This window comes from Lissotriton vulgaris, chromosome 7, assembly GCF_964263255.1.
Source record: "Lissotriton vulgaris chromosome 7, aLisVul1.2, whole genome shotgun sequence".
Taxonomy (NCBI): Eukaryota; Metazoa; Chordata; class Amphibia; order Caudata; family Salamandridae; genus Lissotriton; species Lissotriton vulgaris.
This window is the reverse complement of record NC_141695.1, coordinates 694,566,407-694,638,495: the sequence shown is the minus strand read 5'-3', so window position 1 is coordinate 694,638,495 and position 72,089 is coordinate 694,566,407. Positions and strand designations below refer to the sequence as shown.

The following is a 72,089-nucleotide window of genomic DNA, read 5'->3' as shown; positions in this document are numbered from 1 at the left end:
CACCCGTCCCACGAATTCACTTCCATTATCACTCCAGACCATTCTAGGCATCTCAAACCTAGGGAAGAATTCCTTGACAAGGGCTTTGGCAGTTGACAATGCAGTGTTGTCCTTAAGGGGGTACGCTTCCACCCACCTGGAGAAAGCGCAAACAACAACAAGCACGTATTTCAGATTGTTGCACCGCTCCATGTGGATGAAATCGAGCTGCAAAACCTTGAACGGGTACGTTGGAGGCGCAAAATGACCAGCTGGAGTTGGGGTCCCCCTACCGGGATTGTACTGCAAACACACCATACAACTCCTGACCAAATTCTCTGTGCATTTCGGGATACCACTATTCTGCCATACTGGGGCCAACAGTTTACATATTCCTTTTACACTGATGTGCGCCATTCCATGGGCCATTGTCACCACTGCGAGTACATACGCGTCGGGTAACAGCCATCGTTGTTGCTCTGACAATTCGACCCAACAACCATTCGCATCCAATCTTCCCTTGCTTTCTCTCCATTCATTCACCTCTTTTTCAGTGGCATCAGCTTGTATGGACTTCACACTTTCAATAGTGTCCTCACACATACCCACATCAGGGATCCATCTAGCAGGACCTACAACATACATCCGACTCATTGTGTTCCTGGCGGTCTCTTTCGCAACCTCGTCGGCAAATGCATTCCCACGACCAACATCATCTTGAATCTTTCTATGTGCGCTGCACTTTACAATCGCAACTTGTAGCGGTAAGGTCAGTGACTCGAGGAGCTCGTTAACTAGCTGGCCTTGTTGGATTCTCGCACCATGTGACGCCAGGAACCCACGTTCACGCCACAATCGTCCAAAACTATGGGCTACGCCAAAGGCGTATTGGCTATCAGTATACACATTCACTCGCTTTCCTTCTGCCAACACACATGCTCTTGTAAGTGCTATTAACTCTGCTGCTTCTGCGGAATTCTGGGGGATGCGTGCGGTCTCAACAATGGTGTGCAATGTTGTTACGGCATATGCTGCAGTCGTATCACCATTTGGCAACTTGAAGCATGAACCATCAACCCATAAAGTGTCATTACATTCAGGAAGGGGAGTGTCCAGCAAGTCTACTCTCCCTTTTGTCTCTTCTTCTGTCCTAAAACAGCAATCATGTTTTTCAACCTCATCGGTTTCTGCCGGAATGGGCAACAACGTAGCGGGGTTGAGTGTATCACACCTCTTTATGTGTATGTGACTCGCTAATAGCGTCAGCTCATAACTGGACAGTCGAGCACTAGTTAAATGCTGTGTTTTCGTTCTGTTTAGTAAAATGTCTACTGCATGTGGGACCATAACGATCAGAGTATTATTCATGACTAACCCAGCAGACTGTCGAATACAGACAGCTGCTGCAGCAGTGGCCCTCAAGCAACTTGGTAATGCCTTAGCTACAGGATCTAGAGTCGCTGAGAAATATGCGCATGGGCGCTGTTTGTCCCCAAAGTATTGTATGTATGTATGTATGTATAGGCATTTATATAGCGCACTACTTACCCGGAGGGTCCCAAGGCGCTTCGACCGCTGCGAAACCCTTCCTGGCTTCCCTGAGAGATGGTCCCTTAATGGGTATCTCCAGGGTGAGACTAGGCATCCCCGGCGGTCTGGTGGGGCCGTTAGTGAAGATGAGGCAAGCTAATGCCCAGAGTTGCCGAGTGTGATCGCTGATCAGAGTGGGCACCGAGGCGAGAGAATTATCGAGTCCGCTGACCCTGGTCCAGAAACCTGCCGCGCCGGGAATCGAACCCTGGTCCCGGGCCGTCCTCTGCTCTCGGGTCTGCCACCTCTAACCAGTGAGCCACACTACTTCACTGTATTGTGTCAGGACTGATAATGCGCAACCTTCCTTCTCATGGACATATAACGTAAAAGGCTTACTGTAGTCGGGGTTGCCCAACACAGGAGCCGAACACAATGCATCACGCAACTCGTGGAAACTTGTCTGACAATCCTCAGACCAAGGCATAGGATCGGGTGTGTCTTTATGGATTAGTGCCAGCAAAGGTTTAGCCAATAGGGAGAAGTTCGGTATCCATTGTCTACAGTACGATGTAATGCCCAAGAAGGCACGCACTTCTCTTTGTGTCCTTGGGGCACTCAATCTTGCAATTGCCTGTATTCTCTCTGGGGTCAGTCTCCTTCCCTCCTTCGATAAGATGTGACCTAGGTAGGTCACTTCTTGTCGGCAAAATTGCAGTTTTGAAAGAGAGACTTTGTGTTTCATGTCGCATAAATGACGCAACAATGACAATGTGGCTCGCTTGCAAATCTCTTCAGTATCTGCAGCGATCAGCAAATCGTCTACATACTGAATCAGAGTTGCGCCATCAGGTAGAACAATCGTATCGAGTTGTGTTTTCAGAGCCTGACTGAATATTGATGGACTCTCACAGTAGCCCTGAGGAGCGCGTTTGAAACGGAAACTTCGTCCTCCTAAATTGAAGCCAAAAATGTCTCTGTTCTCCTCAGCAATCGGGATGCTGAAGAAGGCGTTCTTCAGGTCAATCACCGAAAACCAAGTGGCTGAAGCGGGAACCATTGTCAATAAGGCAGTAATGTCGGGGACGACTGGAAACTGCGATACAACGATCTTATTAACTTCTCTGAGATCAATCACGAACCTGTACACAGGGGGCTGTGAAGGATCAGTACGCTTTAAGACAGGCAAAATAGGACTGTTACAAATGTTGCCTGTTGTTTCCTCAATGACGTCTTTCTCAATCAGATCGTAAATAATCGTCAACAATGCTTTCTCACATTCGCTAGAGATCTTGTATTGTGGAATACGTGGCAACCTGACATTGGCTTTCAATGTTATGACATACGGTGCTATCTCCAAAAGACCTACATCATTAGAACCACTAGCCCAAAGTATATCTGGAAGAGATGACAATTCAATTGGAACATTCTCCCATGCCAAATACATTGGAGAAATCACTTTCTTACCAAGTGTAAGTTGTACTCCAGAAGGAGAACAGTATAAGGTAGCATATAATCTCTTTAACAGATCCAAACCTAACAAGTTTTCGCCACAACCTGTTGTAAGAATGAGGGGTGCTTCTAATTCGCATGGGCCAACAGAAAGGGGCATAGGACTAGAGATCGGGTTTCTAACCGGGGCGCCAGAAAAACCTAGTGAAACATTCATTTCGCCAGACAAAGGTGCGCCAGGAAGTTTTGAGTGCATAATCAAACTTTTTGTAGCACCAGTATCCAGCAGAAATGGTTCCGACACTCCTGATGTAATCACCTCGACATAGGGTCCATTCTGATCTACTGGAACTGAAACAACTCCCTCTCTTTGTCCATGGCTGTCCTAGCAATTATTGCTCTCATTCTCGTTCTAGGTAGTAGTCATCAGCATAGAAGACGCATTATCCTGTTGATCAAAGCTATTCATAGAATTCTGAGGCGGGAAAGAAGTGGTATTCTGGGGGAAATTTCCACGGCCCCTACCTCTAGGAGCCTGTTGAACACCTTTATCTCTTGCACCGGAAACACCATTTAGACGTCGCGCTAGAGCTGGACAATTATTTTTGAAATGACCCTCTTCTTTGCAATAGGCACACTGATTCGGGCCATACGGAAAACGCTGATGGGAAAACTCGTTTCCTTGCGCATTTCTCGAATACTGCTGTGGTTGTTGGTAATTGGGCTGACTAGGCGTGCGAGGCGGATAGGCTTGCTGGAGAAGAACTTTAGTTTTTAAATCTTTGGTCTTTTTGTCTGCCTTATCTAGCTCGTCTTTGCGTCTATTTTTGTAGTACTGGGCTGTGGCTAAAATCTGCGCGGACGTTGAAACAGCCTAAGCACTCTCTGAATCTTTTAATTTATTGCACAGTTCAGGGAGCAAATTATGTACGAATTTGTCTACAAACAATCTTTGGCCACCCTCGGTAGCCATATCCTGACCACTGTGATCGACGAAAGTCTCTTCAAATCTCGTGAAAAAGTCAGACACATTCTCATCTTTCTTTTGCTTGCACGCAGACAACTTATCCCAATTAACACGCAGTTCAGGCATTAACGTCTTCATGTACGTGATAGTTCTACCAGGGAGTTCAGCTATTAAAGCCTCTGGTTTGGAACCACCAACTTGTCTAGTATCTGCAGCAGTAATATTAGCCCACGTGTCACCTAGTTCCTGATTATGATCTGCATGACGAATTTTACTCCATAAAGGCTGTGGAACAACATTCCCAAACAACATGTCTATATCCGCTAAATTCATTATACATGAGCTGGCAGTCTGTGATAACTCCTTATAATACCCTGCAGGATTTTTACGGGGATCAGGTAATGTCTGTTTGAGTGCTAAAAACTTCAGATCTTTTCCAGGGGACATGAACCCACACACGCTGTAAATGCGGCACAATTGGTGGATTTACATTTGCATCACCTTCCCTCCATACTGGAGGAACCTCTCTCATAGGGTACTGTCGCGCCTTTTTCCTATCTGACACGTCATCTTCATACAAAGATCTAGAGACATTTCCCTTACACCTATAGGATAATAACAGATCTATTGCTTTTTCAACATCGGCACCTACAATCATGCCTTCATAGAACTTAAAACGCATACGAAATAATTCCTGCATTTTGCGTTTGGGATCATTTGTCTCCAAATCTTCCCAAAGGTATACACACATCTCTTCAAATACATATCTCTGAGTGGGTGCATCCCATTGACGGAAAACTTCCATAACAGACTGAACATCATATCTAACAGTGTCAGTAATCCATTTGCGTGCTAACTCATTCAGCACTCCTCGTTCCTCGTAATCCGGCAGTTGACTACGCAATTGTCTACGTCCTATTTTAGGGGTCGTCTTAGGCGACCCAAAGAAAGGTGAGAACAGACCAGTGACAGTACTTGCCACTCTCTATCGAACAGAAGGAGAAGCTAGCGGAGAGGCAGATGCGCCAGAAAAGACAGGCTGATGTAAAGAGGAAGTCGAAGCAACAGCATAAGAAGTCGAAGCAGTAGCAGAAGTAGTATCAGGATTAACAGGTGGAGCGGTAGGCAAAGTTGTAGGAGAAATAGACGGAGTATGTAGCAAAGGCGGCGGCCCTGGAGAAGGCTGCGCCGGAGAAGTAGGAACCAGCTGAAGAGGAGCTGGTGCTTGTGCAAGAACTGTATTTCGTGCGCCGGGGCGCGGTATAACAATACGCTTCGGGGGTCCAGTAATACTCGATGTGTATGGGGGTGGTGAATTCAACAAATGGGACATTAATGGATCTTTATCGGGTGTTCCCTTCGAATCTTGTCCCTCATGTGGTAACCATCGGGTAGCATTTATCTACTGCTAGTTTCTTGCTTCTGAGCATTTGTTCACTTTCCTGCTCTTCCTCATTATCCCTGTATGCGATGGCAGCTTGTACCATTGACATACCTTTTTTGTTTTTCTTTGCTAATTTTATTTCTTTCTGTTTGGCTTCTTTGCGCCATAAGCGAAACGAGTCAAACATCGCCGGCCGGGCTTTCTTCTTAAACAGTTTGACCTTGAGGTTGTCTAAGACTTCTGAGTCAAAACTACCATATTGGGGCCATTTTAAAACACCATCCTTGCGGGTGTATTTTATCCATACCTCATTATATGTGATAGGGCCTACTCCGTGCTTGATATATAACTCATATGTTGGAGTTCCAATCGGAGGAACCGGACACGAATCCTCTAATCGGGAGTCCTTACTACAACCAAGACAAAACAAGTTTCCAAGTCTGCTAAGACCAGGCATCTTTGCTCACTAGTCTAGCTTCAAACTTCAAGGGATTATCGAACTATGATACTTTCGTGAATACACGAATCCCTCGGTTTTGGCGCTTGCAAGTACCAAACAAACCGTATCTCAAGGATACCAAAACTAAGAACCAAACTAAGGACTGGGATACGCTCCACTTATACTTAACTGAAGTATTGAAGATCGGTGACGTCACTAGAAGACTCGTCTATCGTTTCGCTCTACCAAGGATGACTGGGCCCAAAACAGGGCGATAGTCAGGGCAGCAGTCCTTCGTAGCCGTCGGGACGCGGGGAACCTCGCAGCAAGGACCTTCGGAACCACGTCGACATACAGGGGTCGCTGAAGTGGCTGGCCTCCTCTGGAATTTTCACACGAAGCTCCTCACGAACATCTGGCTTGGACCGCCACCGTTTGATACCGCCCCGAGTTGGGCGCCAACTGAGGTGCCGGGTTTTTAGGAACCCGGTGGTGCCAGGGGTAACACCCGAAGACCTCTGAGTTCTCCCTGTCTCGGACCACAGAAACCAAGAGTCTTCTAGGTGAAGTCAGAGATCGAGTTTTATTGGCTGCAACCAAGTAACAAGCGTCCTAGAATTACAACAGCACGGGCTGTAAGTTCTCAGGAGACTGTTCGTTTTTACAGAACCAGCCTTCTCCTTTTATACAAAATATTGCACTTCAGGCAAGAATTCTTGAGTTTACAATATGGTCATAGACATATTTACACAATAAAGCAAAGAGCGAAGTCATGACGGCCAACGCATATTTTAGATGTCCAGTTTGTGATAAATGACCCAGCCCAGCCCGGAATTTACAATCAGATATCGATGAAACCTCAATAAAACAGGGCACCTCCTTGTCATAAAACTTGCCATAAACAAGAAACATGGACAGGTGTATGTGTGTAGAAAACATGGTCTGTAGGTGGTGAATGGTTTATGGCATGTTATGTATTGATGCTATCTCATTCGGCCACTGGGCGAGGAGCTGCCCGAACAGGTTTGGCTGGAGGCAGTGGAGTCAGTTTGGCCAGGTCATGGGGAAGTCAGCTAAGGTGGACGTGTCCTTTCAGATCAAGCTCGGCCTTAATCAATTGACTATATGAGGTCAAGTCATAAGATGGATGCCGTTCACAAAATGGAGTCCGAGGGTTCGGAACGGAAACCATGATTTAAGGGTGTTAACATCGCTCAATCATGATGCAAATGCACAGGGATAATGTCCTAATCATTACCGGTCTGCCGATACCAAATTCGTCATGGTACGACGATATTTTGTGACATGAGTGTTGGACCTTGATACCGGTATAACAGCAGGGTCTAGAATTTCAGAACCACAAGCCCTACCCAATCAGAGACAGGCTCCTGCCCCCCTCACACAGGAGAGGAGCAGGATTAGGGGTGTTCTCGCCCCAGGACAGGGACCCATTGGTCCCTGCCCTTGCCCTACCTGTAACGCCCCTAAATTTACTATTTAGGGGCACCCTGAACCTTCCTTCCTCAGATCCCGATTTTGAAACAAGAAGAAAAACAAGAAGAAAGAAGACCTGCCGTGCAGCTGCTAGCAAGAGGACGACACCAACTGACTTGGCCCCAGCTCTACCGGCCTGTTGATCCTTGAACCTGCTCCTGCTAAAAACCCTGGCGTCTCCTGTTGTCAGCAACCTGGAAAACTCCGGAGGACCTGACTGCCTTGCTCATCTAAAGACTGGGACTCCCATGAGCAGTAGTTCTGCTCAAACAGCAACAACCCCTAGTGCCAGCCAGGAACCGCAAATTCAGCACACTCTGCACCCGCCGAGCCCGGTCCGTGCCTGAGTGGACAAAGACCATGAGGACGTCCCCCCGGCGACTGTGACCACAAATCCAGCCCCCAAGGACCCTCCTCGACGATCCTGATGACACCTGCAGCCTCACATCAAGGGACCCCTCCAACCGCAACCAGCTGAGGGTAAGATTTCCTGACACCAAAAGACAGTCCTGCCCCCGGCGCCCCCCCTGTGTCCAATTCCTGGGTGTCTACCTATCCTTCAACATCCCAACTTACCTCTCAAAATGGTGGTTGCACCTGAAGAATCTCTGCCCCCGAGCATGCAGCCTTTGTTCAACTTCCAGCTTTCCCATTGAATAACATTGGGCGCCAGAAGGCCCAAAAGCACCCGAAGGCCCAAAAGCACCCTGCACCCAGCCGCCTGAGTGCCACTGGAAGTGCAGCAACTATCCTATCTTACTTCCCCACTTGCCCTCTGTAAGTGACCAGGAGCTCAGCTCCCACAGCCGCGTGGCTTGCCTGCTAGCAGCCACCAACCGAAGGTCCCCTATCCTCCACAATGGGCCTACTCTCTCTGCACCCGGCTGCCCCTGTGCCGCTGAGGTTGTAACAACTGTACTTACCTGACCCTGGGAGACCCCTGAGTCTTACCCCAGAACCTTTACTCTGCCAGTCGAGTATTTACCCAAAGACCGATAAATTGATTTTCTTCATAGGGTAACATTGGCTGGTTTTCACTTGAAATTTCTTCTAAGTGTTGAGTTTTGCAAATTTGAAATATTGCTTAAAAATCGTCCGAACAACGAAAACAAAATTACTCACCTGCTATCAGGAGAGATCCTAGTGCTGGATCTTTGAACCCAGCACTGACCTTCAAAAGTAATTATAACTGTAACTTAGCGTTAACTAGATTTTAATGCATTTACTTAAAAGTTCCCATTGAGCTCAATGTTATTTTGTGTGTAACTTGTGTTTACAGGAGGCACCTACAAATATCTAGGAGTTACCTTTGACTCAAGGGGTAACTTTGCCAGACAGCATAGTGAGTTATCAGCAAAAGCCATGATCCTACAGGTAACCCTCTTTAAGCTCTCAAAAAAATTTGTCAGGCCTAAGTCTATCACCTTTATTAGAAGTCATGAGAGCAAAAATTGGGCCGTCCTTGTCATATGGCATTGAGATTTTCAGGGGCAATTTAAACACCACCTAAACTAACATGTGACAAAAATTTATAAAAAAGTCCTCCATTTGCCAAAAAATGCATCTGCCGCCCAGATCAGATTAGAACTGGGCTTATTAAATTATGAAGTCTCTAACACTGGCTCGTATTTAAACCTCTGCCATAAACTTAGACAAGCAGACACAGGCTCACTTGAGTCGCTAGTTTGGCTATACATCTCCGAGAAAAATCCAGGCGGTTCGTATGGATGCCTTTTCAAGGATTCCATCCGCGAAATGACAACGGGCGACCTATGGGCCCTCAACCCCAGCACTACCGCATTTAAATCCTGCATTAAGAAATGTGTCAGATTGTGCTCCCTTATAACTGACAAAGCCCACTTTGCCAAACGCAGACATGCATGGGCAGTTATGAAGTCTTATGGGCGGCTATCTCCCGCAACCTATCTGTCCTGCACTTACTCCCTCTATTTAAAACTTAGCTTCATGGCTATTAGATTGGGTGACTGGCAATTTCTAAAAGATTTGCCCTCTTGGCGTTGTACGTCAGAAGATTTATTGTGCAGAGGGTGCGGTATGACGGCTGAAACCTTGGAGCACGTGGTCTGCCTTTGCCCCGCCCTTATGTCTCAGCGCAGACGCAAATTGAAAACTGAGTGGAACAGGTTGGGCACTCGGACCTGTAGGCAGGCAATCATAGCAGCACTAAACCCTGAAAATACAGCTTTAAATATAGCCCTCACAACTTATATACTCTCTGCCTATCGTTCCTTCATGCATGTTTTCTCCACTAAGCAATAGTTTAAATCAAATTGCACCTTACTCTAAGCTGCTAAGACTGTTTTTATTTGACTGCATTTTTCCACAACCCGCTGCTATCGATGTGTTGCTGCTAAGTTTTATCTGATTTTATATTTTTTCTTAACCAGCAGCTATTTGATGATCATTAGATTGCTTTTACTAGCCTAACAGTGCCAACTGTCGGTATTACAAATCCTTCCTGCTTCAATGTTCTGTTTAAAGCTACGCTGATTGTGCTTTTTAATCATCCATATGTAATAAGAAACCCGCATAACGCTATTTGGAAGATTTTCATTTAACTATTGCTGTTTTACTGGTTCGTTTTTTTCTCTCGATAATGTGTATTGTTGACAGAATCATTGTGGTGTTCTTTTGAGGATATTTTATATCCAAAAAAAGATTATTATTATTATTATTATTATTATTATTATTATTATTATTATTATTATTGTTATTATTTGTGTTTCATATTTCACCAACTGTATCTATTGCATTTAAAAGTCTATTGCTACTTGAAAGTATTCAATTGCAACATCTCATTCTGAGAAAGTATTTATGGTACCTACTTGTGGTTCTAAAATAAACAACTATATATTTTTATATACAAAACAATTGGCCTAGAGTTCAGTTCTTGAGTGTGTGAGACCATTTTCTGACTGAGTGTGTACAAAAGTTTAACACTGTCCTCTGATACTGGCTTACTGCTCGACCGAGCTACCACTTTGGAGAGTAAGGTTATATCTAACTTTAGTCTCTGCCATACCTCTGGGGACTGTGGACTCTGTGCACACTGAACCTTACTTTGGTTCAGTAAATACAGAGCCACTTTCTTACACTTAGTTATAACGCACACCTTGTAACAAGCCAAGTAAAAGGGCCAGTCGCTATGGGAGGTTACAAATTTAGACAAGGTGGTACTAATGAGGGACTAACAAGCCTATTTACGAATCAGAAGCCAGCATTTACGTAGGGAAATAACCCAAGCCAATGAAAAATATGGGTGGAGAGTGGGAGAAGTTTCAAATGCATACTCCATTACAGCATGCCTTGCGGAGCAGCGCATGCATGCTGACTTTAAGCTCGACTTAAAAACATGGGATGTCAACAACGAGGCGCCAGCAGGTGAGATCGACCATTATATGGTCTAAGAAGCTCTTTCACAGACCATTATCAAAGGTGTAGCGTCAAGTCACATGTTTTAGTTAAGGAAAGTTAAGGTTCTTGCCTTTATGGTCTTTTTCAAAATTCAATAAATTCTAAGCTACAAAAATAAAACATAATTTGTCCAGGATTCGAGATAGGGGTGAATGGAGTTGTATAGAGGACCCACTATTTTTGAGAGGGTGTCTTATTCTCTTTGCTCAAGGTTGTTGGCTGATGAGAGTTGCTCATAATGCAACTTTGGACTCCACCACCGCACCTGCTTGCATTTGCTAATACAATGTGGCGACAACAAACGCACTTATGTTATGTGTTTTTTTGGTTGTTTGTAATCCTCCATTCCAATGGCAGCATCCTCTTGATTTGTGAGATTGGTCCACAAAGGGGTTATCCTTGATCTCTTAACTGTACTCTAGCAGCCCTTCCATCACTTAACAAAGTGTGACTACAGAAATAAACATTATCAGCAAACAGTTAACTCTTTAAAATAATACTCCCAGCACATTTTATTTACTCTATAAAATAAGTTAAAAGGGTAATTATGAAGCTCCATGTCCGTTAACCAATGTTTCCCTCTTCAGACATTTATACGCTCAGTTGCACATTATATTGTGGAGAAAATATGTCCTTTTTTAAAATAAAATACAAATGTAGACATAATGTTTTCGCATTTTTGTGTGACTACATTAAACTGATGTTCGCCCAAAACAATCCAGACCCATGCAATGAGACAAACATCACTGGTAGCATAAAAGGCCACTTTATTCGTAAGATCAGGCAATTTCATAAATATCCATAAAACCTACAAACACTTATATTTATCACCTATCTTCAGAACCATAGAATTTGCATATTGTAAAAAAAACATATAATTTATTTATGAACGTATTTGTTTATAACTGTATTGATCCAAAACCAATATAACTTTGTTTTCTTGAATTCACCCCATGTTTCAAAATCTTTCACTTTCCATCTTTTCTAATCTTTTCCCCATCCTGTACCTCCCACCACCCTCTCTCATGAAGGACGATCAAGTCCGCTCTAGCCCTTGACCTCCCCCTATTCCGCCACTCAGGAAAAACCATGGATTTTTCCTGACCCCAGCCAAAACCAAAAACCTTTCTTATCTTTCTTGTTTTGTTCCGATGTTTTTATTTTTTTATTCTTCCTTTGCGGAAGATACCCACAAATCCACTTTCAAAACCTTTGATAACATGTCTCTTATTTCGAGTATGTAATAAGCCATCCCCAATTGGGTAAGGTGGACACCGTCTTCTCTAAACAAATGGCCTTCCTTGCCAGTGATGCTGTCGTGTGCGATGGTCTGAATCCCCAATCCCACACAGAAAATCTTCATAGCCCGGTTTAGTTTTTTCCTCGCTTTTTCCATAGCACTGTGGCTCCTTGCATTCCTCCACTGTTGTCTAAAAACAAATTCGGTCCACACTAAATTGGTCCCTAACCAATTGTTGGAGATTACAGCTAAATCTAACTGCATGGCTTTGATCAAACTTAAACCTGATAATGCCACCAGGTCATTTTCCCCAAGGTGGAGTATTAACATGTCAGGGCCACCTCTGTCATACCTGATCTTTGCTAATAAAGGAAACAAATTCTCCCAGCGCATGCCCCCTTTACCGCACCAGTAAAGTTTGTGTCCAGCGCTGGGGATGCCCAAGTTCCTTCCATAGATTTGATTGTCAGCAAAAATCGCAGCCCACTTCACAAATGAATATCCTACGATCCAAATTTGTTTTTTGGCAGGACGCAAACCCCGAATGTCACCTGGATGAAAGAAAAACATTCTATTAAAACACTCAAAACGACCGTATAAACTGCTTACAACTCATGTCTTGTTTGTTTGTGTTTTTTTTTATTTTTTTTATTTCTTCACATAGCGGGCACAGCAATTTGAACTCCATCTTCCTATCCTCTTGATTACACTCCAACCCAGCCGCAAACAAGCTGCTTCTGATGCCGCCCCTATACGAAAGGAATGCGTTGCATATTTCTTTGGATTTAAACCTAATAATAAAAGCGTACGTCTCATGACCAGCAGCAGCTGGTGGCTCGAAAGCTTTTCTCCGGACTCATGTACAAAAATCGGCCCACCCAGAAAACCTTTAAAAAACTGAAAATCCCTCCACTCTATTACTGGACAACAACCTTGTATTTGGTTTACATTTAGGTGTATTCACACTCCTTTCCCCATCTGATCATTTTTGATTTGCGTAACCATATTTTTAACATGTCACCCTCCAAATAAACATCTTTGCTACATAGCCCGCATTCATTCTTCAAACCTAACAGTTTAGGAAACTCTAAATGCTCCAAAGAAGAGCCATATCATAACTAATCTAAAAAGCCTAATTTCATGAAAATTGTAACAGGAATCAAGTAACGATCACAGCAATTGCTGTAACAAATCAAACGTTATTGGTGCTCTTGTGTGTGGAATTGCAGCCTTCTCCCTCTGCAAACCTTTCAAAACTTTTTTCACCAACACATTGTTATTCGGATCCAGTCCCCAATATAATTGACCGTAAAAAGAAATCCCAGCTAACTTTCCTGCTATGGTGTTATGAGAAAGCCCTTTATCAATTAAGTTAAAACGAAGTCGAGTATTAATGGGATACACATCTCTTCTCTTTTTACAATGTCGAAATTCTTGACATAACTTAGAAATGCATGCCATGCCAGCATGTAACTCCGTTGGGTGGATGGCGCTATTGAATTCTCCACCAGCTGTAGGATCCTCAGTCCCCTAGGGCCCAGACGCTGTGAAGCACAGGTGTTTTCTTGACTGCTGCTCCCGCGGCCAACCCACGAAATCTGTCCCACTGGGAACGAGAGAGTGCATCAGCGATTGTGTTATTGATACCTGGTATGTGTTTTGCCCTGAAAACTATGTTCAGACGCAGACTCAACAACATGAAAGCCCTGAAAAGGCCTAGCGCTCTTCTGTCTCTTGCTTTCTGCCTATTTAGCAGGTTAACTACTGACATGCTGTCTACGTGGAAAAGGATCGTTCTGTTACTAAGCTCCTGACCCCATACCTGCAAAGCTACCAGAAGGGGGAAAAGCTCCAGAAAAGCTATACTACGGCCCTGTGACTTCCACACCTCTGGCCACACCTCCGCGCACCAGCGCCCATCCCAAAAAATACCGAATCCATTCGATCCTGACGCATCTGAATAAAGTTGCACCTGCCATTTCATGCCCTCTTCAATGAAAAATAAAGACACGCCATTAAACTCCTCAAGAAACAATAACCAAATTCTCAAGTCCTCTTTTATACTTCTGGTTAGCCTGATTCTATGGTGCGGCAGAGTTGCTCCTGACATAGCCATGCCTAACAACCTGCAGAAAGTCCTGCCTGCCCTCACCACTCTGCACGTGAAATTCAAATAACTTAATAGCTTTTGCACTTGCCTCAGCTGTAATACATGACTTAATTTCTTCCAATTTCTTCTTAGGAAGTCTTGCCACCATCACCACAGTATCTATTTCTATTCCCAGAAACGTAATCTGTGTACTTGGTCCCTCCGTCTTGTCTTGTGCCAACGGCACCCCAAATGTTTTGGCCATGTTCTGAAAAAATTGTAAAGCTTTCTCACAATGCCTAGACTGCGCTTGCCCCATGAATAAAAAATCATTTAGGTAATGACACACTTTACCTTCACTGCACTCTTGTTGAAAACCCCACTGTAAAAATGAACTGAATAACTCAAAGAGGGCACAAGATACTGCACACCCCATTGGTAAGACTTTGTCAAAATAAAAATAGCCATTCAACTGCATACCCATGAGCTCAAAATCTAGGGGGGGTGAATCGGGATCAATCGAAACGCAGATTGAATGTCACATTTGGCTAACTCAGCATGATCTCCTAAACTTTTTACCATTCTCAAAGCCTCATCAACTGTGCTGTAAGAGACCGCTGTGTCCTCGTCTGCAATAAAATCATTGATTGACCTACCCTCTGGCCATGAGAGGTGCTGTATCATGCGGAATTCACCTGAAGACTTCTTAGGAATGACCCCTAATGGTGACCCCATAAATTGACAAATGTCATCTCCTCAAAAAGGCCTGCCACTCTACATAAACGCACTTCCTCTTCCAGTTTCTTTCGCACCACCTCCGGGAAGTCCTTTGCAGACCTTAAATTCTCTGCCCAGCGCCTGCCTCTGGGACCCTGGTAACCAATTCTGAATCCATCCCTAAACCCCCAATATAGTTTGGCAGCCGCCTCCCTGTCCGGGTACCTGTCTAACCAAGCGACAAACAATTCCCATTTAATTGGGATAAAAGCCTTTTGGTATAGTAAGGGAGTGGAGTTCCCCTCCCTCGTGCTGCCTAGCCTTGTTCTTGGGGTTTATGTGCAACTGCGTCTGGTGTTGGTGTAAGGCACTGAAAGAGCATGTTTCTACCTCCACACTGGGAACATTCATGCTTAAACCTACAGTATGGCCTGTTACAATAACCTCTGTTGTAGTTCCAACATGAGCCCATGCCGCTTGGATGTCCCCTTGCGAACGACCCCGCCCCTTCCTGGGCGGCGCGCCTGGAAAGGGCCGGTACGCTACCGGCAACCCACTAGCTGTATGTGTAGTTTCTGTATGTTGAGAGGATGACATCCATTATAACCATAATTCCGTATCTATGTCCCCCCATGGTTTATCAGGAGACATACTCATCCTGGCCCTGAACTCTTCGTCATAGTTCGTCCAGGAAAAGCCGCCAAAATGCATGTGAGCCTTCCGTACCACATCCATGTATTTGAAAAGTGATACTGCCCTCTCCGGATATTTCTCGCAGTAAATGCAAGCAAAAATTTAAAAGGCCGATGACCAATTATCTATATTTCTAGGCACTCTAGGGAGTCTCGCCAGTTCCTTCTCCTCCTCTTTTGACCCCTCTCTCGCTTGCACATCTCGATGCAGCAAGCGAAAAACGTCTACATATTCATGCTGCCATATCTTTTGTTTCGTCTTTTGTGACAAATGTGTGCCTAACGGCAGCGACATGCCCATATAAGGTAACCTGTTTGGCACAGATGATCTATCTTCCGTGCCTTCGTGCCTAAGACTGTGTACCGTCTTTCCACCCTTCTCACCTGACTGTGAAACCTCCACTTGACTTTAACCCGAAACATCCTGCTCCTTGACCTTTTTACCAGCAACCTGTGAAACAACATCCCATGCCCCCCACCAACGCGGCTTACCCTTTGGAAGCTGTTCTTCTCGTCTTCTCAAATCTTCCTGAGATATCCGCTCAAGATTCTCCTTCTGCAGTCCAGAATCTGCCTCTTCATCTTGAACCTGAAATGATTGAACAGATTTTGTTGTCCCCATCCCCCTCCCTTTTCCCTCTGTTTGAGTTGGGCCCATTTTTTGCAAACTCATCAGTTGTTCCTCCACACTTCGCTCCTCCGAATTTTGCACAAATGCCACTTTTCCTGCCCCCCCCCCGTAGCTTGTGGGGCGAAGACTTGCTGGCTTCCTCCTGGACACTCTCCATCTCCTACACCCCCATCATATGTTGCCCAATTAAAAACAGGCCCTCGCTCCAAAGGCCTGTCCGCCTGGTGTGAATCCGCCAAAAATTCCACGTTAAAACCACTCTGCTCAGTGGCCGCCCTGTCCATCGCAAAGTCTCTGCCATGTGCTCGCCTACCTCCTGTCTGATTCCTGCTCTGAACCTGCTCAACTACTGGACTAAAAGGCACCCTATCTGCCTCCTCTGCTACTGGCACCCTGCTGCTTGTAGCCCCCAACCTCCCTTTACTCTGCTGCTACGTGTCCGAAATGTGGAATGTTCTACCCACACTGTTAGACCTGTCTGCCTTTGGGTAGTCCCTCCTATTCATTATTTATTTTGTCCCCTTTTTGCCCTCATACCACTTTTATCTTTTTGTGTCCACTGGATTATTTTTATGGTGTTGTTTTGGGGGTTAGATGCTCTTTGGCCCTCATAGACTTTTACCTCAGGCCTAGGTGCCTTTTTCTGACTAGAATCCACCCAGATCTACAAAATGGTGGCTATTAACTGCCATAACTGCCAACCCCTGAGAAAGCCCCATAGGAAAACATAGAGTCCTTCCAGAACCTTCTGGGACCTACTGGACCCTGAGTGAACAGACTATAAAAAGGCAGGGGCCAGGTAGCCATTTTGTGCAGTTCAGTGAGTTGGAGGAGAGAGGCAGTGGTGTGGGGAGGTGGACGCACTAGAAGTAGTTAGTTTGTCAGGGAAGATAGACAACTTCTTCAAGAAGACGTTCCCCCTCTTGCCCCTGACCAAACCCTCTCAACAGACTCTACTTTCTGAAGGAGTCGGTACGGCCGTGGCAGGTGGTTCTTGAGCCCCTCTGACCCCCACCCCCCAATTCTTTTCACTGGTTCACCTTACCGGTATTTCCCAGGAAAAGACCGGGGCGAGTTACAACGCCCTGCGCTGCTGTGAAGCCTCTGAATCGGAGGCGAGGAACGGAGAAGGTGCTGCTGGGCTAGGTGCATGAGTGGCTGAAGCGCTGATCTACGCGCAGGCCCAGTAGTGCGGCTGACTGAGAAGGGAGCCGGCGAGGCGCTGAACTACGCGCAGGCCCAGTAGTGCGGCTGACTGAGGTGGGAGCCGGCGAAGCGCTGATCTCCGCGCAGGCCCAGCGGTAAGCGGTCGACTGAGCGAGTGAGGCGGCGCCTAGCGGGGACACTACTCACCCGCGCCGCGGCTCGTTCGAGGAGGAAGCAGCGAGGTTCACAAGGGTGACTGGAACACCGGCAGCCTTAGCCCGGCCTCCTCTCATTGCTGGCCTATGTGCGAAGGGCCCGATCACCGGGAGAGGAGCAGCTGGGAGGAGAGAGAGTGAAGATCTGTTTTGGCGACTTGCTCTGCCCAGGCTCAAGTAAGGTGGAGGAAGGGGGAAGAGTAAAGAGTAACTGAGGAATCAGCCGGGAATGGGCTCTTTCATGCCCCTATAACGGGATTAGCTGGTGGAGCTCCTTCACACTTTCCTATTCTCTGAAGATCTCTATGACTAGCTCTGATAGGGTGAAGGAGGACCGGTTGGTAAGCCTACTGGGTTAAAGGCTCAGAGGGTCAAGTATAATAGAGATTCTCCTCAGTGCTGGAGAAGTGATCTGAGATATTGAGGATACTAAAATTGAGGGTGGAAGTATATTGTGGGATTCTTTTACAGAGGAGGAGGGGAAGAAGAATCTGTGACTTCATCCTGTGTTTACCTATGAGCAAGTTATAACAGAGCTGTTTGTGATATTACATCTGATAACTGTAATCCTGGGTTTACTCACCTATTGCGAGGAAGGTGTCACACAGTGGGCAGAGAGGTAACCTTCCAGGGTCCTAAGACCTGGATATTTCTAAAGTGATAAGCTGAAGTGGATAAAGTGTTAAAGTTGTGATTGTTCTTTTGGTGTAACCAGAAAACCTCAGCTGGGGTGGGTAATCTTTTACTGTAGGAGGTGCTTAAGCTGTCTGTTGAGAAAGTATTTCCTAGGATAATTCACTGTAAGAAGATTAACTACTACTGAACTGGATTCTTCTGATGTTATTAGATATATGTGGAAAGAACTGATAAAATTGTACAGTGTATTTAAGTGTAAAGCTACAGGAAGGAGAGTAAAGCTAACAAAATATTTTTATAAAACAGCTCGTATTTTTCCACAAAGATTGGTGTAGCGTCATTTTTGAGTGGAATTGCATTGAGTTACTGCTGGGTGGCGTGCAACCTTTACACATGTGCCTCTAATAATTGACTGTCTTACCCTAGGCCAGGCTACCCTAGGTGACCTGACAACTCTAGGTCCAACACACACCCATTGGTCATCTAAACTAATGCCCAAATCCTGTTCCTCAGGCCCGTAGCCTGTTGGTGCCTGGCGCGCAGCCGGGAAAATGTACTCGCGGTTAAATCTGGTATGTTCCAAACCATTGTCATACATATAATGAATGAAGTCTTCTTGGCCTTGTCCTGGTAGGCAGGCCGCCCTCCTCTGAAAACGCTCCTCAAAAGCCTGCGCCTGCAAACCCTCCTGACCGTGTACTTGTCTGTCCATAACATCTTCTGCAGTATTTTCCACAATGCTGAAAAAAAAACCTACTTCCTCAAACTCTGGTCCCAGGTCATAACCCCTGCAGACAAAAACTCCCTCTGATCCCTGGGGCACTCTTCCTGATGTGGCATGACCACTAATTACTCCTCACTGCCACTGGAATAGTCAACTAGTGGCTGAGGCTGTAACTGTCATGCCTCTGAAACTACTGTTGTGGGCAGGCGCTTATCAGCCCCCTTTACTGTATTGCCTTCTACAAATTGAGGCACACTGAATAAAGGCACTGGTCGGGCCGTATCTGCCGCGCTGGGGCTGCTCTTGCTGTCCTGCCCCTCCCACTTTCTTGAAGCAGGGGCCCACCCTCTGCTAACACCTTCCAAGAACATGTGGGCGTAGCCAACTCACCCAGCCGCCTGACGACACAGCCAGACCCTCTGAGCAATGCTGGGGAGAGGGAGCGTGAAGACTGACCTCTCCACAGCGCCAATTGACGAGTGTGCACCACAGACTGCCTTGCGCCTCTAGCCGAGCGCGCCCTTCTTGTGCCTCTTCGCGCTGATGCCGGCGGCCTGCACGCCTCAATGGCCCTCCTCACACCATTCCCCGCCTGTCTCCTCGGTGGCCTGTGAGGAGGCTCTGCTGCACCGTCCACTCTGACCGCTAATAGGTCGCTATGACGCGGAGCGCCTCCTGCAGTGCCTCCTTCGTCACCATTGCCAAAGCAGTAAGCGGCAATGTATAACAAATACCTTAAATATTTTATTTTTTGCCTAAATGCCCCAGCCTCGCCTAAAACCTCCTACCTCCTAAGACTGGAACCTAAAATGGCGCCTCTCCCCTGCCTAACGCCTACGCAGCTCCCTAGCGCGCGCTGCCCTGCTCTAATGCGTCATCGCTTCTGGGTCTGCCCATTCGGGCGAAAATCCACGGGGGAGACTGCTGCGCTCGCTCCCCCCGAGGATCCCATTGTGTAAAATGCATATGCAGTCCGGAGCTGCTTTAGAGCTTTGATAAAACATACGCATCACAAACCTCAAGCTCTATGACATATTTTTCCAAATATAAATTACATTATTGGCGCTTGGCATCCTAATAAATTCCATAATTCATCTTGTTTATATGTATTTGAACATCACCGATATACACCTCAGTTATCACAGGGTAAATAAATGATTACATATTTATAAATACGCGGATAGAGCTTTAAAATGTAGACTAGGTGATGGTCTACAAACAGTCACTGCTTTGCACTCATAGACAAGTAGATTTACATTTTCGTTTTGGTTTAAGTAATAATGCGTATATTGCATACAAATCTTCATATTCTTATAAATCACAAAGGTAGCAACTCTGCTTTGAATGTAAACTTGAAGCTGTGTTACTGTACTCCAGGCTACTAACTCCGCACACGCAAACACGTTGCTTTCTGCATTTGGAATACGTTTACAAATAAAGTTAGTTTATTTTATGTAAATGCAAGATTCACGAAAAGTGTTTCCCAACATCTTCACCAAATAAAAGGAGATAACTCTCATCTTTAGCTTTTATCCTTATTTCTTCTGCATAGCAGAGCAAATACGAAAGGGAATAGCACAGCCTGCACTATTGTAAATATTCCTTATGTGATCCAAAACATGTGAGACATACGACCCAGATGGGACTCGAACCCACAATCCCCAGCTCCGGAGGCTGATGCCTTATCCATTAGGCCACTGGGTCAATGCGTAGTTGATAGGCACGCTAACGCCTTGTATCTAGTACGCATGCGGCATCGTTCCTATCATGTGAAATGAAGCATTCCTGTCTATATTGTTTGCTAAGCCTCTTCTAAAAAATGTGTTTAAAGCCTCAGTTTCTTGGCACGATATATCTGCATTTCAATACAAATAGCTTCACTAAAATAAATCTAATACTAATCCGGTCAGAGCTGGGTGCTTCCAGACTCGCAGCGCACTAACCTCGTGGTCCTCAATGAATAAGAACAGATCAGGTTTCCGGCGAGGGCTCTCCGAACGTACAATAATTAACGGAGATACTTTTAAGTGCTGTTAAAAACAAGTTATTATTAAAACGGCCATCACACATTATGCCTTAAACCTGATAGTGGAAGTTATTCGCATATCTTTCATACGAGGTACATCAAATGTTACTCTAAACATTAAGGACATTAGAAATAAAACTACTGCAAACGTTAATCTAAGAAATCGTCGATTCTGTAGTCGAACTCCCGAAAATGGGACGTTTTCGAATTAAATCACTTATCCAATTAATCAGTGATACGGGCAAGATGGAAATAGTTACCCTTCTATTTTTATTGTGTTTACGAACTGTAAATAGTTCACATTAAAAAGGCCAGGTTTGTAAGAAACATGCCACAAGTAATTACTGTTTTTAATGCCGATCTCTGTAGTTGGGAAACCAAGCGCCTACTATTCTCTAATGGCGGTCGCTTTTCCCAAGCTTCAGCCGGGGTCTTTTCATGCTAGAGTTGTCATCCCGGAAGCTCCGCCCTTTATAAACCAGACGGTGCTTGAAATAAAGGATGTATTTTGGGCGCTCTCTCTTTTGCTCAGGACGCGTGCCCGCTTAAACTTCTGTCTCAGCTGTAAGTTACTTTTCACGAATACCGCGCCGCTGTGTCTAAGGCACGGGACATTGGTGTTTTCAAAATAAAATATTTATTTTCGAAGTTATCTTCCTCGAGCATTTTGCCGATCTGGGAGTTGTACCAGCCTCGTACTTAAAACAACATTTAAGTACTACTGTGTTAGCATTCATTACTTTACTTCCAAATCACTATACTATGCTTGTCCACTTGCCAAATGTTAGCCATACTTTGCAAAGAGCAGAAATCACACCGTTCTTTTATGATTCCAGCGACCTCTAAACTATATCCCTCATCTAAGAATCAGTCTAGATAGTTTCACGTTACGTGAAGAATCATGAAAGATTTGCTTTTATTCAGAAAAGTGTGACTGAAAAACAATAGCGAATCCTTGCTGATATGGGCATGTTCCTAAGATTTGCGTTGATTTTCTTTATTATTTATGAGGAAGTCTCTAAACAAACCTTGTGCGATTTTAAAACTATGGCAGTCGTCGTTTTTTTAGCTTGTCAGCCCTAAAACTCAAAGATCAGATTATCCGAGCACACAGGTTTAATACAAATTTTCATATGCAGTTATGCCATTCCATAGACCAATGGAAAACATGGTATTTAGAGTAATTGAACCACGTCACAACGAACAGGGATTTAAGGATGAAAACACTGGGGGTGGGGAGGTCTCCTCAACAGGGCGTGGCTTATATAATTAGAGGCATGGCTTAAAACACCTAAGCTAAAAACCTCTGCTTTAGCATTGTGTGCCACCCGACTGTTAATTTCAGTTTCGGTCGTTACATCCACATATAATATAGGAATATATGATGTTACCACGAATACAAGTTCCACGCATGGCAATACCACGCGAATTTTAGTTCGCAAGTGGCTTTACCACGCTGGAATTTGCAACGAAGGATCATACCACGCATTTTTACGTCCTAAACACAAACACAAATGCTAAAGATTATTTTCTTACCTGACACCTTCCTGTCTTTCACCAGCAGCCCGTACCTTCCATCCACCATCGAAACAAGCGTGAAAACACGTCTGCCAAAATTAAAAAAGGACTGCCGTAACGGCACGTCTTTGGGGGAGGCACTTTCCTTTTACCTCAGTGCTACTGAAGTGCGTTTTTTTTTAAATGTAATTAACCCGCTCTGGAGGAAGCCGTCGACGCCTGCTCAATTAATTTAGGTTTTTCTTTGTCTAATTATCGTAAGCACTGGGAAAGGGAGCCGAGCTCAGGGCAGTAAACTGACACTCGGACGCCGTGTGTGGCATCCTCGTTGGTACTGAAGTGCGTTTTTTTTTTATTTAATTAACCCGCTCCTTTTTTTTTTCTGGGGGGGAGACCCCCCCAGGCCCCCCCCCAGCCCCTCCCCCAGCCGACCCCCGCCAACCCCCCAATCCCCCTAGCCAGAACGTATATGCGTGGCAAAGACTGTCGTTGAAGGCATACGCGTGCAAAAGACGTTTGCGAGGTAAGTGCCTCGTAGTAAACGTCACGCGTAGAAAAGCCTTCGTTGAAAATGATGTTTCCCATAATATAGCAAGTAACGTTATATCTACCAGCCAGGACTATTGGCTTTGTCAGTGGTTGTTAGCGGCATAAGATAAATAAGCAACAACTATGGCTTCGTTTTATAGAATATTGAAAATGCTTCAGTTTTGAAATGATGAGACAGTGAAAGAACTATACAGATTCTCTCTGAAGTTGCCTCAAAGGCAGCGAAGAGTGGTACTTGCTCCAGAGTTAAGAATTTTTTTTCACCCCGAGAGTAGTGGCAGTGCAAAAATGGAGAGCCCGATAGGAACCTTTCTCTGCACCTACACTGGCTTTCCCACATGGGCATAGTACACTGTAGATTACATTTTTGGATTTACAGTTTGTAAACTCTTGGTGTTGTATTGTGTTTTTTATATGTAAATGTAGAACCTTCTTAAGTGGATGCACAAGCCACACGTGTGCCACATTTATGATGTCCCACTATGGTTGGCAAACCTATAAGGGTTTGCACAGTTCTCTGTATGCGTTGGGTCTCTGTATTAGAATGAACCAGCTTGTTTCTGAGGTTTTTATTCCTCTTCAGGCCAAACAGTGGAATCTCTTTGAGGGGATTCAGAAAGGAGATGGCTCGTCAATGTTTCCGTCCTACCTTTTTGACATTTGTTGTAACTGAATTAAATGTGGCTACACACACTAGTCTATCTGTTGGTTTTCTCATCTTAGGTTCTAATAGAATCTCTCTGGGTATGTATCATGCTCTTTTCATGTTTTTTTTTTTTTAAAGTCGATAAGGATATTGTCTCAGTTTTAGGACCAATTTGTTGGCATTTTCAAAATAGGCATGGCACCATAAAGACAGTATATCTGCCATAGATGTAAAGAAAAGCATGTTTCTTGAAAAATAAATGGTCCCTATAATAAGACCATTATCCGAATTCCCATTTATTCTTCATATTATTGTCCAGATTGAATTTTACGCCCTGATGATGATCTCCACAAAAAAACAAAGCACGTGTCCACTCAAAGGTCGAAACTGCATTGGCACAATATCTGGGGAAGAAGTTTTAGATTGTTTTACTATGTTTTATTATTGGGCCAGCAGCACTCTCCTTTTACGATTAGGTTGGAAACTCAAGACGAAGATAGAGTTCACTGGATTTCTTTTACCGATTAGCTCAGGGTTATCGCTGAAAACAATCCAATTGATTGGGTGCTTTGACCTAGATTGTGCAAATGTGGGCCTGGGCAGCACCAAGAAAAGAACTTGCTGCGCCTCCTCATCAAGAGGTTGCTAGGGTATCTGATAGTTGATTGGTTGTTAGCATTGTGACGACATATGGTAGTTCCAGTCTCGAGTTTTCATGGGCATTGTAGTTGTTTAACTTAGCTTCTGTTTAAATAAATCTAAGCAGATGTAATGAGCCTCCGGGCTGGTTATAAAATTACGAGTCCCACAACTCACAGTGCTGGGGCATAAAAAATCTGAATTGACTGTGTCACATATGATTGATTTTTTTTGGGGGGGGTGGGGCAGAAAGGGGTCATTTCGCAACCAATGCCAGCACAAATATTCTTTGAATTTAGACAAATATAAATCATCGTAATACTTTGCCTGGCCCAAACATCGTTCCCTTAAAGGCGATCTGATCGGCATAGCATGCTCATTCTTTGAGTTACTGGACACCACGGCTTGTTATCTAGACTAATGGAATTGGCATTGAATTTGAAAATGCCGTATTTGCTGCTATGTGCTGTGGTCTGATATCACGGAACGGAGGACTAGACTTCGAGTGCCAGTTATTTCATAATTTTCAAATAATTGTAATGAAAATGGGGTAGCTTTATTTGAAATGTTTCACTTTAGCAATTGAAAACCACGTTAGTCCTTCTGTTGAAATAGTTTACATTTGGGATCTCGAATCATTCTGTCGCGAATCATCACAACGTAATTGCCATTAAAAATCCCGAATTTGTTTCCTATGCACTGCTTTAAAGCAGATACATTTTTACTAAAATACGTAATTTAATTCGACGCATGAAGTATTATGTAAACTGTCTTTGGAAAAGACAAGCGCGTTATTTATATTATGAAAGTAAAGGAAATATTTAGTTTCCTGTTGTTGGCTGGTTTTTAAAGTGTTCAGAATGCACCATTCAAAGGTGGCCGCCGCGTTTACGAAGCTGCCTGTCTAGTGTTTATTTTTTTTCCTCCAAGCCCAAGATCGTGACCCCCTAACCCCCTCCCATTGAACCTCTTTTATGACGTTTGAGGCTACGTCAAGTAGGCAAGCAAAGGGGGCGGGTAAGTCTTACGGGGCGAGTCTGCCTTGCAGCATCCTGGTCATGTTTCAAAAGAACCAATGGCAGCCTTGCTTTCGCTCGAACTGGCCAATAGTAGGAAAGTGTGGCGGGTGATTTAAATCGCACGGGAAGCTGGCTCGGCAGAGCTGCTTCTGGACTGCTGAAGGAGACACACGCACAGGTACTTGCCTTTGTAATAGGGGCTTTATGGGATGAAAATAACTTATCTTCTTGCACTCGGAAAGGTTGCAATTAATAATTTATGTTTATTGTCGATGTTCACTTTAATTGCGCCTTTGGCTCTTTAAATGTCATGTGTTTGTTTTTCACATAAAAGTTCTTGACTGTGTTAGTCCCCTTTAACAGTTGCGGCTTTTCGATTTCGTTAATGTGAGGCTCTTTTATGCTTGCCAAGTATATAGAAAAGCCGGTTGTGTTAAGCTCCTAGTGTCTTTTGAATTCCGTACTGTATAGCGTAAGTGTTCGTAGAGGGACATTTCAAGTTTGTTTTAAGAGCAGCCTCCTATTCCTGAATGTAACTGGGTGTGTGCGGGTATGTGAGAGTTCGTCGTGATTGTTGGATACGACAGAATGTTCCCTGGCCGTGTCTTGGCCATTTAAAACTTGTGTAGCTCCTAGCAACGAGAGCCCGTGCTTCTTGCTGTGAGACGCTCCTCCAGTGACCCCTCTCAATAAGAACATTTTTCTAAAACCCATGTTTTCTCCTTATCTGAAACGTGTGCCGCGGAAAAGACTGTTTGGGGCTGCGGTTTTGGATCGCTAACTACGGACTGCATCTTACTGGGTGTTTAAGGGTTACTATCAAACTAGCTGTACCTGGCATGGGTGCGTCCACTGTTAACTCGCCTCTTGTATTCCAGGTCTGTTTCAGTTTTGACACCCTCTCCAAACATGTCTACTACCAACGAGAACTCCAGCGCTGTGCGCCTGAACCGCTTTAAGAACAAGGGCAAGGACACTTCGGTAAGTACATTACGCTATGGGGTCAGCCAAATTGACACAGTCGGGAATGTATTGAACGCTGATGCGCGAACTTTGTTAAAACGCGTGACTGTGCATCTCTCTGTAGGAAATGAGGCGGAGACGGATAGAAGTTAACGTGGAGATCAGGAAGGCCAAAAAAGACGATCAGATGCTAAAGAGGAGGAATGTTAGCAGCTTCCCTGACGAGCCCCTCTCGCCCCTGCAGGAGAAGAACCAGAACGGACAGGTGAGCATGGAGCCAGGCCTCATTGTTCTCTAGTGCCCTCGGGAGGGGAGGATGCCATTTCTTAAAGGCAGGATCCAGATGTGATAGTTGATACCATAAGAATATCAGTCGTCCTGTGTCAGATTTGAGAATACTTCGTAACTGTCTGTAGTAAAAATGGATGTCGAATTCGATAATTGTCTTTTTAGTTATAAATATAAAAGCAAAAACCTGTCTGCCCTTCCAACTTCCCCGTTCAAACGCGCCATTCCACGTTCTACCATATGCATCATGTATTCTACATCCCACTTGCACCCACGGGTATCTCACGTTCCATTGCCTGGCAACCAAACTAACTCAATGCTATGGGTCCTGAGACTTGAGCCTTCAGAAGCGACTTCCTGCAAACATCTCAAGACATGGTTTTCAGGCAAAGAAAGTAGACCAGTTGTGCCCTTCAAACAACCCCGACTCTACTGGACTATGGATATGGTGCTATTTCTCTAGTGCAGGGACACTTTGGAGTAACCAGGCACTTTAGAAATCCTTTAACATAACATGTCTTGGCTAAACGGTAACCAAACAAAAGCTTGGTCACAAGCAGGAATCCTGCGCAACATCTGACCAATACTACCCGCACTCTCAAACCTTGGGTGCACCTGCCAGTTGACTTCCATTGCTTATCACGCTGTCTGCCACGTTAACCCTGGTTTCTGATTCAGTTACCCACTGCTTATCCAATTTTTATTTTTTTAATATACCGCTTTAGTCTTTAATTTCCATATCTCCACCAAGCACTGACTTAGTCTGAAGTCGAATTAACAACAATGTTACCAATTTGGCCCTGGCCTTTGTCTCCTCAGCAGCTTTAATGGTGACTTGTCAGAAACCACTCTAATTCTAACGTGCACTAGAACAATGAGCTTGCAGTGTTTTCCAACACAACCCTGACTTGAGAGCCATTTGAAGTGCTTTAATCACCCTATTAAAGATATCCCTAGGCCTTTTGCCTCAGTGATGCAAGCTACCCTGATATGTTTGATTCCACTAGATAACTCGTCTGTTTCGATTATAAACTGAGCACACTTGTCCATGAACTCTACAGGAATACCTTCTTTGCACCCCAAAAAAACTTCCCAAAGTTCACACCGTGCTCATGGTCACATTACATACCACATGTACCTTCAGCCATTTTAGAAAAACAATTGACCAAAACTAACAGACCAACATGTCCACAGCTATGTTTCTTCAAGGTCTATCTGGTAAGTCAACCATTCAGACCAGAGCTAGTAATGTACATTCCTTTCCCAGCCAGCAGAAATGTTCTCTCACTTTTCCCTTAGTGCCAGACATCTCTCGATGTACCTCATGTTAATTTCACCTTATGTTTTATAAATCTCTGTAGGATTCACAAATGAGCCCCCCACCACACAGCTTATCACAAGGTTGATCACTCGTCATCTGTTTTACTAACATGGCTCATCACCCACTCATCTGTTAAATTACTATGTATCGTAAAACTTCTCCACATCCTCAGTGTCACCACCGCATCACATTGTCAATAGCCTTCTACTCAATTTAAATAACCCATCAGCTTGTCCATTTAATTTTCCAGGTACCTATTCTACAGTTTAAAGGTACACTGGCAACTTGGATGCACCCATGTTCTCCACACGTACATTCCATTACCTGCCCTAGCTCAATAAAATACTCCTCACTATTCAATAGCTTAGTGCTGCATTATTCCTCTTGCTTTTGAATAGAAAGCACAAGTTTTAACCCTGCTTGTTTGTAATCTAGCAGGTAGTAATTGCACAGGCTAGCTGTGTACAGCTTCTACAGTTGGAGGCTGAAAAATTGACTGCTTCAATTTAACCTTCCGAGGAATAAATCCGTATTTTGATAATGAGGTATAGTTGGGCAGAGGAGTGGACTACTGGGGCATCAGGAGAGTTCCATTTTTGTCCTAGAAGACCACATCTACCTATTTGGAGGCACACTCTTGACTGCTTCAGCTTTGCAGTCTGGCCCGAAGGGCTACAATATAGTGGACTGGAATAATATATGTATATTTGCTTAATGCAAGCAACTGTATCCTTGCCGTTAGGATCGGCCTGTTTTTAGTGCTACCTTCTATGAAGTTTATTACGTTTCATCGGTTAGGGGGAGGGCCAAAACTAATTTAAGATGCTTTGAACACCACTCTTTCGGAATGTCTACTAGTGGCTTGTTTTGTAGGTTTAACACTGTTCTATCTGTTCTTAGGTGGCAGTTCCATGGTCGGTTGATGAAATCGTGAAAGGAATAAATGGCCCCAACTTGGATATCCAACTTCAAGCTACTCAAGCGGCAAGGTAGAGTACAGACGTTTGGGCTCTTGTTTATCTTTGACACGTTTGTTACTGTTTTGAAATGAGTTTCACTTGTAAAATGTCATTCAGGTGATTCTCTCGACGGTGATAAAGGAGTCCTTGCTAGGGTTGCTGACTTTCCCTAATCACTATGCAAGAGCACATTTGAAAAGATTTTCTGGAGAACAGGGTGTGATTAAACATCGCAGAGCACTTTCTTGGAGTGAAATTCCATGACGCCCTCAAAGTTTTTAATTTTTATCATCACTCTGCCAGATATTTAGTTTTCTAGGTCTGCTTAGGTCGTACCTTTAGTTCCAACCCATGTATCACTTCCTGGATTGAGCCCTTACAGCTCAGTATTGGCACCTTTTTGTGCTAAAAGTTTACAAAAGGATTGTCATCCAAATAGAATCCTAGTACCTGAAACGCAATGGTAAGCTGTATCCACCACGGATACTGCCCAGTATCCACATCTACTGGAAATGAACATTGAATTATAGAACTGTGCAGTGCCCGCAATAGTAGCATTTCCCTGGGTAGGGAGATCTTCCATCTGAATCCCCTCCATGGTAGTTGTGTTCTAGTATTGGTTGTGAACTGTAGAACCAGGAGACTACATTGTTTTTGGATGTTGGCTTTGGAGCGTGAATAGACAACCACCCACCACCACCACTAACTTGACTATCCACCATAATCTAATCCGGTGGAAGTCCATGCAGTGGAACTCGCTGCACTCTACTGCATTCTCCGATCTCAAACTGTGTTTATCTTTGGCAGCTCAGTCTGCTTTGCGTGTCCATTTGATATGGTATTGTGTACACAGTGAAGGGGCTTAATAGAGGAAAGCAACACAGGCCTCTATTCTCTGCATAAATTGTATTCGTACGTTCAGGGTTGTTTAACTGAAGTCTCCCCACTGCTGGTCAGTGTTTCTAAAGGTGACTGGCTCCCAGAAGCTTCCTTAGGTAGGATCCCTCCCTTGCAAGGATGGAATGCTCCTGTAACTTGTCAACATCGCAGCTAACTGTTGGATCCAAGTGTGTGCTAGTGATCACCCAACAAACTGCTTAACGTGGATGTCTTGGTGCTCAGGGTTTCACTTGAACCCATTGCCATCTTCTGAATGTATATTCTGTTCACAGGAAACTCCTTTCCCGAGAGAAACAGCCTCCCATCGACAGCATTATCCGGGCTGGTTTAATTCCAAAGTTTGTGGCGTTTTTGGGCCGTATGGACTGTAGCCCCATTCAGTTCGAGGCGTCCTGGGCTCTCACCAACATTGCCTCCGGCACTTCAGACCAGACCAGGGCTGTGGTGGAGGGTGGCGCTATCCCCGCATTCATTGCGCTCTTGGCATCTCCACACGCGCACATCAGTGAGCAAGCGGTGTGGGCTCTGGGAAATATTGCAGGTATGTTGCACTTGCTTCAAGTTCTGTTTTGGGGGTATTTGAGCTCTAGCCTGTGGAATAAAGTCCCACCTAGTTTTTTATTAATCTCCATGAATGATTCAAGAGCTGCATGGGTCGTCTTCTTTCTTGCCCAGCTCCCAATCTTCTTTTCTTTTGCACCTCTAAACCCTGTGTCCTCTCTAGAATGTTTACCTTCCCACCCTGTTTACTACTTACTTTCCCTACCACCGTGGTGGGTACACTCTGCCTCTATTGTACAGAGCATAATTACACTCCAACGCTTTCCCATGGGCCAAAAATGTTTTGTCTGTGATGTGATTGAGGGCCACATTGATGCCAGCAGGATGGTGGTCAGGAGACGGTTCTGTGGGGCGGTGCCAGTAAGGTGGGTTTACTGGAAGTGAAGGATGTACCTCTGCATGTATAATGTATTTATGTATCCATTATCACTTTACCCCTACTATTGGGGGGAAAACCCTCCCCAATGCTATTTCACCCTTTACACCTCTGTGTGTACTCTGCCTCCATTCTGACTCGAACCAACCTCTTTCTACTATTCTGATCTCCTACTATTCTGATCTCCAAAATAACCCTTTCTAGGCTCTTCCCTCCTTGGATCACCCCAAACTTCCTTTTCATAAGATCTTCTAAATTGTTCCATCAGCTATCCCTCCTTTGACTCATCCTCAACTCCTCTTACTACTATGATCTCCCTATTCCTAATCCATGTCTGGAGATTTCTTTCCAATTCCTTATACTCTTCTCGCTCTATCGCGCTCGCTACCTCCTATCTCATCACTCGGGGCTACCACAGCATCACTGAGCGCCACAGCATCACTCTGGGGCACAACAAAATCACTATGCGCTACCACAGAATCACTCTAGGGCACAATATCACTATGCTCTACCTCAGCATCACTCTGGGGCACAATATCACAATGCGCTACCACATCACTCAGCGCCACCACAGCATCAATCTGTGCAACCATTCAACTGGTTCAAATATGTTCTCTCAATGTTTCAAGCTTTATTACAAATGTCACGAAGATGTTAATATTTCACTTCTGTTCTTGGATTTTCAGCACAATAAAACACTGAACATAATCTTCACAAGTTATTTACAAAAGTTTAAGCGATTGCCATTTATAAATTAAATAACATTCAAGTATTTAAAAAAATTAAAAGCCATTGTTATTTGTAATGTATACATCAATATAACACCTATTGCATTACAGATGCTATAGATATCACATTTGCGAAAGTTAAAACTCTTGGGAAATGTAAATGACAAAGCTATTAATTTCGCTATTTTCAAAACCAACACATATACAAAATGTGTCATTTACAATACCAATAGCTCAAACTTTCCTAATGTGAGACCTATTGCATTGCAAATGCGTTTTTTTTTTTTGTAAACTTAATACTTTGACTGTCTAGTGATTGACGTGAAGCAGGACCTGCTGTGGTGTTGCTTCTAGTAGTCCATTTCAGTTGCTGCAGAATCTTAAGTGTTCTAGCGAGACTGGGCATTTATCTGTTTCCGCTCTGTTGTAGGTGATGGCTCGTCATACAGGGACTTGGTCATTAAATATGGTGCGATTGATCCCCTGCTTGCCTTGCTAGCTGTGCCGGATCTATCCACGTTTGCGGTAAGGTTTTCTCCTGCTTGGTTACTCTAAGGGTATAATGGCAAAGTTTCAAACATCTATCGCACATTTTAAATCTCCCATTCCTCCACCACTTGCAATTGTTTAAATATCTGGCAATATTTTAGGTACCATCTTATTTTCATACCAAACAAATACTGTTTTGGTGCCTGCCAAGCCTGTCCGCAGCTACACTGCTCAGAACAGCAGGGCATTTCCTACACATTCCTCTTGTCCCTCCCACCATGCAACTTGAAGGATTGTGCTGTTATTTACACTTTAATATTTATTTATTTCCAAATCTGTTTTTGAGTTTGCCCTATTGAAAGGTGTTCTGCAGATGCTCTGTTGCTTGCAGTCCCCCTCCTATTTTTGACTGAAGTAGCCGATACCTAGATAGCCTACTGCTTATCTCACCTAGTTTCCAAGTCTACCATTCTGAAAAACTGTGCCATCCGGCCAATCCGTACTTTGTAAGATTTATATAGCTGGGTTCATTTGAGTGTTCGGACTTATGAAAAGGTTGCTTTCTCAACCCTAAATAGGCCTGTGTAACCAATGGTTAGTGTGATCTTTTACGGTGGGTCAAGTCTCCCGTCATAGGCCTACCAATTTTGCTTTAGATCTTAACCAGAGTTTCTAGCACACTGCTTTACAATAGCTTCCCGTGTTCTAACACTTTGTCCTATTTAAATGCAGTCTGGATATTTACGAAATCTCACCTGGACGCTGTCTAACCTGTGTCGCAATAAGAACCCAGCACCACCGCTAGAGGCTGTCCAGCAGATCTTGCCAGCTCTTGTTCGCCTGCTACACCACGATGACAAGGAGGTCCTGGCAGACACCTGCTGGGCCGTCTCCTACCTCACCGATGGGCCCAACGAACGAATTGAAGTAGTTGTTGCCACTGGACTGGTGCCTCGGCTCGTCCAGCTCCTGGGATGTGGTGAACTTGCTATTCTGGTGAGCCTTTGCTGCAGTGTACGCTCGCTTGCTAGCTTATTTGCATTGTGAGCGTGCCTTCTATCTAATGTGTGTGTATATTAAAACTGGTGTATGAAAGCTATCAGTTCACAACCCTTGCTGCTGTTAATAAATATTTTGATTTTACTTCCCTTTATAATATCTATGCAGGCCAGCTGGATCTTGCATGTAAGTGTGCAGATCTAAGCACCACTTGTCATCACCTGGATATTGTGTATACGCGTCCTCTTATCGCAAACTGATGCTGCAGAGCTAATGTCTTGTTAAGCACCAGGGGATGCTACAAAGGAACCAATACTTATGCTGTGAATTTTTCTTCCCCACAGACTCCTTCCCTAAGAGCCATTGGAAATATAGTCACCGGCACAGATGAACAGACGCAAGTGGTGCTTGAATCCGGAGCCCTGGCAGTATTCCCAAGTCTACTCAGCCATCACAAAAATAATATCCAGAAAGAGGCTGCCTGGACTCTATCCAACATCACCGCTGGACGCCAGGACCAGATTCAACAAGTTGTGGATCATGAGATTATTCCCTATCTTGTGGCCATTTTAATGAAGGTGTGTTACCATGAGCAAATGTCAATTTGTGGCTGGCCATCTGTTATTGGAAAGGGTGCGAGGGCTCAAACGGCGATGCATGTGGGGTATTGAGTTTAATTTTTTTTAATTGACATATTTGATAATGCCAAGCAACTTGCAGTAATCTAGTTTCTTGAAGTGAAATGGTTCCAGACACCTCCACATTTTTGTGGTACTTTTTTGTTGACTGTTTGATGCCTTCCAGGTTGTGATTTCATGAATGTTAGGTTGATTTGCTACAGTGTAGATGGTTGGCTTAACCTCAGGCTTATATATAAATTTACTTATGATTTGTAGGGCTTACATTTTTCGTTGAACCAACATTTTGAGCAAGGTGGGTAGAGTTAGTGTAGAGGAGCAACAGTGGTAGAGTAGCCACTTTTCTTGCCAGAAATGCAAGCGTTACAAAACTCTTAAATTGAATTGTAAGTGGCCGATTGGAACTGTAGTTGCAGGTCTGTTTTTTATTATGCAATTCTCCTACTACAGGGTGACTTCAAAACTCAGAAAGAAGCTGTGTGGGCTGTAACTAACTACACGAGTGGTGGAAGCATTGACCAGGTGGTGCACCTTGTTCAAGCTGGAGTTCTGGAACCCTTAATAAATCTCTTGTCTGCCAAGGACAGCAAGATTGTCCAAGTTATCTTGGACGCCATCACCAACATCTTTTTGGTAAGTTCAGTACTTATTTTTTTTTTTTTAAGGGCATTCTCTGGTGTCATTATAGTGGGTCTAAATCTGCAGAAAAACTAAAATACATTCAAACATTAATGGTCTTTTGGGCTGAGGTTTCCTCTTTGGCGTGTGGCGATATGGTTGGAGTGTTCAGGGAGTTGGTCTCCTTAATGGTAGTTTACCTAGTAATTAACCAGTTTATTTTCCTTTCAGGCTGCTGAGAAACTTGACGAGATTGAGAAACTATGCATTATGATTGAGGAGTGTGGTGGACTGGACCGAATTGAAGCGCTGCAGACTCATGAGAATGAGATGGTCTACAAAGCATCCTCAAACCTGATAGAAAAATATTTCTCTGCGGAGGTAAGTGCCATAGTATTAACTTGTATTTGCAGTGTGTGGGGGCAGCCTGTCTCCCCACCCCCTACCGGCTTTTTTTGGGGGGGGGATGTTTTTATTGGCCTTTTGAGATTATAGCGGAATTAAAATACATATATTGAAACCTTTGGACAATTATTATATACTTCTAATCCCTAATGGAATGGACCTCTGACCATAAACAGTCATTTTGGTTATTCTTACCATGTATAATCAACTTAACAATAACTCCCCTGCCTACCCCTACGTTGTGTGTCTGAAATCTAGATTGATTCCTGGTCCGGCTCCACTTCTAATCTACTCCTGTCGTGTCTGGGTGTGTTAGTCACAACTCTGTTCTCTATGGGTTATTCTTGGTACCAGTGTTCGGAGGGGGGATGGAGCCCCAGGTGGATGTCTCTCTTAGGGCTTTGATCATTGCCTCCCAAGCCCATACATCAACTTTCTCGTTCTGCTGTCCCTTACCGTCTATCCTTGTAGAGAAGCAGCATACAATGGCTTCAGGGTGCCCATGTGCGCTTACAAAGAACATAGACTACCTGGCCCCATTCATGATAGCGTTGGAAAGTCCCATGGCTTTAAAGGCCTTTCATTGGGCTGCTTGAGTGAAAGTAGTGAAGGCACCCTTTCCCACTTTACAGAAAAGCTGGATCTGTTTCTTTGCTTAAGGTCATCGCAAGCTATTCGCTGGATTGAGCCTCTGCCCCCCAGCATGTTCAACATCTCTGGCTGCAGGCAGTGTCCTCCTTACTAGCTATGTTGATCCTGCCATAGGTGTGCCATGTTGATCCTCAGCTTTCCTGTGTGGAGCACCGGTTTGCTTTCCTCTAAATGAGGAAACTAATGGCTTATGAAATGGTAGCTTCAACTCCTTGCCAGGCGCCTCATAGTCACGCATATTACACCATCACACACGTTGACTACATTTTAAAACCAAGCTCCTTGCATCTTGGTTGGAATTATAACTTGTTTTCTATTGCTGTACAGATTTGCTTACGTTGCATCCCACAGAAGTATAACCTCAGTGCATTTATACTCTAGGCATTGTTCTGATTGTATGTGTAGATTACGCTAAAAATAGGTTTAATACAAAAGCAACTCCGCGAATGCCATGATTTGAGTTGATCTTTATTCTGTCCCTTTAGGATGAAGAAGATGCAAGTGTTGCTCCAGAAATTACCACTGATGGCTATGCTTTCCAGATAGAAGAAAGCAATGCTGGGACTTTCAACTTCTAGCTGTCCTTCCGTCGGTCTGTTTCTGTGTACGTCTTCTGGTTTGTCATTTTCAATGTGAACATCTAGCACTTTCTCCAGCTCAAACATACTTGAACCGTTCTGAAAGGTAAATGCACAATGTGAAATTTGTAAATCTATACTGTCTACGCTGTTTACTGTAAATAAAGTTTTATCATCTTCCAATCAGTGTTTGGTGTTTTTGTGGAGGGTATTATTCTTATGCCATGGCACATATCATGGGGGGGTGGGTATCGTAGTAGCCTTGGATGCCAATGTCCTACCTAAACACATCCCTTTCTTGAATGTTTAACTTTGAGGTGTGGCATAACTTGTTCAAAGAAGCCTTTAAGTGGATGTCAGGTTTTGGAATTCTGCTACAGATATCCCTTGGCAGAGCGAGGGCAAATCAAGATGCATTCCAGCCACACATCCTGTCATTAATTGAAATTGCAGTTTAAAGCCCTAACTTTTCATTGAGGTATTTGTTAGAGTAATAGTGTCATCCTGACCAGCACTGTGTCCAGTAAACTAAAAGTCCACACTCTTGCCACCACCTGCTGTTACTACAATACCATGATAACTGTGTGAGGCAAAGAGGTACAGTGAACATGAGACCTACACATGTCTGGGTATTCCTGCAAGTACTGGCCCTAGCTAACAAGCTTTGCAAATGAAATGGGTCTCAATTCTGTTGGTAATTGGGTGGCTTTTTAGCTTTGCTTTTATTAGTTTTTCAAACTTTCATGTACATAACATGCATATATATTTGTATTGGGTGTGTGTGTATATATATATGTGTGTGTATAGATATATATATATATATCTGATAAAACCACGCCTAAGTCTCCGAGGGACATCTGTGTCACTGCCCCAGCGGCAGCAGCTGTAAAAGAGCTCCCACAGTGCCACGTCTCTCCGTGGTGTTCTAAAGCAGCCAGAGGAATTCACACATCAGGTAGGCGTCCAAGCGCTAGGAAGAGTGGGGGGTTTCACTTTCCTGCATGCCAGCACCCCACATCAGCTTGCTGGTGCAAAGTTGTTTGGGTCAAAGTCTGCTCAGAGCGCTTAGAAGTAAATGAGGTGTGGAGTGGCGCAGGAATTTTATCGCCATTGGTTAAGTGACCTTTCAAACACCCATCCTTTAACAATCTGGTGCATGTGATGGTTTTAGATGCAATCTACCACCCTTGAAAAAGGCTCCCTAGATAGGTGGCTAGAATGACCATAGTATAGCGCCATCCCAATGCAGTGGTCTCATGTGGTAGCACTTTTACCTGCTTCGAAGTGCCCCAAGTTCATAGTGGTAAGTGAAGAGCAGCTCAGGCTGCTGGCCGTCCCACTTACTCTGTAGAGCGACGGGACTGCACCAACTGGAGCTTTTTTTTATCAGTTTTGTATGCTACTTTAAAGGCGACAGTGTAGCATTAAATACAAGGAAACAGCTGAGATAAAATAATCTTGTCTTTATATACAAACTCTACGACCAGCTACGGTTTTGAGAACGGTAATGCCCAATAATAATCAGTCCTCCCCACACTATGACCTGATCCATGGCATAGCTATAATGGTCCTTTACTGAGAACCCTATCTCAAAGCTGCTATTTACTTTTTTTTTAATGTAGATCTTACCCATCAAAACGTCAACTCTGAAAAATGAAAGTTGGACCGGTGCTGCCTCTCAGTATTTTGACGTGACATTCAGATTACACAGGGTTGCAGCAGGTGCGCGTGGCTGTATGCTTTAACTTAAGTTTAATGTGAAAGCACGCTGTGTTTGGAGGCGCTTGTGCGACTGGTAGACCCAAGCTACAACAAAATGGCGTTGGACTGTCCCACAGTCACGCACATGTTGTCTGCATTGGACAGATGGCAAGAGCAGCTTTCTTTGTCCATGCAGATGTGTGCATAAGCCCATGGGGCGAATCGATTGCAAAAGGTCCTCTCTAGCGTCGCATGCGCTGCTTTTGCCAGGCAAGACCTAATACGGGAGGGTACATTTGTCTGTCTGCGGAAGTAGGTCGTCTCTTCGATCAAGGATTGTTATCCCGTCTTGTTCTGCTTACCTTCTCCCTTATTTCATTTCAAACAACCAGATCACTTGCTGCTCACCATAATTGATGTGGAGAGGGGGGTGGGGGAAGTACACAGCTAGTCACCGCGCCACCTGCTACCACATAGTAGTCATTGGTGCTTGCATTACTTGTCTTTCACTAGTTCTCTATTCTAGCAAAACGCTGAAAGATAACTAAATGCTTGGTTCATTTTCCCCTCGTAATATAGATTCTTACCTGCATAGAAAGGGTATAAAGGAAAATAGATATATAATGGCAGTGCTATGCCTAATGCAGCTAAAAGTACCAGTACTAATACCACAGGTCATACGCATATTGAAAATACTTTGTATACTGCAGTTTATGAGTCTCGAAAAAGCAGATTGCCACCCGCAGAATATGGCTAACCAATCAATTTCTGTCTTGCAGTATGCAGATTACATTGGATTACAAAGAGCAAAAAAATTGCCTAATAACCTAGCTGGATCAGGAAAAATTGAAACTAAACAAATAGTTTTAGTGGACTCAAAGTTTAAATGGTCGGCCAAGGGGGCAACAGTGGAAGAACGAGGGTCCTATTAATATAGCTGCATAACAATTGGGTAGGGCACAACACACAAACATAAAGTGGTCATGAAAGCTAAAGCACAATTGCTAATTTATGCATACAGATTACTACACAAAAAATGGCACTGCCCGAACTACAACCACCTGTTAAAAGTAATGGGCGCAAATTCAGTCCTAATTTCTAGTGACGGAGTTCCAGAAGCTGGGGCAATAACTGAACTATGGATCCATATGTCCTTTTTGGATTGATGGTACAAAAGGGTACATCTTGGATTTCATTTAGAAGTTTATTTTTGGATTCGAGTTTTTATGAAGGCTGGGCTTTTCATGTTAAGGGATTTAAATATAATGCGGCCCTTTTTTTAAAAGTAGATCACTGCAACCGGGAACCAGTGGGGGTTTCTCATCACTGGGGAGATGTGTCAATGAATGGGAAGTTGGTAAAAGTCGTGCTAACGGAATTTGGAGCATTTGGCGCCTGTGAGTAAGGCAAATGATGAGGCCCAAGTAGACAATAGGCATCTATTCTTGATATAACCAGGGCAATTGACTTTAATCGGTGCCTCCGCAGGAATCTTCTTAATTCTGCAGGGTTGTACTAAACTGGAAGAAATAGCCGATCTAAGTTGAGGTTTCAGAGTTTCTCGTCTAGAAAGACCACAAGACTTTCCTGACTTCGTGGGTAAGGAGCACCCATCAGAGGGCCTCCAAGGGGCTAGCTTATTTTTGATTACCTTCTGTTTAATAAGAGTTTTGTTTGTGGTTGCTATTCATCCAGTCCTGGATGAACAACTTTGTGTCTTGGACAAACTTGGATTCCTCGCAGCGCACTCTCCCTCGCAGCGCACTCTCCCTCGCAGCGCGCACACCCCACTCGCCCTCGCAGCGCGCACACCCCACTCGCCCTCGCAGCGCGCACACCCCACTCGCCCTCCACAACAGCACTGTCCTTGCTTGCTACCAACAAGCATTGCCATAGCCAATATGACTCGCATTAGGAAAGTGTAAGCTATTGGCTTTGTGAATAACCATGCTATTAATGTATATATTTTCAAAGCCAACACATTAAAAAATGTCATTTACAATAGCTCACTTTCGGAATGTGAGACCTATTGCATTGCAAATGCTTGTTTAGAAAGGAAGAGATCCATTTGATTTAAGTCTCGTTCAACCCTGATACTGTCCACCAGGAGATTAAGGTCCACCGTCCAAGGGCAGCCCAGAGGTCAAGGAGAACTAGAGCTTGAGTTAAACCAATGTCCACTTCCTCCTGCATGTTGTTCACAACCAAGAGGACAACTGCTTCTTTGGAGAGCCGAGTGGAAGCCTACTTGGCAGGGGTCGAAAAAATCAGATTCCTCCAGAAAAGAGCAGAGGTTTCAAGCACCCTTCTAATTTTGTGTAGTAGGGAAATAAAACGTTTAAGTCTAGTGGGTCCTCACTGGTTTTCTTTATAAGTGGTACCACTATTGCTTCTTTAAAGCAGCTGGGAATCTTCCCTTAATTGAGGGATGGGTTAGGAAGATCGATGAATCAGATAAGAGAGTAGGTACAGTTTTTAAATATGTGGGTTGGGAGGAGGGATCTCTATTTGACTGCAGCAGTGTAAGATCTTTGTGCGCTGCAGACAAATCTTTGTGCACCAAGGCTCCAATAATGAATGAAAGTACTGCGCTCCGCTATGTAAATCTGTAGCAATCAGCTCTCCAAACTTATGTTCATGACCATAGCGGAAATAGGTGCAGTTCACACATACAGCTACATTTAATAAGGGTTTGAGACGGTTTTGTAATGACTACACTTCGTCATGATGTGGTGTTTACTCTAGTGGCCCCTGCACCCCCGGTTTAGAAAAGGATAGGACAATTATAAGATGTTGCTAAAGGTACAGTGGTGGCCTGGTGACAATGACCTGAAAGGCCATTTAAAGCCATCCATGGTGACAAGTAGGATTTCTCTTTTTGCTGGCAGTACACTTGACACATGAAACTGACTGAGTTGCAGACGATCTGTGCCATAGAACGGGATTAAGAACAAATGAACAGCTTTCTGCAGTCCAATGCAGAGTGGGTAGTGAATAGAGGTTGGCTCCTCCCTCTAGCCAATGGGGGATATAGGACCTCCAGTTGGTGGATGCTCACGAGCAGGCCAAAAGGTTGTGGGGAGTTAAACTCCCGGACTTAAGCTCAGGGCAAATGGGGATCCGATTTAGCACACTAAGTGGACCCACAGCAGCACCGGGGTAGCAGGGTGCTGTTTTTGGCGTTGGGTGCTCTGTTTTCAATGGGAGTTGCCGGTTTTGGTTGCAGGCTTGGGCCAGAAAGACTTCTGGGAAGTACCAACAGCTGGACTGGTTTGTTGGAGTGCTCTGGGACTTAGGTGCACCTCCGGTCCTCTTCTCCAGGAGTGTCATGATCCGATTTCACTTTACTGCACCGCTCACTGTTGGGGGAGTCTCCGTGCAGGTGCTGCCGGCGATGTCTGGGAGTCCTGGAGGGGTCAGCTCATGGTGTACTCACTGGAGTGCTGTGGGACCTCGCTGGGACCAGTGGGCCACTGACTCTGCCGTAGGCGTCTGGTGCAGTGGAGCTTCCAGGTGTCTTGTTTCTTTGTCCTCAGCAGGCTTGGAGTCCTTTTGTGGTGATTCCGTTGAACGGAGCTGCTGTTCACAGGATATCCAGTCTGTTGAAGGCAGTCCGTCCTTCCAGGGGTTCTGAAGCTCTCTGGCTACAGGACATGGTGGCTTTTGGCGCAGGATCTCTGGAAACTGCAGACCGGCCAGGAGGGCTCAAATTGGACCGACATTTGTTTTATCGGTGTGCTAGCTGTTCCTAACTATACAATCTTTTATAGATCAATATGCCTCTCTGTGCAACAGTAGACCAGTCCATATTTGTCCTCCGGCCAAGCATAAGTCAGAAAGGATTACATATGTAGGCTGCACTTCATGGTGAAGGTATTTCAAACTACCTGTCCTAAGACTTGTTATTACCTGAACAAAACATCTCGCATCCCTATTTGGTTCCCCACCAAGTGCACCCAGATGATTATTTGTAGGCTTACCATAACTTTGTCTTACTCCCGGTGCTTGCTCTGCTGGCTCTTGCTTACGACGGGGCAAAGGCTCTCTCTCTCAGAAAGAACCATATGCAAGTAGACTGGCATCATTCAAGGACACTGCTAACTGCAGGCATCCGTCATCCTTCTGTGGCAGTAGTCGATGCTGATGGCTTCATGCTAGACAGGAGCTGCAGAGACTTCTCTTGACTGGGCCCGGGGCACAGGAGAGTGCACATATTTCATGGTGGCTGCAGAGGAGTGCCCCACCCCCCATTCGTCAGGAACCTAATCTGTCATTTCGGAAACTAGTAAAAACCTGGCTGTTCAAAGTCACTGCGCAGTAAACTTGGGGATTTGTAGAGCGCAGTTGTTGCCCGTGGGCGTCCAAGCGCTAGGGAAATCGTAAACCTACAGTGCACATGGAGGGGAGAGAAAGATAGCGGGGTTTAGCAAACAGATGTGAAGAGATGGGTCTTCAGTTGTTTGCGGAATATATTAAGGTTCTGGATGGCTCTAAGATGAAGTGGTAGGGCATTCCAGGCCTTCGCTGCGTTGTACATGAACGTTCTTCCGCCTGTTCTGGATCTCTTTATTCTTGGGACGACTGCCAAGAGGGTCTGGCTAGAACGGAGATTCCGCTTCGGAATATACTGACAGATCAGGTTACGGGTGATGATAGGACCCCTGTTCCAGAAGGCTTGGTGGGCTATACATAGCGCCTTGAACAGAACCCTCTGTCGGACCGGTAACCAGTGGAGCAGTAAAGGTGCCATCTTGCTCCGCGTCTGCATACCGAGCTGGGATGCCTTAGGGCAGCCATGCGCTTCATAAAGGTTTCTTTCATTTCATGGGCTCTTTTTTGGGTCATGGAGTGTGAGGGGGCCACGGTCTCGAGTTATACTAGCAGTTGAGTTTTACCTGCCCTGGTGTGTCCAGGTGCAGAGGTGCTGTATAGGGTGCTAGGTCATGATGGACCTGGCAGCAAGGGGGAGTAGTCTGTGTTTGTGGACCTGGGCCAGAAAGCTCAGGTGCAGATGGTTTTGGTCGACTGGCCCTTGTGCGTCGTATGCGGTTGAAGTTCTTGGTCTGGACAAGTAAAGGGGGACAAAACGGGACTGCTGGGACACACTCTGTGCTGTACTCTGTGGATCTGATCTCCCTCGTTGATTGGCCGATATTCAGGTGGTTGGGGTTCGGATTGAACTCGAAACAAGAATTGGTTCCGACCAGGGGTCAAGTATACTGGGTATTGCTGCAGGCTCGTTGGAGTCCTGTTGTCCAAACTTGGTAGAGAGACTGACCTGAGTACACTGTCCTTTTCCTGGGCTGCTACTGCGTCTGTGGACCCAGTGGTCAGCAGCTTCTTTGAACTGGACGTCGCGGTCTGGCCCCTCCACTCCAAGGCAGAGGCTGGCTGGTTTTGAAAGTACTGGCAACCCTCGGAGGCTTTTGGAGGATGCACAGCTTCAGGATGAGTTGGGTCAATTGTTGAGTCTGGAGCGGGCAGGGTTTGGCGCCGAAAGTCCACAGCAAGAACAATAGTTTTGCAGCGTGAATCTTTCTGGATTCACTATGCTGTACATTATTCCGCGGTCTAGCCCAGGTGGGTGTCGACGTCTCACCTTTTGGTGTATTTCCTGTGAGGTCGGCACGCTTCCTGTGGAAGCTTCCACCCTTTGGCGCCATTTTCAGATTATTTTTTCCGCAGTTGGGTCTGGATCGTCACCGAAAGGCTCCAGAGTTTTTTGGAAGAAAGAGGAAAAAGACAAAAATTTCCCAGAAAAGTTTGGAGAAGATACCGAAGAACAAGATCACCAAGCCGGGACGACAAAGGAGGAGATCTTCGACGTCAAACGGAGAATGCGCACACTGGGGACCCCCTGAGCGCTGGAATGGACAAGACCCCGTTTAAATTCTGCCGTAACTGCCACCACAAATACACGCAGAAGGACCAGCACCCGGTCTGCAACCTCTGCCTGCCGGTCGACCACGAGAGCATGGATTGCAACGCCTGCTCCACCTTCATCCCGAAAACACTGGGTTAGAGAGAGATAGAGGAGAGCCAAATACAACATGCAAGGCAAGGGCCAACCTCCGCCGCTCCGGGACCTTGGCCTCTCCAGCTACTGAGAGGACAACATCTCCGAGGTACCAGATGACTACAGTCGTAAAGACCGATAAGAAAACCTCTAAAGAGGTAAGAGACGTCGACCCCTAAACCCTTGACAGAGCCTCGAAGGCCTGAACTAGACTCTCGAAAAACAGAGTAAGTCCTCGAAGGGAGCACCGGCACCCAAAAATTCCGGTGACCGTAGCTGCATCCAAGGACAAGCAGCCCAGCGGATCTTTCGAAAAGGACTCCCAGGTGGCGAAGACCGGTGAAAAGCCAAGGTCGTCGAAGCACGTCCCCGAAAAGGACTGCTCGACTTTGACGTAGTCGCCGAAGCAATCTTCGAGTCCTTCTCTTTCAAAGACATCGGCTGAAACGCTAGACGCCGAGCTGGAGAGAAAGAAAAAAAGGCTCGAGGCCGAAATGGAGAACATATTGCAAAGGAAGAGAGAGTTCGTCGAGAAAATGAAGATTCACGATCCTGTCTAAGCCGCCAACAACAGTCGTCGAAATATAGGGGGGAAGAGGAGTTTGACGCCGAAGAGCCACCGAAAACACCAGAACCCCAGGAACATCCAGAGGAAGAGGGCCTCTACTATGAGGGCAACAATGACAAGGGAACGAGCTTCGGCTCTACATCCTCTGACGCAGGACCTTGAGTAGCAGGACCTCGATGCTGAAAACCTAGAAGAGCCCGTGGAGGCATATCCTTCAAGGCCTTCGCCGCCGGATGACATTGGGGCCTATAACATGGTCATCAGGAGCGCGGCAACAACGTTTGGAGTTCAGCTTGATGAGGAAAAACCAAAGGATGACTTCCTCTTGGAAACCCTGCTCCCCACTCAAACAATGAGCCATTTTCTCCCCATGCTTCAGAGTGTCGTTAACCAAGGGAGGGAGGCGTTCAAAGACCCAGTGACATGCAGGTCAATCACGCCTAGGACGGAGAAGAAGTATAAGCACTCCTCCAAGGACCCTCCCTACATACGGGGATCCGTCACAGTGGACTCCATTATTGCGGCAACAGCCAGGAAAAGGGCAAACGTCCCAACATCAGGCCAACCACCAGTCAAAAAAGCAGGAGGATGGACCTAACAGGGAGAAAGATAGGAACGCAGCGGTACATTGGCGCATGGCGAACTCCAATGCCCTACTGAACAGGCACCAGTACCAACACTGGGATGAGGTCGGACAACTGCTCAAGCACCTCCCCGAGCAATATCAGCAAAGAGCTTCACACCTGGTGGAGGAAGTAAAGAACATTGCAAATTCTGCCTTGGATGGGGCTGACACATCCAGCAGACTGGTGATAGGAGTCACAGAGAGAAGGAATTGCCTGGCTCAGGATCTCCGGTTTCAAGCCAGATGTACAGAACATTCTGAGCACTCCCTTCAATGGAGTGACACTGTTTGGGGCGCCGGTGGATGATAAACTCACCCAACTTAAGAAAGAAAACGAAACTGCAAGGTCCATGGGGGTCTTGCAATTCAGAGGGATGAGAAGGGGTACCCCGACATGAAGACCGAACGGAAGAGGGGGAAACCAGCCGGAAACGTCACACCAGACATTCCATCAAACCCACCAGGGCGACAGTTAAGCCCAGCAGGGACAGCAAAAATAAAATTGGCAATACCAGCCTCGGGGCCAGTCTTTTCGCGGGCAAATGGACGTGGACAGACGAGAAGAGGGGGCCAACAACCCACCTCAAAGTGACTCTGCCACGTGAAGTGTGCCCACCCACACAACTCCTCAGAGGGTGGGGCACCACAAGACCAAAAAGAGAGGGTTACTCAAGCCAAACGTCACCGAACATGTAACACCAGTAGGAGGCAGGCTAAAACATTTCTTCCAGGAGTGGATGAAAATAACTACAAATGGATACTCAACATCATACAGTTCGGATACTGCATAGAGTTGGAAAAGAGACCACCGAACAGAAAACCAAAAAGAAGGGCGCAGGAAAAGAGCGAGAGCTACTCCTAGAAGAAGCACAAGAACTACAAAAGGAGGCCATTGAACCTGTTCCATTCAGAGAAAGGAAGAAGGGAGTGTACTCAAACTATTTCCTGGTACCAAAAGTGGACAAAACGCAAAGACCCATCCTGGACTTAAGGTTCCTGAACAAGGGTGGCGTGGCCACGGAGGTGACCAAGATGGACGCATCCGCTTGAATCTCCGCCGGTCGGGCTTCAACGCTTAAGTCATTGATTGCTGTGTTGCCCGACCGGCGTGGCGTTGCCATGTCCTATGGTGAATACCGTACTGTTCTCTTCTAATGTTCACATGTCGCACTGTGCTTCATTTGCTCCTCCTGGCCAACTCTGATCTCCATCGCACGTGTGCATGGTTGTTTACTATTGGGTATGCCTCTTTAGGGTTTACAAGAGGTTGGGGCGGGTGTGCGGGGGGGGGGATTGTTATTTCCTCATTAATGGTTTTTGCAGATTTCTGGAATCTATGGTCATGATGTGGTTTCGATCAGATGTACACACAGCTTTGATTGTACTGATACTGTTTCGATGGTGCAGCTAGGTAATGTTCCGGGCTTTCACTGATGACCTGGAATGTGAGAGGACTGAATAACACCAGAAAGCGTAGGCAAGTTCTCAATTATATTGCTCGACATAAGATTGATATAGTATTTGTGCAAGAAACTCACTTGTCTGCATCAGACGGGGTTCCGGTCGCCTCCAGTTGGGGCCCACACAGGTTCTTTTCCAATTACAGCAGGTACGCGAGAGGGGTTTCCATCTCCATCCATAAACGGGTCCAGTTTGTACTCTACAACATGATCCAAGATACCGATGGCCGCACCCTGATAGTAACTGGCTTGATGATGGGACATAAGGTTACCTTGGTGGGGATTTATGGCCCTAATGTTGGCTCTGTCTTTTTTTCAAGCTTTACAGGTTCGGCTCCTTTCGATTGACACCGGGCTTTTGGTATTGGGGGGGGGGGGGTTCAAACTTCTGTTGGACCCCGCTAGGGACAGTACTGCTGCTTCCCCTGACGCCAAACCCTGTGCCTGACATGCCGTCAGGGACATATGTGCTCAGTATTCTTTAGTCGACGTTGAACTTCAAATGCACGCTCACCTCCCCGCTTTCACTCATTACTCAGGGTTTCACAACACATGGACTAGAATTGACTATTGGTTTGTTTCCCCTAGGGTGGTGGGCTGGCTGGATGCAGTCCTTACTCTCCCCCGTGCACTTTCGGACCTCTCTCCGGTGGTCCTGCAGTTGAACATTCCCAGAGCTGGGGGTTATGAGAGGCAGTGGCGGTTCCCTGGCCGGGCCTTGGTAAACACTATTTTTAATGAAGAGAGCAGACAGGCTATCGAGGGAGTATGCATTGCTAAACAAGCTGGTGTCCTGCGTGACCTCCGCTCCACCTTGAACCGTATCGAACGAGACATCGCCGCTTTAGATCGCGGTGCGCTTACAGCACCCTTTGTGACCATTGAGTCGAGGCGATTGGAGTTGCTGTTGGAATTTAGAGAGGCCGCGGAAAGGGAGCTATCTTTCCTTAGTGAGCATCACGTTGCACGGCGATATGGTCCTGGTAGGCTACTGGCCAACACTCTGCGTCCTTCGCGTGACTGCCTACATCACTGTAATGACTAGTCCTGAAGGTACTCCTTTGCACTCCACCCCGGATATTTGCGGCCACTTTCTTTCCTATTATATAATCACTCTATGCGTCTTGTCTGACTGATGACCTGAGTGACCAGGGGGATTACTTATCTGAAATCGCTCTGGTGTACTTGGAACGGTACATGCAGGACTTTCTTTTGACCCCCATTACACCGGATAGCATTGTTGAGGCCATCGATGCCCTACGTGCCTCTTCGGTGCCTGGTCTTGATGGTTTTTCAGCCGATTTCTGTAAGGCACATAAGGATATCCTGGTCCCGCGATTAGTGGAGTTCTACGCCAAGGCACTTGATGTCAGTATTCTTCCCCCTACATTTAGGGAGGCGGCGATCATTCTCCTGCCCAAGCCGGACGGACCCCAAACTGTGTGGTTCCTACCGGCCATTATCACTATTGAACCTGTACTATACAATTTTGGCCAAGGTTCTCTCGATAAGATTGTCATTGCTGATGGAATTTATTATTTCTGTAGTAGGGGATCTCTGTGCATAGTCATAATCTAGTGAATAGTCCCGCCCATGTGCGTGGACCCCGGAGCAATCAAAAATAATCTCTTAAGCTGTCTTCATTGCAGTCCTGCATAGACAAATAAGAAAAAAATTAAAGACAATAATGCAGCCTGGCTGTACCTACAAGGCTACACTGTCCAGTACTTCAACTAGAAATGCCAAGGATATTCCTAACACATTTACCACAATCTGTCAAGTTTCCCCTTTTAAGAGAAACTTTCCTCCCCTCACCAAATCCTTGAAATGATAGAGAGGAAGGAATGGACAGACAAGCCTCCATAGGCTGCCATTATGTGTCTGGAAAAGGGATACCATGCCTTTAAGGAACTTTCCAGAGACCCAAGGTATCCCAGCATGCACAGCCCACTCCTTTTACTTTCAGTTCTTTTTTCCGGCTCCTGCTAGCAGGACCCTGGAGCATTGAGCTCTCCCTTTTTGGGTATTTTGTGTAATTCTTGGCACTTTTAAAGTGTTAGTGTGTGTTCAATTGACTTATTTTTGATTCTGCTTCACTTTGCTGGAGTTTTCTGGTGCTTTTGGCCCTTTTTTTGTCAAATATGCCTGCCATATTTGATAAATGCCCAGAATGTGCCAGGAAGAAGGCAAAATCAGACCCACACAGGGTGTGTATCCTGTGTGTCCCTCCTTCTCATTTCCCTGGGGACTTGTGAGATCTGCCAGCAATTCTCCAGCAGGACCCTGAAAGACAGAAGATCAGGCTCCAAGGACTGGAGCAGAGAAAGCAGCAGGGTCTAGGTGGGTCTGGGCAGGACGGGACCTCTTCCTCTGCCCGTGCTTCGGCCTCTGGGGGGCTCCCCAGTAAGGAAAAGACCAGAAAACGCCACCGGTCTCCGTCGGCGTCCATAGCCTCGACTTCGGCGTTGAGAGGAATGACCACGGTCTGCATCCCGTCTCCACAGGGCTCTGGGTCGAAGCAATGTTTGACGTCGAAGGGATTGGCGTTGAGGCCTCCGACGACGTCGAGGACTGCTTCGTCGTCGAGCCATCATCGCCGTAGAGAGGGCTCACACAGGCGCTCGCCGTCGAGGCGTCACCGCCGTTCACCATCAACGTCGACTGGCCGTTCGGCGCCGAGAAGGCGATCATCGACGTCGAGAAAGCCATCATTGACGTCGAGAAGGAGATCAGGGCTTGATCCATCACCGTTTTTTAGCTCACTGCACCATCCCAGCTCAGAACCTGATCTTTGGACTGGGTAAGAGTGGTCTGCTTAATTCAGACACTCTGTTCATCACCACCCCCTTTTCTGAATCGTTTTTGTCCACCATAAGCGTGGAAGGGTATACTCAGATGTGAGTCCCTTGCTCATTGCACCATCAGGATTCAAGCAAGCCGGGCCGAAGACGGCTGAAATGCCAGAAACCGGTCCCCGGAAGCTTGTTTCCTTCCCAGTATAAGAATTGGCTTGGTAGTTTGGTCTGCCCTGTTCCCATGATGCACTGGGCCAGGGTCAGACTAATTTGCATGTAGCCAGGTTCTGAGCTGGGATGGTGCAGTGAGCTAAAAAACGGTGATGGATCAAGCCCTGATCTTTGGACTGGGTAAGAGTGGTCTGCTTAATTCAGACACTCTGTTCATCACCACCCCCTTTTCTGAATCGGCAGCAAGAAAACAGCATGCCACCACCCTGTCATCGACAGTGCCTCCTGACAAGGAGAGCCGCTGGATGGATTTGGCAGGCAGGAAGGTTTGTGGGACGGCCTCCACCTCCATGAAGGCCGCGAGTGCTTCAGCACTGTTGGTACGCTACGATCGGGCTCTGTGGGAGTCCCTCCAACAGTTCGTGGAACATCTTCCCCAGGAAAAAAGGAAGATTTCCAAAAGATCCTTGCTGAAGGACTGCTGGTCTCCAACCAGGTGATAAGCTCGGCTGCGGACTCCTCCCTCTTGGCAGCCCACGGGTACTGCCATGGGGTCAACCTGAGGTGCCACGCCTGGTTACGTCTTACATCCTTGAAGCCCGAGGCGCAGCAGAGCGTTGCCAACCTACCCTTTTCGGGCGAGACCCTCTTCGGGAAACATGCGGACGACGAGATGGCCCGCGTGAAGGCGGAGGCGGAAACCCTGACGGCTGTCGGGTTAGAAAAGCCTAAGGAACAGAAAAAGATCTTCCGCCCGTTCCAGAGGCGGTATGGGGCGCAAGGCAGAGGGCAAGGTCGGCAGGCTGGACTGTAACAACAACAACAGCAGCAGTTCCAGGGGAAACCATTCCAAAAGCGCCAGAGGGAATGAGGTGGTCAACAGTCTTCCGCTGCGACCAAAGGCCTGGCTGGGTCTAGGCCCTGAGGTGCTACTTCCCCTTCATCCGTTACCCGCCCCGGTGGGGGGAAGCATTCAACATTACCTGGCAGAGTGGAGAAACATTACTCAGGACAAGTGGGTGCTGAATATTGTTTGCAATGGATACAGTCTTCGTTTCACCAGCCCGCCTCCAGCGATTACACCGGTTGGCTCGCAGTTCCAACTACGCGAGCTCCAGGCGAAGGCCGATAGAAGACGTCCCTCTGTTTCAAAGGGGAAAGGGTCTTTATTCACGCTTCTTCCTAGTACAGAAGAAGGACAAGAACGAGTTCAGACCCATTCTGGATTTGCGAAAGGCAAACAAGTGGATTCGCAGGGAAAAGTTTCGTATGCTGTCTTTGCACCAGATTTATCCTCAGCTGCAGAGAGGAGACTGGCTGTGCGCGATAGATATGCAAGATGCATACTTCCATGTGCCCATTGCACAGAAACATCGGAAGTTCCTGCGTTTCCTCATCGGCACCAATCACCATCAGCACACCGTACTACCGTTTGGACTGAAGTCTGCACCCAGGACTTTTTCGAAATGCATGGCTGTGGTGGCAGTGCATCTGAGAAAGAACATGGTGTTTGTCTACCCGTACCTGGATGATTGGTTGATCAAAGCCTCCACCTTCCAGGAAGCGCAATTGCACTTCAACAGGATGGATGTCCTGCTGAACCGACAGGGGTTGCACATAAATCTGTCCAAGTCTGTCCCGATTCCTGTACAGTGCCTGCAGTACTTGGGAGCCTCCATCAATACGCTGTCGGCAAGCGTGTCTACTTTTGAGGAGAGACGCTTATCCATCCTTCGGAAGGCTCAGGCTCTCATAGCTGCTCCATCTACAACAGTGAGAACGGTGTCTTCTCTACTGGGATCAATGGCCTCTTGTATCTTCCTCACTCCGCACGCGTGCCTACACATGAGGCCGCTCCAGGAATGTTTGGAGGACCAGTTGGACCAGAGGAAAGGGTGTTGGGACGATTGGATCCAGTTGTCTCTTCACGCCCAACAGTCCCTGAGATGGTGGTGCTCGGCAGAGAATCTCCTCAGAGGGGTTCCTTTCCACAAGGACATCCCGACTTAGACTATCGTGACGGATTCGTCTCTCCTAGGCTGGGGAGCGCATTCAGACCATCTACAGATCCTGGGAACGTGGTCTCTGGCAGAGTCCACGTATCACATCAATTTCCTGGAACTCAGAGCTGTTCACTTGGCACTGAAAGCCTTTCATCCGTCCTTCCCGGCCAACTCCTTGCTTGTGCAGACAGACAATATGACCACAATGTATTACCTCAACAAGCAGGGGGGTTCGAGATCGCGCGCAGTGTCACAGGAAGCGCAGGCGATCTGGCACTGGCTGTTAGCCAGAGGACTGACGATAACGGCGACTCATCTGCCAGGTGTGCAGAATGTTCAGGCGGACGCCCTCATCAGGTTGCTTCACGAAAACCACAAGTGGGTCATAAACGACGAGGTGCTCGACGATATCTTCGCTATGTGGGGCACTCCAGAGGTGGATCTGTTCGCCACAGCCGAAAACAGAAAATGCCACGACTTCGCCTTGAGGTATTACCAGCCAGGGACTCTGGGGAACGAGTTATGGATCAGCTGGTCGAACCGCTTTCTGTACGCTTTTCCACCCATTCCCCTGATTCCGGCGGTGCTCATCAAGCTGGCCCGGGCGCGGATGATCCTCATTGCTTCGGAATGGCCCAGGCAGTGGTGGTTCACGGACCTGCTTCACTGGTCGATCCTGCCTCATCGGCGGCTGCCTTGTCGGCCGGACTTTCTCACGAAGTTCGGGGGGGCAGATGGTGCACCCCAACCTCTTATAGTTGAGTTTGGCGGCATGGCTCCTGAGATAGTGCAATATGGCCACTTAAATCTTCAGAGGATTGTATGGACATATTGAAGGAGGCTAAGAGGCCGTCTACTAGGACCTCTTATGCTTACAAGTGGAAGAGATTCTGCATCTGGTGCATGTCTAAGAACTATGATCCGATGACCTGCAAGGAGGATGTTATCCTTCTATACCTTCTGCATCTAGCTCAGTCTGGACTTAATTTCCATTCCATCACGGTTCACCTGGCTGCATTGACTGCTTACAGGAAGTGCCCTTCGCAGGACACCCTTGTCTCGTCCCACTGGAGTCAAGCTATCCTGGCTGAAGACGGCAGATAGCCAGAAACCGGTCCTAGGATGCTTGATTGCGGTCCAGGAATGACATGGCATGGCAGTTCGGGCTGGACTGTTCCCATGAGGCACAGGGTCAAAGCTGATTTGCATGTGGCCATGTCTGAACTGGGGTGGTGTGGAGTACAAAAAAACGATGGATTTAGGCCCAGATCTCTGTACTGGGGTGAATGTATGACATTGTTCTGCATTCTTTCCATCAATTGTTGTTTTTGCATTTGTCACCCCGAGTGGGATGGGTATGCTCAGACGTGAGTCCCATACTCTCCATACCACTGGAGTCAAGCTATCCTGGCTGAAGACGGCTGATAGCCAGAAACCGGTACTAGGATGCTTGATTCCGGTCCAGGAAAGACATGGCTTGGCAGTTCGGGCTGGACTGTTCCCATGAGGCACAGGGTCAAGGCTGATTTGCATATGGCCATGTTTGAACTGGGGTGGTGTGGAGTGCAAAAAAACGATGGATTTAGGCCCAGATCTCTGTACAGGGGTGAATGTATGACATTGTTCTGCATTCTGTCCATTTTGTTGTTTTTGCATTTGTCACCCCGAGTGGGATGGGTATGCTCAGACGTGAGTCCCATGCTCTCCACACCACTGGAGTCAAGCTATCCTGGCTGAAGACGGCTGATAGCCAGAAACCGGTCCTAGGATGCTTGATTCTAGTCCAGGAAAGACATGGCTTGGCAGTTCGACCTGGACTGTTCCCATGAGGCACAGGGTCAAGGCTGATCTAAGGATGATGATGGTATTTGACTCTATACTTTGTCTCTCCTCCAGGTTTGATCTAAATCGCCTATTGGGCGTTAGGACTTCACAAAAAAACATACATATTAGGTACACATACACCTAATCCTTTTTTTATAGAATACACTTTTACATATATAATACATGTGAGTAAGGTGGGGAATTAAGTGCTTTCCCGTCCTGAAGAAGGAGTTGGATACTCCGAAACATGTCCATGTCGACGCACTAGACAGGTAGCTGTACTTAATTATACAGCAACTACCTCGCCAAGCACGTTTTTAATATTACCAGCCGGGGGCTTGATTAAAATAGTTTTTTAACCCCACCAGCCAGGTATTTTTTAACACCACCTTCACCACTCCACCACTCACTTTCTTTACCCCACTCACCACCACACATAGTCTACACCATAAAAGTGCTCCCGCGCAAACGTTTGGTCGCAGCACGCCGCATTCCGTAGAGGGGTGCTGTTAGACCTGACATCATTGGCTTGAGTCTCCTCCATTTTTTCTGTTTGCCTCCACTGTTTTACGATGTTTTGCTGAATAATGCTTTGGGCACTGTGCCACTGCTGATCAGTGCCACGGTGCAAGTGCTCCCTATGTTAAATTAATGTATCAATTGAATTCCATGTTTGGCTTATTTGGTTTACTGTCAGTCCCTAGTCTAGTGCACCCGGAGTGCCAGGGCTTGTAAATACAAATGCTGCTCGTGGGCTTGCAGCACGTGTTGTGCCACCCACAAGAGCGGCCTCGTAAAATAATGTCTACGGGTCGGCCATTGCGAGACCTACGTGCAGTCTGGTACTGTCACGCTGACTGCGCAAGTACACCTACTTGCCAGTCCCTTAACCTTCCCTTGACTTCATGTTAGTCACCCCTATGGTAGGCCCACGGGCAGGGTGCATTGTAAGTATAAGGTAGGACACGCCTGACCAAGTTGGCATGTCCTAATAGTGAATTACAGCCATCTTCGTTTTTCACTATTGCAAGGTAACCTGCTCTCCATTAGTTAGAATGGGCCGCCGGGGTTATTAATTCTATGATCCTAGCTGGCTCGGGGAGCATGGTGCAATGTCGAGTTTGGTATCCCTGAACTCGGGGTTTAATTACGCATCCGTTGGTGTGGATGGTTTTTGGACTCTGGGTTTGAAAATAGCACTTTTAGAAAGTGTCTATTTTCTTGTCTAACCATTTCTGGTTTCTGCTGGTCTTGCGTGTGTGTGACAGGAGCTGGGTGGCTCCAGAGGTCTGAATGAGTCAGTGTGGGATGAGTGGGACATTTGCATTGAGAGTAGGGGGAGAGTAGTTGCTGATAGCCTGCCCTGCCTGATACAATGCTGGCTCCACCTCCTGCCAAGCGACTGATGGCTCTGTGCCTGCCATGGACGATCCTAGCCCCACCTCCTGCCAGGAGGCCGATAGCTCTGCTCCTGCCAGTGACAATGCTGGCTCCACCTCCTGCTGGGCGTCTGAGGACCCAGCCCTGCTCAGTGAATAAGCCAGGTGCTTCTGCCTGGCTCCACCCACAACAGACCCAGGATGTTGGGAAATTCCCCTGCATGGACAAAGGGATCAAAGCCGAAAAGGGGTATAAGAGAAGGACCCCTGAACCAAGAAATCAGATCACTTCTGACAAGGAACCCTGTAACCAAGGACAAGAGGCCTGCTGATCTAAGGACTTGCCTACCCCTTCTGTCAGTGTGCTGTTTGCTGGGGGGAATCCTGCAGTGCTTCTTTATTTTTGCCAAGGAACCAGGAGAGAGGAACTGGGTGTGTACTCTCACGCTTGCTAAGAAAATCTCCAAGGACTGGAAGAGTGCCAGTCTCCTGCTGAAGTCACAGGGCTAAAGGACTTCATCTGCTTAAAGTGCTATTTGCTGGAACCTGTGAATCCAGCACCTCTGAAAGAACCAGCAATCTCGACGCCGACGGACGTCGCCGAATCCAGCTCGACATAGTGAGTAACAGCTCCAGTGTCCCGCTTCCTCAACGCCGGCCGTCGGGCCCGATCGACGCCAGCAGCAACGCCAGTGAGTAGTGAGTTCAGCTCCAGCTCCAAGGGACCCCGTGTCTGCACCGCTGCTGATCGCATCGCCCTCGTGCCCTCTCGACGCCGTGAGCGCTGCTCACACTTGCAACAGAATCATCGACATCGACGACTGCTGAGGCCTGATCGACACCGAAGACGCTACGCCGGATTGCTCGGCGCCGCTGATCATCGTGTGCTTCATTTTCCAAGGTACTGTGTTGTTGGGGGTCCGTGCCACTCCGGGCTCGACGTAGCGCTCCTCGCGGTCGACGCCGAACCTCTGGATTAACTTTGCCTCGACGTCGTGTAACTCCTGTGTGGGTTACAATGTTGCTAAGAACTGTGTTTCCAAGAAGAAGAGTTGCTTTGATACTAAAGACTTTGTGCTACGAAGAAACTACGCTTGAACTATTATTTTTCCTTCCAAGAGTATTTATTAAGATTGTGTATATTTTTGTCGTTATTTGGTCTTGTGCTAAGCCTTATATAAAAATCCTTATTTTTATAATACTACTGTGTCGTGTCCATTTGTAGTGTATTCACTTTATTACTGTATGTGGTCATAAATGCTTAACACAGCCTCTGAGATAAGCCTGTCTGCTCTGCCAAGCTACCAGGGGGGTGAGCAGGGGTTATCAAAGGGTGTGATCCCATTGCCCTGACTGGAAAAAGAGTATCCCTATTGGTCAGAAGTGTATACCTCTGCCAACTAGAGACAGCCGGCTCTAACAGGTGCGAAGACCCCAATGATGGTAGAATGACACCAAGGGTCCTTTTGGTGTGTGAGGGGTATTAAAACAACACTGTGTGCTCCCAACCATAGTAGGGACCACACTCTCTCTCCCCAGTGGATTCTATTTTGTTTATCTACGTTGCCCAGGGAGAATGAATCCACTATAGTCTCTCTCTCCCCTCTTGTTACAGATATATAACAGAGATACCCCTACTACAGAACTGGAGTTAAAACTACTCCTTCACCGGCGCAGTCAGGATTTGTCCCACACAGATTCACTTCTCTTAATTTAAGGACCTTATATACTGTGTTGCATAGAATTGAGCCCTCCACACCCGCCGCTGCTATTCTTCTGGATGCTGAAAAGGCGTTCGATTCCCTCGAATGGCCTTGTTTTCCTGTCGGTCATGTGCCGTATGGGCATGCCTGAGTGCTTTGTCTTTACGGTGGCTCTGTTATATACTAAACCGACTTCCAGAATGCACCTTAATGGCACTCTTTCCAATCCTTTTCCCATGACTCGTTGCACAAGACAAGGGTGTCCTTTATCTCCGCTCCTTTTCATTTTGGCCATGGACCCTTTAGTGCGCCAATTCCAAGAGAACCACTTACATTGCGGCCTTCAATTTCGAACAGGCCCCCTTTTAATCTCATTGTACGTAGATGATACTGTTCTCTATGTCAGGATGCCTCATATTAACCTTGAGCCCCTGATTTTGGAAATCGTTAGGTTCGGAAGGTTTTCTGGGCTAAGTATTAATTGGCATAAATCCGTTATTTTCCTCCTTACGGCTGGCACCACTGCCTAGCCTTGCGAGTTCCGCTGGAATGGTGTAACGACGCGGTTAAGTATCTTGGTGTTCACATTCATCTAGACACTGCTACAATGATCAGACTTAAATATGACAAAACAATTAGCTCGTTAGAGTCGCAGGTCACGAAATGGTTACATCTCCCGCTGTCCATGGCAGGCAAGGTTGCCATTATTAAGATGGTCATCCTACCCTGGTTTCTTTATCTTTTAAATAACATCCCCATCCCTCTCACAAAGACTTTTTTTCTACAGCTGCGTTCACTATTGTTGCGATTAGTGTGGGGGGACAAGACTCCCAGAGTCAGCTGGAAGATTCCTACTTTACCATATGACAGAGGAGGGTTCGGGGTACCGGACTTTTATTTGTATTACCTGATTGCACAGTGTTGCTACGCATATGCTTGGTTCCACCCGGACGCATGTATTTCATATTTGAAACCGGAGGCAGATTTGGTTCTCCTGTGCCATCTCCTTACCATCCTACCCTCAGGCTTCCCCCGGGACCCGCGAGATGTTCAAACAGCCTCTACCACGTGCTGGGCCTGGGGCAGGCTAAGTAGACTGTTGGGGTCTGACTTGTTGTACTCTCATGATGTACCTCTGCCTAATCCTTCCTTGCTCCCGATTACTGGGAAGGCCTTGGTTCAACGCACCCTGGAGAAATTTCAGGTTTGTACATTTGGTGATTTATTCCCAGACGGGCATGCTTTTTCGATATCGGAAGAGGCCCGCTTTAGTGAGCGTACCTTTATGGATACCTTTGTCCTGACTTGGGTGCATTCCGTCCTTCGAGCCACATTTCCTTCTGACCCTGAGCCTAGCCCTCCCCTGACATTGTTGATACAGAGCACGGCTGGGGCTCATTTGATTTCCAAGCTATATAAGCAGTGTGGCGTGATAAGGCCAGTGGATGACACCAGGGTGCGGACGGCATGAGATGCGGACTTGGGTAAGCCTATATCGGACGACCAATGGGAGCAGTGCTGCAGGGCCACCGGTGAGATCTCCTTAAACAGCAGACACAAATTACTCCATTTTAAGTTTTTCCACAGGATGTACTTCACTCCAGCCCACTCTCACAGAATATACAACTCCAGACCGCACCACTGTCAGAAATGCTTATCTCCCTTTGCAGACTTTGCCCACTTTGCCTGGACATGTCCTAAAATTAATCAGTACTGGACGAGCGTTCACTCTACATTAGGGGACATACTGTCCATTCAGCTTCTACCCACTCCTGAGATTGCACTACTGGGTTATGTTGCTAATTTCCCTCGGAAGGTTTATAAACTGGCCGCCCTGGGGTTCCTTTTTGCCAAGCGCGAGATTGCGCTATTGTGAGGTAGTAGTAGAACCCCCACTCTACAAGCCTGGCTGAGAAGCTTGGCGTTTTGTAATGTCAACTGTGAGGAATTTTGTACTTTACTTCCCAGTTCCTCCAGGCCAGTAGACATATGGGCCCATACAAAGACTACATTGCCCGGCGTAGAATGACACAGGATTCACAGGTGGTGGCTGGTATTACCCCTGAGAGGGTGGGGTAGAAGCTCTTTTTTGATGTGTGTGGAGGTCGCCATTTGGAGTATTCATGGAAAGCCATTCCTCACTGATGTTAGGCACGGTCCCCCTTACTGGAGAGATGGTGCCCCTCCTTCATTCTTTAACTGTTGTGTTATATGGTATTTTCGTATTCTAGTTGCCTATAATGCTGGACTGTACTGCATTCCTTGCTGCTATTATCATATGTGAATGTGTTCTGCTTGATCTGCCGCAATGACGCTCCACCAGTGTTGTTAACATTAACTGCATTGTATCATTGCTGCTACGTCTCTGTATAAAAACCAGAAAATAAAGTTAAAAAAAATTGTTCCTGAACAAGTACATAAAGACGCAAAAATTCAAAATGACATCCCAGTAGGAGGTCATTCCTCAGATAAGGGACGGAGACTTCATGTCCACCATAGACCTCAAAGATGCCAACCTGCACATTCCCAATAACAGGCAGCACAAGCATCTGCTAGGATTTACCATCAACAAAGAACACTACCAGTTCACAGCCCTGGCCTTCGGACTAAAATCCGCACCACGGGTCTTCACCAAATGCCTCGCAGCCGTGGCGGCTTGCCTGCGGAGGCAAGGGATTCATGTATACCCTTACCTCAGCGACTGGCTCATAAAAGCAAGCTTCCACAAAACATACAAAGAGCACGCACAGCGGGTCACAAAAACGCTAACGGATCTAGGATTCTCCATACACTGGGGAAAATTGTCAATGGAACCAGAACAAGTGAAGATCTTCCTGGGGGCACAGATCAACACCATACAGAGCAAAGTGTTTCCCAGCGACAAGAGAACACTGTCCCTGCTGAAGGAGACACGTCTGTACCAGAAGGGGCGAGCTCTGACAGTGAGGATAGCGAACAAGATCATGGGGATGATGGCGTCCTACATGCACCTAGTCCCCAATATAAGGCTACACATGAGACCATTCCAGGAATGGCTGCAACAACAATGGTCACAAGCTATAGGGAGTTGGGAAGATCTAGTGGTTGTAACGCACGCAGTGCAGGAGGAGATAACATGGTGGAACAAGGAGAACATCACAAAGGGGAAGCCTTTAACACCACCAACCCCAACGGTGAGCATTACCACCGACTCCTCCCAGATGAGATGGGGAGCACATATGAGCAAGCTCAGGGTAAGGGGTCTGTGGACTCCGGCAGATGCGGTCAGACACATCAACTACCTGGAGCTGAAGACTGTGTTCCTTGCTCTGAAGGCCTTCCAGAAAAGACTGTACAACCAGAGGTTGTTGATACAAACAGACAACACAACAACGATGTTCTACATCAACAAGCAGGGGGAAAACTAAATCAGCCCCACTATCCAACCTAGCACAAGAGATATGGAGAAGGGCCATCCCGCTCAAAATAGACCTGCTCGCCATACACCTACCAGGGAAGCAGAGAGGCTCAGCAGACAGACATCAGCATCCCATGAGTGGGAACTCAACGCACAGGAAAAGCAAAGGCTATTCAGGAGGTGGGGAACACCGACGATAGACCTATTTGCAACACACCAGAATGCAAAATGCTGAAACTTCGCATCCAGGCAACCAGGGGTACGATCCCAGGGGAATGCCCTATGGATAAGCTGGTCGAAAACATTTGCCTACGCTTTTCCCCCCGATACCCTTGATACCCAGGGTACTCAACAAGCGCAGGACCAGCAACATGACACTGATCCTGGTGGCACCACAGTGGGCAAGGTAGACCTGGTACTCACAAATAATGGAAATGGCACAGGGACTCCCCACAAGTTCGCGAAAAGAAAAGACTTAATCTCCATGCAAAACGGAGAAGTTCTGCACCCAGAGCCAGAGAGCCTCAACCTAGCGGCATGGCTTCTCAGGACATAAAGTTTGCACATCTAAGACTTCCTGAGAGCACCCTGCGGGTGCTACGAGAGGCTAGGAGACTTACCACACATAAATACTATGTGGCAAAATGGAAAAGGTTCACACAATGGTGCAGCAAGAAGAAACTACACAAGAAGATGACAAGGGAATCAACGGTGCTAAGATATCTCACGCACCTGCTGAAAACAAAACTAAGTTCATCCTTGCTAAGAGTACACCTAGCAGCGATAGTAGCCTACACAAGAGGAGAGACAGGAAAGAGCTTCTTTACATCACAAATAGTAAAGAGATTCCTGGAAGTGGCAAAAAGGATCGCACCACCTAAAAGGATGCCACCACCGGCATGGAACCTTAATTTAGTCCTAACAGAGCTCCTGAAAGCGTCCTTTGAACCCATCCATAAGGCCTCCCTACAAATGCTGACAATGAAGACAGCCTTTCTGATGGCAATCACCTCGCTGCGCAGGGTAAGCAAACTACAAATGCTAACACTGCAAGAACCCTACATTCAGATACACAGTGATAGGGTGGTAATGAGAACTGACCACACTTTATGCCAAAGGTGGTGTCAAGGTTTCACATGAACCAAACAATACAAATACCAAGATTCTTTCAGAAACCATTCTCAAGCGCAGAGAGGGCAGTGATGCATTACATGGAAAGAACCAAGGTGCACAGAAAAACAAAGCAGTTCTTTGTGTCCTTCGCAAGCAGCTTCCTGGGTAGACCAGTAACCAAGGGAACCATCGCTCGATGGATCGCACAAACTATACAATTCTGCCACTAACAGGCAGGCCAAGAACTAGCAGAAGGAACATGAGCCCACTCTACCAGGAAGAAGGGAGCAACAATAGCCTTCCTGGCTAACACACCCATCCAAGACATATGCCTGGCGGCAACATGGGCTTCAGTGCACACGTTCACTAAGCATTACTGTGTGGATATACAAATGAACAAGGAAGCACAAGTAGGACAGAAGGTGTTTCAACAGATATTCAACAACCAACGCTCATCTTCCACCCAGCCGCCACAAATGTAACAAACTGCTACAAAGTCTATGCACAGCATAGTGACTCCAGAAAGATTCACGCTGCAAAACGAATAGTTTCTTACCTGTCGGTGTAGTTTTGCAGCTTGAAGATCTTTCTGGATTCACTAGCGAACCCACCCACCTCCGCCAGAAAGATGAGGCAGGAGAAGAAGGTGGTAATACAAGGACAATATAGAAACAGACACCTTAAGTGACAAAGCGGTAGAATCACTTACATGAAGAAGAAATGGAAAACATTGCCAAACGATTCACAAACAGAACACAAAAAACAAGAAAAAAAGAATCCGAAGATGGCGCCCAAGGGTGGGTGCTTCCGCAGGAAGCATGCTGACGTCACAGGAAGTACAACAAAAGGTGGGATGTCGACGCCCACCTGGGCTACAAAAAAAAAGAAAGACTACGATTCCGGACCTAACCTCTAGACCGCGGAATAGTGCACAGCATAGTGAATCCAGAAAGACCTGTAATCTGTGGTTCTTTAGTATTGGTGTCTTTCATAGATTCACATGCCTGAATCATTCCCCGTCGTCGGAGTGGGAGTCCCACGGTACATAAAAAAAGCAATAATATGCACATAAGAACCAAAAAACCTTGGTAATAACCAACCAGGAAGTAAAGTAGCCCTAAACTACAAGAGCAAAAGCTTCCACACACATGACTATCCTAGTCATTTTGTATAGACCAAACGGCAGCCAATCAGGCGACAGCACCCACCAGAATGTTCTCCCCAGAGGCTCAGGCTCTCAGATTTTCTCACACAGGAGTGAAGCCAACATAATCGCCTGAGGAGCCTCTGAGGGGAGGTGGGCGGATGCATGTGAATCTATGAAAGACACCAATACTGGAGAACCACAGATTACAGGTGAGTAACTATTGTTCTTCTCCAGTATTGGGGTGTCTTTCATAGATTCACATGCCTGAATCAGAGTAGATAGCAGTACAAATCATAATGCTCATTAGATGCTCCTTGTATCACAGTATTTATTTATTTATTTATTTGAGTTTTATATAGTACTGGCTAGACCCCGAGGTATCAGAGCGTTTTACATAAGGATCCACAAAATTACATCAGTTACAAGTTACATCAGTTCCAAAAAATATTTCAAGAGCGTCGGAATACGAGGTAAATGGAGCTTAGAAGGGTAAGGGGGTGGGGTAAAGGTATATGAGGGAGAAAGGATGGAGATAGAATGGATGGAGAGAGGAAGGAGAGTCTGCCCAAAGTCCGGCTGGGTAAGTGACGGCTGAGGGGTAAGTCCACAGCCCACCTCCTCTATAGTTAACAGGTAGCTCCACCGGGCATCAGTCAAGCGCTAGGTCTCAATGAGAAAAATAGTTAGAGAGCAAAGAAAAGGAGAAAGGGGGTGGAGTAAAGGGGTAGGATGGAGAGTATGACAGAGAGACGAAGTAAGGTCTGCCCAATATCCGGCTGTGTAGGTGACGGCCAAAGGGGTAGTCCACAGCCCATCTCCTCTATAGCTATCATGTAGCTCCACGGGCATCGGACAAAAAGTTAGGTCTCCACTGTGAGAAGTTGGCCTGATATGCAGTGCTCACTATTCTAGTGATCACTATGTATCAGTCCAAACAACCCTTATTGATGATTGGTTGTAAGTCAACCGATAGACCAGCTATCCTAGTACCATGGACAAGAGCAGTCTTTAGGCTAGACTCTAGAGGGCGTGTTAAGCCAGCTGTTATACCATCACATATACCCCCTGAACACCAGTGAAAGGACACCACACAAGTTGTTATGAAAATAAAGTGTATTTATTTAGAACACAACAACCCTGGACTCTTTATGAGGACAGGGTGCTAAGCACAATACAAAGCTCTTAGGAAAATACACAAAGTTGCACAATTTACACAAATGCCCGAGGGGCACGAAAAACCATATACTCTAAAAGTGGAATGCGAAATTACTAGCAGGTAAGTACTACGCTAATAGGCTTTGGGATCGCTAGGACTTGACTACTGAACCTTCAGATTACTAGCAGGAGGCCTAGGGAGATCGGGTGCAGAGTGTGCACTCTCACGCGGGATGCGGAACAAAGTCTATGGTTGCTAGGAATTACAAAGTTAGTGCTATCGGACGAATCCGACTAGTTAGGCTGAAAACGAAAAAGGATCTGGATCCTTAGATAGTGAGGCTATGCTGGGGCACCGAAATGCCGAAGTTACCTAGCCCAGGGGCTGCGGCTGCATAGGTCTGGAAAGACGCCGGGAATCCTCGTTGCAGTCTATGGAGCCTGAAAGAAGAAGTTGCTGGCAGGCGACCAGTGAAGAGATTCGGATGGATCCAAGCCTGGATCGAAGATGGAAGACACCTGTAAGCAGAGGGGACCAAGTTCTGAATCACTAGCCAGTGATTAGATGGGCACCGGATGGAGTCACTTTGACCAGGTGAGTGGGCGACGCTGGGCTCTGCAGTCTCACGGACCAGGAGGCGTTGTCGGCGACCAGGATGGAGGTGCGAGCTGTCCCACGATGGTATCTGCTGTCGACGTCGCTGGACCCAGGATTGGGGCAACAAGTCTTGGCAAATGCAAGCCCACGCGGTGGACTCAAAATGGCGTCTGGAGTGGACCAGGAGGGTCCGGGGTGCTCCTCTTTTGGAGGGGAGCTAGGGCCAGTCTGGAGCAACCAGACCAGTGGTGTTGATGTCGTCGTTCGTTGTCGGGAAGGCCACAAGCCAGCGGGCTAGTAGCCAGACAACGCGGTGAGCAGCAAACAGGCAGAAGGGCCCCACGCAGATCTCGTGGAGGCTGGGAGGCTGAATTTCGGTGCTGGAGCTGCTCAGGGTTGGGGCTTCTCGGACCCCAAAACACTCACTCGAGGATCCCTCGGCGGTCGTGCTGGGCAAGCGTCGTGCAGTCCTGAAGATGGCCGGACCCTCGAGGTCTCGTCACACCTACGAATCTCAGCTGGGCTGATGATGCAGGTTGAGGTCAGAGGTGCCAGGGAAGCCGGTTCTCGTCGAGCTGGGCAGTCTTGATCCGGAGGAGAGACTTACAGCAGACCGCGATGCTTGGATGGTGCCTGCGGATTCAGGGTGACTACTCCTTAGTCACAAGGGAGAAATCTTGAGAAGAAGTCGAGAGTTCCTTTCGTAGAAAGTAGTTTCAGGATTCAAAGATGATCTAATTTGGAAGGGGGCCCGCTCCTATCTTAATACTAGGAAAAGGGGCTGGCACGCGACTAGGTCCTGCCCATGGGTGGGACCAGGAAGGGGGGTGGTTACACCCCTCTCCCATGCCGGACTTTCCCCAGCTATGGGGCTGGTGTGCCTCTGGAACTGGTTCTAGCCGGCAGATGCATAGTGAGCACCGGGGTGCCACTTGCAGTCACTTTCCTCTAAAGCCCTGCCTACCCAGGATACACAAAACCCTGTCTGGGATGGTGCTAGCACCGCCCCTGACAGGAAACCCTTTGTCCAAGCTCCCCTCGCTGGAAGGACTCCCAGCTGCAGGGGGTCAGACTTGTGTCTGTGGTGGCAGCATCCATTTTGTGATGCTGAGGTTTGAGTTAACTTTAACCGGGGTTCACAGTTACATACATGTCGTGTCCCTCTAGAAGGGTGGAATGCTAACCCCGTCGCCAGAATTGGCGAGGGGTTAGTATTCCAATTCGTATGACACCTTACTCGACATGTTTTGATAAAGCGATACCAGAGTTGGCATTTAACCGCGAGGATTATGATGCACTTAAGAGTATATGGTATGCGTTATCATGGAACAGCTATTAGGACTTGGTTCCGCAAGATGCAAACGGGCTCAGCTCACGCCAGAGCACCATCTCACACGATTCCAAGCACTCTGCCCTCAGGATTGTCAAGGCCTGCCATAGGAGTGACTGATAGGAATACGGGTGTCCATTTTAGGGTTAGATATAGGTATACTATATCTAAAGCAAAGGGTGATTACACCACCTTGCCCCAGCTGTCGTGCAGCCAGTTGTGTCAGATTTAGATGGCCAGCCAGGGGTGGCATAATACATGCTGCAGCCCCTGGTAGGCCCTGGGTACACCTATGCCCTGAGTTACAGGGTCTGATAAGGTGGCCCAGTACCAATTGGATAATGCACCTAAGATACACGTGTCAATTTAGTGAGAGAACAGCAAGGCTGTGGGTCTGATTAGCAGGCCCACAGCCAGAGAAGTCGTAAACCAGTGAAGCAAAAAGCAAAAATCTGGGGTGATCATAGGATTGCAGACCGACTCTCCTACATCCACGGTCAGGGATAGGTTCACAGATTCGTAGCACTTTACCACAGGATCGTTACGTTACAAGTTACATCAGTTACAGGAGCATGGTAGGGTACAGTAAACCAAAGCAGAGTTGTGAGAATTAGTGGGAGGGGAGGAAGGAGCAAGAGCAGGGAGACGAAGGCGAAACTGTGCTCAATGTCCGGCTTGGTATGTGACGACAAGGGGGAAACCAGGGCCAATTAGCCATGTTGCTCAGGTCTCAGTGTTCGGGAAAAGCAGGTTAGAGTAGAAACGGGCTACAGTTGCATAGTCAGGTAGCGGAGGAACATGTCACCACAAGGAGCAGAGGTAAAAAGGAGCGGAGGGTGAGTAATCCCGAGAGGGAGCTTGGGCTGCCAAGAGAGTGAAGGCAGAGGTGGCCGCCATAGTCACCAGGCTGTTGGGTGATGATTGCATGAATAACATGTAAGAATAAGAATAAGCGTCTAAAAAGAGCATAGTGGAGGAGGGAGAACAGATGCTCACCTTATTTGAAAAGATTGCGAAGAACTGCTCGTCCCACTGAAGTAACTGCATCACTTGCAGCGTCCAAACAGTAATGTTTGGTGAACGTATGCCTGCTGGACCAAGTTGCCGCTCCGCAGATCTGATGAAGAGGCACACCAGCAAAGAGAGCGGTGAAAGAGGAGACCGCTCTTGTAGAATGTGCTCTTGGCAAAGATTGCAGAGGCCTTTCCGCCTGCTGATGACACAGACTAATCATTGAGGACATCCAACGGGCTATAGTCTGTTTGAATACAGTGTATCCTTGATGTAGCCTTCCATATGCTACGAATAGCTGATCTGTTTTCCGCATTGTTGCAGTTCGTTGGAGATAGAATTTGAGACATCTCCTGATGTCTAGGGAATGCAAGGCTTTTTCTGCTGCTGTTTGCGGATTTGGAAAAAATGTCTTTAGAATTACTGGCTCATTAAGATGAAAGTCAGAGGGAACCTTAGGCATGTAACTTGGATTGGTACAAAGCACCACTTAATTTGAAGTGAATTGTAAGAAAGGAGACTTGATCGTGAACGCCTGCATGTTGCTGACCCTTCTTGCTGACGTCAGTGCTAAAAGTAGAGAAACCTTCCATGAAAGGAACTTGAGATCCACTTTATGAATACATTCAAAGGGGTGACGCATGAGCTGAGCGAGCACCACATTTAAATACCAGGATGGAGGTGGACGTCGAATAGGAGGAAACATTTGGAATTGCCCTTTAAAAAGTTGTTGAATTATTTTAGCAGAATAAAGAGAAGTAGAGCCATCCTGACGGAATCTCGAAATGCCTGCCAAAAATACTTTCAGTGTGGAATGAGATAAACTAGAACTAGTCAAATGAAGAAAGAACTGCAAGATCTGTTTGGGTTTAGCTTGAATTGGATGTAAATTGGCAGAGTAACACCAGGCACAGAATCTTTTCAATTTGAGCTTGTATGTCTTGAACGTGGCAGGTGTTCTAGCATTGGCAAAAACCTCTTGACAATCCGCAGGGATATCTAAATGTGCGAACTCAATGTGTTGAGGAGCCAAGCTGCTAATTTCAAGGAGGCTGGGTCCAGGTGACAAATTTGACCTCCTTGCATGGTCAGAAGATTCGGTATTGGTGGAAACTGAATGGGATCGCTCTACGAGAAGAGGAGAAGTTCGGTGAACCAATATTGGCGAGGCCACCTGGGAGCAATGAGAATGAGGCAACAAGGCTGCCTCTTCATTTTGCGGATGACCCTGGGAACCAACGGAATCGGAGGAAAGGCGTATGCATATATCTGAGACCAGTTCATCAAAAGCGCATCCCCGCATGAGTCCTTGTGAGGAAGCCAGCTTGCAAAGTGTGGGCATTTGCGGTTCTGAATTGTTGCAAACAGGTCCAGGTCGGGGTGACCCCACTCCCGAAAGACTCGGTCCAGCGTCGGTTGATGGATCTCCCATTCGTGATTGGATATTGCAGATCTGCTTAGAAAATCCGCTAGTACATTAGATATCCCTGGAACATGAACCGCTAAAAGATTGATTTTGTGATCCAGAGCCCAATCCCAAATCTCCTGGGCTTGCTGAGAGAGAAGGGTCGATTTTGTACCACCCTGTTTGTTTAAGTAATGCATACTTGTAGTATTGTCTGTCCGAATTAGAACCGCTGACCCCTTGATGACTGTTTGAAAGGACTTCAAGGCCAAGAAAATGGCTCGCAGCCCTAGAAGATTGATGTGCCACTTCCTTTGTTGCACATTCCATTTTCAGTTGACAGTCATTCCTTAAAGGTGTGCACCCCATCCTTTGAGGGAAGCATCCGTGGTGATGGTAAATCTTGGTACTTCCGTCAGGAAGGCACATCCCTCTTGCAAATGTTTCCTTTGAATCCACCAATGAAAGACTTCTCTCATACGAGGAGTTATGCTGATCATGTCGTCGAACGACCCCAAAACCTGCAACCATTGGAGGTTGAGTTCCTCTTGCAAAGGTCTCATTCGGAGACAGTTGGGTATCAGAGGGATGCAGGATGAGATCATCCCTAGGAAAGATTTGAACATCCGAACTGAAACATACTCTTTTTGTTGCAGTAGGAGAGCCATCTTGCAGATCTTGAGCTGTCTATCTTTTGAGACGAAAGCCTCAGTGAGTTGAGTGTCTACTGTGGCTCCCAAGAATGACTTTCTTTGAGACGATGGGATTTTACTAAATTGATTGAGAGACCCAGAGACTGGAATAGTGACAGGCATCTTTGAACATGCGCTCTTGCTGTTACTAAAGAACTGGCCTTGATAAGGCAATCGTCCAAGTATGGGAAGATTTGAATGCTATCTAAGTGAAGATGCGCTGCCACTGGAGCGAATATTTTCGTGAAAACACAGGGCGCTGAACGAAGTCCAAATGGGAGAACTTTGAACTGAAAATCCCTGCCAGCCACACTGAATCTTAAGAACTTTCTGTGCCTGGGAAGGATCGGTTCATGAAAATGAGCATCCCGGAGGTCGAGGTGGCCATGTGATCCCCTTCCGAGAGAAGCTGGAGGATTTCTTGAAGCGTTAACATCCGGAAGGACAATTTTTTTAGGTATTTGTTGAGGGCACGCAGGTTGAGGATGGGGCGCCATTCCCCTGACTTCTTGCGTATGAGGAAGAACCTCGAGTAGAACCCCGTTCCCTTTTGCAATTGAGGGACTTTTTCGATTGCTCCTTTCCGAATCATTACATTTATTTGGGAGAACAGCTCCTTGAGATGAGCTGGAGGTGGGCCTTTGAGAGGAGAATTTGGAGGGGTTTTGATGAATTCTAAAGCGTGGCCCCTGGCCACTACATCCAGGACCCACCTGTCTGTAGTAATGTTGGACTAGTTCGAGTAGAAACTGGATATTTTTCCTCCAACTTTCGATTTGGGAATGGGCAGAGATGATGGCAGGTGGTATGTCTCATTGTTTTCTGTGGGATCTCATCCCCGATAAGAAGACTTCCTTTTTGTTTGAAAGTAATTGTTACCTCGCTGTCCGTATGTTTGCTGTTATACAGTTGATACCTCTGGTTACCTTGAGAGGCTTGGTACGATCGTTGCTGAGAGTAGCCCCCTCTATTGGAGAAGGATCCACGTCCTTTGGCACCACGAAAGGACGACTTACGAAACTGCAGGCTTCCCAGTGACCTTGCCGTTTTCGTGTCTTTCTTTATGGCCTGCAGGGCCTCGTCGATATGCTGGCCAAAGAGAAACTCCCTATCATATGGCATGTCGCTGATCTTAGCCTGGACCTCCTGGCGAAAGCATATTGACTTCAGCCAACCCTGCCTTCTCAGCACTGCTGCCCCCGCCAACTGCCTGAAGCCTGTAGATGCCACATCTACTGCTGCATCGATCATTTCTGCAGAAGTACACTCCCCTTCATGCAAGATCTTTCTCTCTTCTGATCTTTCAGGCTCTGTAAGCTTTTCAATATATGGTGAGATATCTGACCACATTTGTCTATCGTATCTTCCTAATATTGCTAGGGAGTTTGCAGCACGAACAGTAGTTGCAGCTATAGTTGAGACTTTTTTGTCAATGGAGTCCAGATGTCTGCCATCCCTGTCCGGTGGAGCGGTTACCGGTGAAGAGGGGTTTCTGGCCCGTCTCTGAGCCGCTTGGGTGACAACTGAATCCGTCTTTGATTGCCCTATAAGGCATGCAGGCGAGGTGAGTGGTGCCTTATATTTTTTGTCTATGCGAGGCAAGACTGTAGGGAGAGAATTTGGTAATGACAAGAATCCTGTGCACACGTTAAGCGAGGTGTCTACATGTATCATGCTTAATCAAAAGAACACAATAGGTAGCAAATGAAACAAAGTGGATATGATAAATAGTCTTTTTGTTCTTCAAAGGATTGTATTTGACCTTCCTTTGTTGAAAGGTAACTTCAAAAGCAAATGTCATAATTACTGAGTGGGCCCTGGCCACACTCTGCAGAGGTTTCGGGGTCTCCTCTGACCTTGCTGCACCGTCTTCATTATTGTTGTTTTTTACCTAACACACAATGCTACCAGTTAGGGGGCCACACTTCCTGTACACATCAAAACCCTTCACAGAACCCGCAGGGAGAGAATTTGGTGTTGACATGATCTTCAGCCCCTCTTTCCAGATGAAGTCTATCATGGGAATTGTTTTCACTTGCCTCTGCGGTTGGTCCTTAAAATCGTAAAGAAAACAGTCATCCTGTTTCGTTTCCATGGAAATTAGAAACCTATTAGTTGCTCTTTCCATTATGAGAGGGAATTCTCCAATATCTACAGGCGGATAGTCCGCAGCTGGTGGAGCAGATGGTGATGGGGTTTGTGTTTCATAGTCATCCCACTCCGACAGTACAGACTTATCATCCACTTCTCCTTCTTCCCTGTCCTCATCACTGGTGACAGCCTCCTGGGTATGGTGGGATGGCGCCGGAGAAGGTGGAATTATAGATCATATTTCGGATGCTGGTGTTGGAGTAGATTGTCTTGTAGGTCTAAACGTCATTACAGAGGCTTGAGGCATGGGCGTCGAAGGGAGCCACTTTGCCGATTCAGATGGAGGGGACCGGCGAGAGTAGTCGTACAACATATACTGTAGGTTGTTGAGGAGAGCTAATGGCATCTGTGCCGTAGGCACCGTGGCAGGAGTCTGACCGGTAGGCTCAAGGAACTGCTCTTCTTCCTGATCCTCATCCTGATATTTTATAAGCAGCTCAGATGGACTCCTAGCTGCGCGGAACCTCTCATCCACATCTCATTGCTCTTCATCCTCTTCAGAGTCCAGTAGCTGTTCAGGCAACTTCAGCGGGGAGAGAGCCGCTAGTGAAGAGCCCCGTCTTTCTAATAAAGAAGCTGCCGTAGACGGCGAGGCAAAGGAGACTGCAGACGGTGCAGCAGACCAAACTTGTAATTCTTTACAAGATGAAAGAAGAGGCGTCGACGGTAGGACCGTCGACAGTGCCGTTGACGGAGATGGTGTATGGACAGTGGCCACCGACGAGACAGTCAACTTCGTCGACGGGGCAATCATCGTCGACGATGTGGCCAGCGACGACGATGTAATTTTCGGCGACGGTGAGGTAATCGATGGCAAGATGATCTTTGTCGATGAGGAATCCATCGACGGGGTGGCTTTCGTCGACGGGATAGGCGCCGTCAAGGTGTTCTTCGTCGACGATGCGCTCGCCGACGGGACCTTTTTACCCTTCGTTGATGATGGAGCGTCGACGACCGATGCCATTACCTTTGTCGACGAGATGGGTCGAACTGAAACAGAGACCAGCGTCAGCGGGTAAGAGGCCAAATACATGATCATTTTAGGCCTTGGCGATGAAAAGGTGACCGTCAACGTTGAAGAAGCATCAACGATGATGATTGTCAAAGGAGGAGCCGTCGTCGACGCTGTCGTCGAAGAAGTCATTTTCTGAGGTCAAACTTTCTGTGACAGTCTTTTTGATGACAAAGACTTTCCAGACTTTCTCGGGGGCGAACTAGGTCTAGATGTTAAAGGTGGAAAAGCCTTTTTTGAAGAATAGGACGAAGGCAAGCTAGAATCCTTGATGGATTGAGCTTTTCTCAACACCGTAGCCCCAGGAGAAGATACCTATTCCTCAGCCACCCTCTTCCTAGAGGATATAGTTGACCCCAAGGCTACACTTCCTACCTCAGATAGGGGGTTGTCCTGATCCTTGATTTTCTGCAGCCACAAGATAAGATGACCTTCCCTGTCTCTGAGGGTCTTCAGAGGAAAGTTCCTGCAGATCTTACATTCTATAGTAGGGGATCCCTGTGTATAGTCATAATCTAGTGAATAGTCCCGCCCATGTGCATGGACCCCGGAGCAATCAAAAATAATCTCTTTAGCTGTCATCATTGCAATCCTGCATAGACACTTAAGAGAAAATCAAAGACAAATAATTTATTTATTTATTTATTTATTTATTACATTTGTAACGCGCATTATCACCGATTGGTCTCTAAGCGCTAATGTAGTCCGATGCTGCATCTCTGAACGTGTGGATAAGCAAAATAGTGGACTCTATAGCGCCGGCCAGCACTGTTACATCACGCAGAGAATCGCCCTCTGCACCGTGGTTCACCCCTGAACTCATAGCCGAAAAAAGTAAATGTAAAAAACTGGAACGCCGGTGGCGAGCAAATTATTGCGATTCAGCCAAATCCAGCTATAAAAAAGCTCTTCATGCTCTACATTTATCTATCAAAAAAGCCAAGAAAAACTTCTTTGAGGTCTCCATTCTACAGGCAGAACAATCGAGTAAAGAAGTTTTCAAGATTGTTCAATCCTTCTTCAAACCCAGAGCTATCGAGACGGATATTATCCCTTCGGTAAGACTCTGCGAATCCATTTCAGACTTTTTTGACACCAAAATTCTAAAAGTCTATGATACTTTTACGGACCCCGAGCCGACATTAATGGATGAGCTAAGAATTTCTGAATGTCCCACTACCCCCTTAAATCA

General features: G+C 46.5%; 1 protein-coding gene and 1 non-coding gene across 3 annotated transcripts; one reads left to right on the top strand and one right to left on the bottom strand.

The window, feature by feature from the left end:
- Window positions 1-20,401: 20,401 nt before the first annotated feature.
- Window positions 20,402-20,474, bottom strand: TRNAR-CCG (transfer RNA arginine (anticodon CCG)). The gene has a single exon. It is a non-coding gene; the product is annotated as a tRNA-Arg (tRNA).
- Window positions 20,475-21,269: 795 nt separating this feature from the next.
- KPNA2 (karyopherin subunit alpha 2) lies at window positions 21,270-35,824 on the top strand. Of its 2 annotated transcripts, none has more exons than XM_086930926.1 (11): window positions 21,270-21,360; window positions 26,046-26,148; window positions 26,255-26,395; window positions 28,640-28,728; window positions 29,871-30,139; window positions 31,694-31,788; window positions 32,485-32,748; window positions 33,096-33,329; window positions 33,840-34,022; window positions 34,239-34,388; window positions 35,549-35,824. In XM_086930926.1, exons 2-11 carry the CDS (start codon window positions 26,077-26,079, stop codon window positions 35,639-35,641), a joined length of 1,590 nt encoding a protein of 529 aa, XP_086787052.1. In that variant the 5' UTR covers window positions 21,270-21,360; window positions 26,046-26,076; the 3' UTR covers window positions 35,642-35,824. The 2 variants fall into 2 exon arrangements, with proteins under 2 accessions (XP_086787052.1, XP_086787053.1); XM_086930927.1 differs by lacking the exon at window positions 21,270-21,360 and adding an exon at window positions 25,151-25,345.
- The last annotated feature ends 36,265 nt before the right edge of the window (window positions 35,825-72,089 follow it).

What these genes read in the sequence shown, in the direction of transcription:
- KPNA2 (XM_086930926.1), top strand. Translation starts at nt 26,077, where the DNA reads ATGTCTACTACCAACGAGAACTCCAGCGCTGTGCGCCTGAACCGCTTT. An exon ending in AGAAGAACCAGAACGGACAG is followed by an intron (nt 26,396 to 28,639) that starts GTGAGCATGGAG and finishes ATCTGTTCTTAG; the next exon opens with GTGGCAGTTCCATGGTCGGT. An exon ending in GGCTCTGGGAAATATTGCAG is followed by an intron (nt 30,140 to 31,693) that starts GTATGTTGCACT and finishes GCTCTGTTGTAG; the next exon opens with GTGATGGCTCGTCATACAGG.